The 60948-nt window shown below is 46.4% G+C and overlaps 2 protein-coding genes across 5 annotated transcripts in view; one reads left to right on the plus strand and one right to left on the minus strand.

Moving 5' to 3' along the window:
- GYG2 (glycogenin 2) overlaps positions 1 to 6076 on the plus strand; it is a gene marked incomplete at its 5' end in the record, with an annotated part of 21766 nt that extends 15690 nt beyond the window's left edge. Inside the window, one exon of the mRNA XM_030926585.1 lies at positions 4267 to 6076. Coding sequence (XP_030782445.1) covers positions 4267 to 4428 — 162 coding nt within the window. The remainder of the gene's footprint in view (positions 1 to 4266) is intronic.
- A 22306-nt stretch (positions 6077 to 28382) lies between these two features.
- Positions 28383 to 58062, minus strand: ARSD (arylsulfatase D). 4 transcript variants are annotated; one of them, XM_010383493.2, is made up of 10 exons: positions 57925 to 58062; positions 55006 to 55155; positions 51258 to 51379; positions 49948 to 50070; positions 43691 to 44114; positions 41462 to 41598; positions 36252 to 36386; positions 35401 to 35563; positions 33323 to 33444; positions 28383 to 32016 (listed from the first exon to the last, which is right to left on the minus strand). In XM_010383493.2, the coding sequence occupies exons 1-10, from the start codon at positions 57966 to 57968 to the stop codon at positions 31640 to 31642; spliced, it is 1797 nt and encodes a 598-aa protein (XP_010381795.1). In that variant the 5' UTR covers positions 57969 to 58062; the 3' UTR covers positions 28383 to 31639. The 4 variants fall into 4 exon arrangements, with proteins under 4 accessions (XP_010381795.1, XP_030782441.1, XP_030782442.1 ...); XM_030926581.1 differs by lacking the exon at positions 57925 to 58062 and adding an exon at positions 57377 to 57900 and having other exon boundaries at positions 31440 to 32016; XM_030926582.1 differs by lacking the exons at positions 55006 to 55155; positions 57925 to 58062 and adding an exon at positions 52548 to 52651 and having other exon boundaries at positions 31440 to 32016.
- Between the last annotated feature and the right edge of the window lie 2886 nt (positions 58063 to 60948).

Consider the following 60948-nt stretch of genomic DNA (forward strand, 5'->3'; position numbering starts at 1 on the left):
ATCGGCTGACTCTCTTTTGCCATCTTCAAGTCTGATCATCACGCCTTTTCTCTCTTTAAAAACTGTTCTGCAAAAGTGATCAGGAGGGAAGTTGAGGGACTATGGTAATTAATGCATAGCAATCCATTTTCTGAAATGAAGAGATTAAAAGCTGAAAATTGGAGGGAGTGGGGCATGCAAATGTTCGAATCCAAATGGGGCATGCAAATGATTTCTTCTGTCGGGATGAAATGAGAGATGCATGCTTTCTGTTCCTTCCTCTTAGAGATGCTCTCATCTTCAACTGCATTCTCTCCATGAATGCATTTAATGAAAGCAATTGCTAACGTTTTCTCTTTCTCTTTAAGCATGATCTAATAACGCCATTTGGTCTTTAAGTAATAATCAATACAGCTCTAGAGCTAGGTTTAGGTCTAGACTGAAAGTTGGTATTGAACGCATACTTTAGAATGTGACCTACTGTATCATAAATGTTTTTGTTGGCTAAATGCCTTCCCCGGACAGTCATCCTTGGAGAAAATGTGAAAGTTTTTTTCCTCATTCTTACTTGGTTAATGTTCAAATGCAGCATTTCACACTTAATTTCTAGAGCTATTGGTTGAGGTCAAGATTTCTTATAAACATATGAATGTATTCCTTCAGCATGTTCCACCCTTGTGGTCATCGTTTGAGGCTCTATGAATTGAATCTGTAGTTATTAGTGGGTGACAGGGCATCAGTGTAAGGTTGGGTAGACCTACATTGGACAGCTCAGACATGTGATAGGTTTGGGATCCTGGGTGAGTTAATTACTTTTTCTTTTTATAAATTATTATTATTATTATTTAGAGACAGGGTCTTGCTCTGTAGCCCAGGCTGGAGTGCAGTGGCATGATCATAGCTAAACAATCCTCCTGTCTCAGCCTTCCAAGGAAATGGGACTATAGGCATGGGCCACTGCAGCCAGCTAATTTTTTATTTTTATTTTTTGTAGAGTTGGGGTTTCACTATGCTATCCAGGCTGGTCTCAAACACCTGGCCTCAAGTGATCCTCCTTTTTTGGTCTCTCGAAGTGCTGGGGTACAGGCATGAGCCACCGTACCCAGCCTGAGTTCACTACTTTGCTTCAGTGTTCATGAGGCGGAGACTGGGTTGCCCACCTCACAGAATTGGAAGGAGGGGTATTAAAAAGGAGAGTGGTCTAGGGAAAGCCCTAGTTAGTGCTTGGCTCACAAAGATGAGGAAAATTTCGGTCATTGATTTGCTAAACTGGGGCACTTTGACCTTCTTCTCCTGTGTGTCCACACTGTCCTCTAGGGGACCTTTATTTAGTATCTTGTATAATACCCTAATTCATCACATTGGAGCAGCTTGCTGTTTTCTTGGATACTCATCTCTTGTTAGCAAAAATGTCACAATCACTGTGTTGTTTTGTCTTGAAAACTAGTATGGGGTTGAGTGCTGTAGGTCCTGTTAATTCCGGAAACATTTCATTCTCAGGAACTGAATGGATCTAAATGCAAGTGCCTTAGAGGGGAGAAATGCTGCAGTATCCTGAAGTGGACTTTTTAATTTATTTGTTAACTCTTGCTATCACTTTAATCAATAGGATGGCTGTCTTTAAATAAAATATAATATATGGGAATGAGTGTAGAAGGCAGAATCTTGTATGTAAAAACCTTTTAAAAACACTGTGGCAAGTAATTAGAGAAGAAAGTAGTATATGCTCATGGCGTAAAAACTCAAATATATCTTTCTATATATCTATCTCTATACATATCATGTATCTATCTATCAACCTCTTATCTGTTTTCTTTTTTTTCTTTTTCTTTTTTTTTTGATGGAGTCTCACTCTGTCGCCCATTCTGGAGTGCAGTGGTGCAATCTCAGCTTACTGCAACCTCCACCTCCCGGGTTCAAGTGATTCTCCTGACTCAGCCTCCCAAGTAGCTGGGACTACAGTCGCCCATAATCAAGCCTGGCTAATTTTTGTATTTTTAGTAGAGATGGGGTTTCACCATGTTGGCCAGGTTGGTCTTGAACTCCTGACCTCAATTGATCCACTCGCCTTGGCCTCCCAAAGTGCTGGGATTACAGACGTGAACCACCACACCCAGCTATCTATGTGTTTTCTATTTGTCATCTATCTCATCTATATATCCATTCATCCTCACATCTAGATAATAGATACATAGATATAGAAGAGATAAATGATAGGTAGTAGATAGCTAGAGATGATAGATAAGTGAATGATAGACTGATAGAAAGAGATATTTTAGATAAACAGATAAATCATAGAGTGATAGATGATAGATAGAATGGATAGATGGATGGATGGATGGATAGATGGATAGATAAAGTGATAGAAAGTACATAGGTAGATAGAGATCACAGGTAGATAAATAGGTAGATAGACGATGGAGTGATAGATGACATGATTTATTGATAAATAGAATGGATGGACAGATGGATGGATGGATGGATGGATGAGTGGATAGATAGAACATAGGTAGATAGATGAGACAGATGATACATAATAAATGGTTGGTAGATGAGACATGATAGATAGATAGATAGATAGATAGATAGATAGATAGATAGATAGATGTGTGTGTCTATTATTGTTACCATCTTTATTTTTTTTTTTTTATTTTTTTATTTTTTTTTTGAGGCGGAGTCTCGCTCTGTCGCCCGGGCTGGAGTGCAGTGGCCAGATCTCAGCTCACTGCAAGCTCCGCCTCCCGGGTTTACACCATTCTCCTGCCTCAGCCTCCCGAGTAGCTGGGACTACAGGCGCCCGCCACCTCGCCCGGCTAGTTTTTTGTATTTTTAGTAGAGACGGGGTTTCACCGTGTTAGCCAGGATGGTCTCGATCTCCTGACCTCGTGATCCGCCAGTCTCGGCCTCCCAAAGTGCTGGGATTACAGGCTTGAGCCACCGCGCCCGGCCTTGTTACCATCTTTAAATTTTTAAAAGTCTTTTTCTAGTTCTTGGTAAGAAGTGTCTAAAGCAAACGTATTTATTCTTTTTGTTGACTCATCTGAAAGCCAAACAAAAGTGTGTGTGTGTGTGTGTGTGTGTGTGTTGTTACATGCTTGCATATTCATCTATTTTTTCTTTTTTTTTTTGAGACGGAGTCTGGCTCTGTCTCCCAGGCTGGAGTGCAGTGGCCAGATCTCAGCTCACTGCAAGCTCCGCCTCCCGGGTTTACACCATTCTCCTGCCTCAGCCTCCGGAGTAGCTGGGACTACAGGTGCCCGCCACCTCACCCGGCTAGTTTTTTTTTTTTTTGTATTTTTAGTAGAGACGGGGTTTCACCGTATTAGCCAGGATGGTCTCGATCTCCTGACCTCGTGATCCGCCCGTCTCGGCCTCCCAAAGTGCTGGGATTACAGGCTTGAGCCACCGCGCCTGGCCTCATCTATTTTTTCATATGTCCCTTAAGAAGGGAGAAACTCTGCATTGAAAAAACTATCAGAATTATTATTTAAATTCCTTTGCCAAGCAGTCCAAATTATTATAGGCTTTACTTACATGAGGTGATTATTTAAATTCCTTTGCCAAGCAGTCCAAATTATTATAGGCTTTACTTACATGAGGTGAGTTTTTTTTTTTTTTTTTTCATTTAACGTGGTTTGGTTATTCACTGTCATACAAAACAGAAGTTTTGGTGGGTGAGAGTACTAAGTAGTGTGTGTGTGTGTTTAAAATGGTTTAGTGGCTAGAAATGAAAACAATTCAGAAAAAAGAACACATACAATTACATTTTATAAAATTTCAAGAAAACTTAAGCAAAAAAATTATCTTCTAAGCATATTATACTAAAGCTAGTGTGTATTTAGCTCAAAAGAAAAGTGTTGCTGGGTGTGCAGGCTCACGCCTGCAATCCCAGCTCATAGGGAGGCCAAGGCAAGAGGATTGCTTGAGCCCGGGAATTCAAGACCACCCTGCGCAATGTAATGAGACCCCATCTGTGCAAAAAATACAAAAATTAGCTGGGCATGGTGATGTGCACTGTAGTCCCAGCTACTGAGGAGGCAGAGGTGGGAGGATCTCTTGAGCCCAGGAGGTCGAGGCTGCAGTGAGCTATGACTGCACCACTGCACGCTAGCCTGGACGACAGAGTGAGACCCTGTCTCATTAAAAACAAAGTGCTAGTGATTCGCAGTCTCTTTTAGAGAACTGAGATGCATCTTTCTGCAGAACCCACACTGGATGGGTTTTAGCAGTCTTTCCCTCGATAACGGACAGCTGCAAAAACCATCTCCCACTGATTGTCTTCCCTAGGTCGACCTGGCCGTCTCTGTTTCCCAGATCTCCATCGAAGAGAAGGTGAAGGAATTGAGTCCAGAGGAAGAGAGGAGGAAGTGGGAGGAAGGCCGTATCGACTACATGGGGAAGGACGCGTTTGCCCGCATCCAGGAGAAGCTGGACCGGTTCCTGCAGTAATCCGGCAGCTGGTGGGCGTTGTGTGTAGTGAGACAATGTCCTGTTGGGTGGTGATCTCCTCTGGTCCTTTCAAAGGAAAACGCTGTTGAACCTTGTGCCTCTATTTATGCTTAATCCATTTGAGTGCCTCACACAAAAAACGTAGAGTATAGAAATCCTACCTTAATGCCCGTCACCCCAACCCCTCCACCAATGCCTTCTGGGCTTTCTTCAGAGGTCAGTTCTACCCTGGAACCTGTTGGCAAAAGCGAGCAGTAATATAATTCTAGTAGACCCTTAATGGTGGTCTCTGCTGTTGCCCGAAAGACCTCTGAAGTACGCTGGAGCTGTGTTGTGCAGGTGCTATGAGACCTACCCTATTTAGAATTAAACCTCACTGCAAATTTCCTCCCATTACTAAGCTAACAACACTAATATATGTATTTAGCACCTCTGAGGCTTTGCCAAGGGGATCCGTTTCTGTAGGGCTAAGGAAACATTCAGACATGGTGACTTTGACTCTCATTTGGACTTGGCGAAGCGTATCTGAGAAACACCCCGGCTGTGGTCTCTCTGCTTTAAATCCTAACAGGACTTCCTAGAGCGTTGACAGAAATTCTACTTGTGGACTTAGGGAAGAAAGATTGTAGGTGGCTTGGCGGATGTAGGTGGCTTAGGGGATCTAAACCGATTCACTTGCTGGTTGAGAAAATCAAGGGCTTGTCCCCAAACAATTTAGAGCAACAACTTGCTCAGGATAACAGGATCTAGAGATGCTCTCTGCCTGATGACAAAAGTCAGGGTGCAGTCGGTCCACCTTTGACTGCTCTTGGCTTGGTCTCTACCCTCACTACCTCAGTTCTTAATAACTTAGTGAATCGCTGCGCTCCTCAAAGTCATTTCCACTCAGCTCTTTCCAGAGAATTCTGAGTTTTCTGAGACGGGACACTTTATTCCACAAGAAAGCCTCATTGTCAGAAGTATCTTCATTGAGTGGGCACAGTATGCTGTGTATCTCAACAGGTGGCTGTCGGGGGCCACCGAGAGTGTCGTTAAAAATGGGCATCGTTGTAATAAAGAGAGGAAAGTGCGATTTTTGAAATGTTTGGAAGGTTTATTTATCATGCACATCCCAGGGAAAAGCAGAGAGTAAATTAGAGATGGGATAGGAAGGTTGTGGGAGAACTCGATTCTAGCCTGTGCCAGCTGGATGTGTTTACGTGGAGAGGAGTGGCCACTTTTTAGGTCACCTGAAGCAGTTTAGCCTTTGGATAGAGGAACCTGCCTGAATTTGTGGCATTAGTGGTGGCATTTTTTTGTGTGCAAGATATGGTGGAGGGGCTGTTTCTCTTTCCTTGTGGTTGGTTAATAATCTTCAGTCTCAGAGGGCGATGTTCGTAGGATATTTCAGGGGTTCATTTAAAACAGCCATATGGCTACAGTCTCAGGTGAGTCAGGGTTGGATGGTCATCGGCTTTCAGAGGGAGACCACAGGAATGTTCAGGGAAAAAATGTCAGCTTCTCTGAGGACCAGAATTCATGTTCACAGGCAGTGATGAGTTGGCTTATGGAGTGAGTCCAGTCTGGGATTCTGCCATGCATTCTAGCCTGTATCATCTCATTTGGACAAATGCTGACACGTTTAAATTAAAATGCTAAAAAACAGCCATGTGGTCTCCTTCCAGTGTGTGTTTGCCTGTTTCCTGCAATATCAGAATTATATTTTACATTGAACCAAGGGTAGGGCCTTTCTATTTTATTTTCGGCCTTTTCTATTGTATTTTGTTTTTAAAATAGTAAGCATTGGGCTGGGCATGGTGGCCCACTCCTGTGATGCCAGCACTTTGGGAGGCTGAAATAGGTGGATCACTTGAGGCCAGGAGTTCAAGACCAGCCTGGGCAACATGGTGAGAGCCCGTCTCTACCAAAAACACAAAAAAATTAGCCGGGCATGATGGCACATGTCTGTAATCCCAGCTACTGAGGAGGCTGAGGCACAAGAGTTGCTTGAGCCGGGGAGGCAGAGGTTGCAGAGAGCTGAGATCGTGCCACCATACTCTAGCCAGGGTGACAGAGTGAGAATCTGTCTCAAAAAATAAGTAAATAAATAAAATATAATATTAATAATAGTAAGCATTATTTGAGCTGGAATTGCAAGGTAAAACTTTAAAAGGAAACAGTAAACATTATTTTTGATTTAAAATGTTTTTTAATTGTCGTGTAATAATTGTACATATTACGGGGCACATAGTAAAGTTGCAATACATGTAATGTATGCTGATCAGGTCGTGGGAATTAGCATATCCATCTTCTCCAGCCTGTACCATTTTTTGTGTTGGGAACGTTCAGTATTCTCCTTCTATAGACATATATTTGAAACTATATAATATATGATTTTGGGCTGTAGTCATCCTACAGTGCTATATACCAGCGGTCCCCAGCCTTTTTGGCACCAGGGACCAGTTTCATGGAAGACAATTTTTCCAGAAACCAGGCTTGGGGGATGGTCTGGGGATGATTCAGGTGCATGACACTTACTGTGCACTTTATTTCTATGATGATTACATTGTAACATGTAATGAAATAATTACACAACTCAGCAACATGTAGAATCAGTGGGATCCCTGAGCTTGTTTTCCTGCAACTGGACAGTCCCATCCAGGGGTGATAGGAGACAGATCATCAGGCATTAGATTCTCATAAGGAGCACGCAACTTAGATCCCTCACATGCGCAGATCACGGTAGGGTTTGCACTGCTACGAGAATCTAATGCCACTGCCGATCTGCCAGGAGGCAGAGCTCAGGTGGTAATGGGAGCGATGGGGAGCAGCTATCAATACAGATGAAGCTTTGCTCACTCACCCGCTACTCACCTCCTGCTGTGCAGCTCAGTTCCTAACAGGCCGTGGACCAGCACTGGTCTGCAGCCCAGGAGTTGGGGACCTCTGCAATAGAACACTAGAACTAGCTTAAAAAGTAAGAACTAGAACAGAGGATACCAGAGGCCAGGAAGGGTAGGGAGAAGGGGTGATAGGGAGAGATTTGTTAAAGGGTACAAAATTACAGCTAGATAGGAGGAGTCAGTTCCAACAATAAATTTAAATTATCAGATGGATTTTTCAGAATTGCTGGTCACAGTAAAATGCATAGAACTGTTTGCTTAACCCTTTGTAATCTTGTAGGGTCTGTTTAGGAAAGGTACCCATTTTCTGAACTTTGCTTTGTCAATTTCATTCATTCATTTATTCATTTGTCACATGCTTATTGAGTGCTCTCTTTATACCCAGCTCTGTGACATGGGATAAATCAAGATAGCGTAAGTTTGGTGATATACACTTTATTCCACGAGAAAGCCTCATTGTCAGAAGTATCTTCATTCAATGGGCACAATATGCTGTGTATCTCACCTGGTGGCTGTCAGGGGCCACCAAGAGTGTCGTTAAAAATGGGCATGTTGTTTGACGTCACATGTCTCCCTAGAATATATGAAACCAAAGCATGCTCTGGCCACCTTGGGCACATGTTGTCAGGCCCTCCCGAGGCCGTGTCACGGGTGTGTGTCCTCAACCTTGGCAAAATACACTTTCTAAACTAACTGAGACCCGTCTCAAATTTTCAGGGCTCACAGGTGCAGTGCTCAGGACGTGGGTGGTGGGTTCATGCATACCCCATACCTCACTACCACAGAATATGCCCGAGTAGCAAACTGGCACGTGTACCCCTTAGACCTAAAATAAAAGTTGAAATTATTTAAAAATAAATAAATAAATAAATATTATGAGATTATTATTCGGTGGCAGGTGGAAATGATGTGGGAAGGAAAGGATTTCTAGATCGATTGAATTGGCAGGGTGGATTGATGCCTATAGATCCACAGGAACAAGTTATAGTATTTTTGTTCCTCAAAGTAACTTGGTCAAATCCTGCCGAAAGCTTCGGCTGATACTTGGAAGCACCAAACAGGTCCTAGTGTTAAAGCGTTTGGGGTGGAGCTGTAGTTTGAAGCAGAAGGGGTTCTTTCCGACCACCACTGTTGAATTAGGAAAAGCAGAGCAATTCTTTCTGGCTTCATAGACCTCTGCTCTTTAGCGTACAGTACCATTTTAAAAATTATTTATGTATATTTGGCCAATTACAGTGACTCACACTTGTACCCGGTACTTTGGGAGGCCAAGGCAGGCAGATTGCCTGAGGTCAGGAGTTCAAGACCAGCCTGGCCAACATGGTGAAACCCCGTCTCTACTAAAACTACAAAAATTAGTCAGGCATGGTGGTGCATGCATGTAATCCCAGCTACTCAGGAGGCTGAGGCAGGAGAATCGCTTGAACCCGGGAGGTGGAGGTTACAGTGAGCTGAGATTGCACCACTGCACTCCAGCCTAGACAACAGAGTGAGACTCTGTCTCAAACAAAACAAAACAAAACAAACCCATAATAGAAAAATAATATAATTAATCTATTTTAATTATTTTATTTTATTTATTTATTTATTTTGACACGGAGTCTCACTCTGTTGTCCAGGCTGGAGTGCAGTGGCCTGAGCATGGCTTCCTGCAGCCTCCAACTCCAGGGCTTAAGTGATCCTCCCACCTCAGCCTCTCAAGTAGCTGAGATTACAGGCCTGTGCCACCACACCCAGCTAATTGTTTAAACTTTGTAGAGGTGGGGTCTCATAGGAGTCTCACTGTGTGGCCCAGGCTGGTCTCCAACTCCTGGCCTCAAGCAATCCTCCTGCTTTGGCCTCCCAAAGTACTGAGGATTACAGGCATGAACCACTGCACCTGGCCCCCATTTTTAAAAATAGATCAAAGGAATTGCATAGGTTTACAAACTTGATGTCTTCTATCCCTGCTCTATCCATCATCCTAAGAAACAAAATGAAGTTTTTCTTGGCACAGACAATACCTGTTGGAAGCACATTCGTGGAAATCCAGCTATACCCAGTATGTGACATATACTGTGCAAGAATATACTTTACATAGGACTGTAGCCTGCCTTGAGGATGCTTGCCCTGGTTCCACTGCATAACTGCTAAATGCTGATGCTCTGTGAGTCTGCCATTATTGCGGCGTTCATCGCCCAACACTCAGCTGCACAAAAGAGCTTTTCTGTTCCTCTCTCCCTCCCTAGCACACTCCTTCTCTTGAATATCACTACTATGTTTTGATTGTTCAATATGTAAAAAGCAATCCAATTTATTATTTTTTTTGATGTTTAAAGGGTTCCTTTTTTTTTTTTTAACGACACAGGGTCTTACTCTGTTGCCCAGGCTGGAGTGCAGTGGCATGATCATATAGCTCACTGCTGCCTCAACCTCCTGGGTTCAAGTGATCCTCCCATCTCAGCCTCCCAGGTGGCTGGGACTACAGGCAAGAGCCACCATGTCTGGCTCAAATTGTACCAGATTTACCAGTGGGACTCTCTTTAGATGGATTCTTAAGTCTATGAACTGATCCCATTAGTCTTTTTTTATTTTTCTTTTCATTCATTTTTGTTTGAGACGGAGTCTCGCTCTGTCATCCAGGCTGGAGTGCAGTGGCGCAATCTCGGCTCGCTGCAGCCTCCACCTCCCGGGTTCAAGTGATTCTCCTGCCTCAGCCTCACGAGTAGCTGGGATTATAGGCACGTGCCACCATGCCTGGCTAATTTTTGTATTTTTAGTAGAGACGGGGTTTCACCATGTTGGTCAGGCTGGTCTCAAACTCCTGGCCTCAAGTGATCTGCCTGCCTTGGCCTCCCAGAGTGCTGGGATTCCAGGCGTGAGCCACCGTGCCCGGCCCCCATTAGTCTTTGATCACTTCCTTGCTTCCTGGCAAAATGAGATTCTCCAGAACCATCATAGATTTTCTCCCCTCACACCTGGGGGCCAGACATTTCTCCAAGGTCTTATTTTTTTCTTTCTTTTTTTTTTTTTTTTTTTTGAGACAGAGTCTCGCTCTGTCACCCAGGCTGGAGTGCAGTGGCCGGATCTTGGCTCACTGCAAGCTCCGCCTCCCAGGTTCACGCCATTCTCCTGCCTCAGCCTCCCCAGCAGCTGGGACTACAGGCGCCCACCACCTCGCCTGGATAGTTTTTTTGTATTTTTTAGTAGAGACGGGGTTTCACCGGGTTAGCCAGGATGGTCTCGATCTCCTGACCTCGTGATCCACCCGTCTTGGCCTCCCAAAGTGCTGGGATTACAGGCTTGAGCCACCGCGCCCGGCCCCCAAGGTCTTATTTTTAAGAACAAGCCAATTTTGATGTCCTAAATTGACTTCACACCTCATCAGGGAAATGCAACCAGTAGTTTAAAAACATCTTTGTAACAAATGAACGCTAAGCCCCACATCTTCTCTCCTTATCTATAAAATAGGGATTACAATACCACATGTTCATGAGAATTTTCCGAGGATAAAACGAGACAATGAACGGAAAGCTGTTAACACAGTCTGTGGTAACTATTAAACATGAATGCATGAGCTGCTGCTTTCATTGTCAACATCTGATTGAAATCTTGTTTTTGAGACAGGGTCTTACTGTGTTGCTTAGGCTGGAGTGTGGCGGCACCATCAGGGCTCACAGCAGTCTTGACCTCCCAGGCTCAGGTCATCCACTTGCCTCAGCCCCTCAAGTACCTGGGACGACAGGCATGCACCACCATGTGCAGCTAATATTTTTTTTCAGCAGAGACAGATTTCACTGTGTTGCCCAGGCTGGTCTCGAACTCCTGGACTCAAGTGATCTGCCCACCTCTACCTCCCAAAGTGCTGGGATTACAGGAGTGAGCCACTGTCCCTGGCCTTACTGAGATCTTTAGAGATACTGCCAATAACTTGGGTTTTAAAAATTATATTGCTTGAGCCCAGGAGGTGGAGGCTGCAGTGAGCCAAGATCACGCCACTGCACTCCTGCTTGGGTGACACAGCGAGGCTATGTCTCAAAAAAAAAAAAAAAAAAAAAAAAAAAAGAAGAAGAAGAAGAAAAAAATTACCATTAAGATAAAAAATGTTTATGACTGTGTATGATAATGTTTACAAATTTAGCCAGCCTACGCAACATAGCAAGACCCTGTCTCTACAACACCACCACAGATAATTAGCTGGGTGTGGTGGTGTGTGCCTGTGGTCCCAGCTACTTGGGTGGCTAAGGTGGGAGGATCACTTGTGCCCAGGAGTTTGAGAACACCCTGGGCAACATAGCAAGACCCCAGCTCTATAAAAATACATAAATATAGCCAGGCATGGTGGTGCATGCCTGTAGTCCCAGCTTCCTGGGAGGCTAAGGTGGGAGGATTGCTTGAGCCCGGGAAGTCAAGGCTGCAGCAAGCCGTGATCACACCACATACTGTGCAGCCTGGGCAACAGAGCAACACCCTGTCTCAAAAAGGAAAAAACTTAGAAATATTAGTATACATGGTAGACACCTGTTCATTAATTCTGCTTGAACACGTGCTCAAGGAAAAGAAGTGACTTGAATAGAGCTACTGGCTTTTATCCAGCACATCTGCACCAGACAGCCCCTGTGCACGGGTAATTGATTCACTGTGGCACAGCAGGATCCGAGTTTTGTAAGATGAGAAGAGAGGGGTACATGTTTTTGAGGACTGGCCCACATTTCACGTTTCTGGCCAGGCGCAGTGGTTCTCGCTGGTAATCCCAGCACTTTGAAAGGCCGAGGCGGATGGATCACTTCAGGTCAGGAGTTCGAGACCAACCTGACCAACATGGTGAAACCCCATCTCTACTAAAAATATGAAACTTAGCCAGGTGTGGTGGTGCACTCCTGTAATCCCAGCTACTCGGGGGACTGAGGCAGGAGAATCGCTTGAACCTTGGAGGCGGAGGTTGCAGTGAGCTGAGATCGCGCTACTGCACTCCAGCCTGTGCAACAGAGCAAGACTTTCAAAAAAAAAACAAAAACAAATTATGCTTTTCTTCATCTTCAGCTGTTGCAAAACCTGGCACCGTGTCCATTGGAGGCTGTCGTTGCCATGGTTTAAATACCTCTTTCTTTCATAATGGGTGCAATCCCTTTTCAGCAACTCTCAGGATGGTTGATTTTGCAAGGCTTTGCGATATGTCAAAGTTCAGGGGAAAGTGGGGTAACAAAAAAGGAGGAGAGGAGAAAACAGAAGAGAAAAATACAGGAAAAGGAGGCAAGAGTTGAAGCAACATAAACTGGGGTCTCTATTTTTTATTGTAGTGCAAAACACAAAACATTAAATTTACCATCTTAACCATTTTCAAGAGTACAATTCAGGCCAGCTGTGGTGGCTCATGCCTGTAATCTCAGCACTTTGGGAGGCCCAGGTGAGTGGATCTCTTGAGCTCAGGACGTGGAGACGAGCCTGTGCAACATGATGAAACCTCGTCTCTACAAAAACATACAAAAATTAAAAAAGAAGCGGGGGAGTAGAGTGAAGAGTTGAGTAGAGTTAGGTCTAATCACATTGCTGTGCATGGCTCTTCAAAACGTTTTCATCTTGCAAAACTGAAGCTCTGTGCCTGATAGCAGTGGGGGAGATCTCAGTTACCCTGAGTTACCAGTGGCGAATCTGTTGGGGTGTACAGCAGCAATTTCAATCCTTGCCTCCTCAGAAGAAAGAATTTGACTGAGGGCGTAAGGCAGAAAAAGAGACCGAGGCAAGTTTCAGAGCAGAAGTGGAAGTTTATTTTAAAAAGCCTTAGAAGAGGAAGAAAGGAAGGTACTCCTGGAAGAGAGGCGAGTGCACAGCTGAAGGTCAAAGAGAGCAAGAGCGCGGGAGTTTAACCTCGATCCTGGGAGTTTACATGCTGGCCTCTGTCTCACCCGTGATTCTTCCCTTGGGGTGGGCAGCCCACATAAGCAGTGCCCTCCTTACCCTTGGAACGTGAGCATGTGCAGTGTGTTTAGGGAATGTACGAATGCCCATCTGAGGCTTTCTTCCTTCTCTGGTGGAGGCTCCCGGAAGGTCATACTTCGCCATTTCATCTCTTTTCCCTGGCATTTACAGTCAGTTAACACTTTAATGTTAATAGCTGTGTTACTGGAGAGGAGTCCAGATCCAGACCCCAAGAGAGGGTTCTTGGAGCTCGTGCAAGAAGGAATTCAGGGCGAGTTCACAGAGTAAAGTGAAAGCAAGTTTATTAGAAAGTAAAGGAATACCTGAATGCCTCCTCCATAGACAGAGCAGCCCCGGGGGCTCCTACTCTCCCATTTTTACGGTTATTTCTTGGTGATGTGCTAAACAAGGGGTGGATTATTCATTCTTTCCCTTTTTAGACCATATAGGGAAACTTCCTGACGTTGCCATGGCATTTGTAAACTGTCACAGCGCTGGTGGGAGTGTAGTCGTGAGGACCACCAGAGGTCACTCTTGTCACCATCTTGGTTTGGGTGGGATCTGGCTGGTTTCTGTACTGCAACCTGTTTTATCACCGAGGTCTTTGTGACTTGTATCTTGTGCGGACCTCCTGTCTCATCGTGTGACTAGGAATGCCTCACACACCTCCTGGGAAGGCAGCCCAGCAGGTCTCAGGCTCGTGTTACCCAGCCCCTATATAAGATGGAGTGGCTCTGGTTCCAATGCCTCTGAGAGTGTCACAGCCCGTGCTCACTCATATTTGGCTCAGAATAAATCTTTTCAAATGTTTTAGAGTTTTCCTGTTTTTATCAGCAGCATCTTGTCCCATTCCAATGAGGAGCTCTTGAAAACTAAAACCAAGAAGTCTTCCCCATGGGAGAAGCACCCCCAAATCTCCTTGTTCTCACCAACCAGGCACACTGGCGGATCTTCCTTTCCTCCCCGCCCTCCCCTTCTGCTGCCCCACTTGGTGTTTCCTGTTCCCGCGAATGCTCTCCATTCTCACAGTTCCTTCACTCTCGGCTCTGCAGGAAAATGGCTTCACAGGAATTTCTCCTTGGAAGGATTTTATAACCCAACGGATGTACCCTGATGGGACAGAACCCAGGGGTGAACAATTGAAACAGCAGTGTTACTGGAAACGGGGCCCTATCTAGATCCCAAGACAGGGCTCTTGGATCTTGGCGGCAAGAAAGAATTCGGGGCGAATCCGTAGAGTAAAGTGAAAGCAAGTTTATGGAGAAAGTAGAGGCATAAAAGAACGGCCACTCCGTGGGCAGAGCAGCAGCGTGGGCTGTGGGTGGACTTTTTTAATGGTTATTTCTTGATTGTCTGCTAAACAGGGGGTGGATTATTCTTGAGTTTTCTGGCAAAGGGGTGGGCAATTCCCAGAACTGAGGGTTCCTCCCCTTTGAGATCATATAGGGTAATCTCCTGACATTGCCGTGACCTTTGTAAACTGTCCTGGCGCTGGTGGGAGTGTCTCTTAGTAGTCTTTGCTTTATAATTAGCATATAATGAGCTGTGAGGATGGCCAGAGGTCACGTTTGTCACCATCTTGGTTTTGGTGGGTTCTGGCTGGCTTCTTTCATGCCAGCTGTGTTATCAGCAAGGTCTTTGTGACCTGTGTCTTGTGCTGACCTCCTGTCTCATCAGTGACTTAGAATGCCACACCTCCTGGGAACGCCACTCAGCAGGCCTCAGCCTCATTTTACCCAGGCTCTATTCAGGATGGAGTCGCGCTCATTCAAAAGCCTCTGACAGCAAGACTGAAATAGCTTCAGTAGGGCCCATCCATGTCATGGGCAATTTTGAACCTTTCCTTTCTTCCCTCATTACCGCCTTCTAACCCAGTTCACGTCATGTGACTTGGTGACTTGGCCTCTGTCCAAGAACACTGAGACACCTTATTTGTCATTTTGTACACTGGTCAGTGATCTTGCATTCAAATGGATTTCTTCTCTCAGAGGGGAGTCCATTGGGGATGAAGTGAAGGGTCAAAGGCCAGCCAGAATTCACAGGATAGAGTCGGCAGAGAGCCTGGAAAGCGGGAATCTTGTTGGTGGCTGGCAGAGAGGCCAGTCCAGGCATTCCGCCCTTCAGGAAGTTGTGTAGAGCCTCGCAGAAGACAGTGGCAGCTGTTTGGGCACTCTTTGGCAGTGTTGTGGATTTGGCTGTTGCTATGGTCTCAATGCTTGCCTTGAACATTGTGTGCCTTGAACATTCATGTGTTGAAACTTAATCCCCAAGACAATAGTATTAGGAGATGGTGCTTTTAGGAAACAATTCAGGGTCTAGACTCATGAATGGGATAAGTGTCCTTATAAAAGGGACCCCAGGCCAGGAGCTGCAGGTGGCTCACGCTTGTAATCCCAGCACTTTGGGAGGCCGAGGCAGCTGGATCACCTGAGGTCAGGAGTTCGAGACCAGCCTGGCCAACATATAGTGAAACCACATCTCTATAAAAAATACAAAAACAAGCATGGTGGCGCACGCCTGTAATCCCAGCTACTTGGGAGACTGAGGCAGGAGAATCACTTGAATCCAGGAGGCGGAGGTTGCAGTGAGCCGAGACTGTGCCACTGCACTCCAGCCTGGGTGACAGAGTGAGACTCCGTCTGAAAATATAAAACAAAATAAAATTTAAAGTAAAATAAAATAATGAATAAAATAAAATTTAAAAGGTGAGCCATTGTGATGGGTGGAAATCATGTAAACCTGGACGAACTCAGGCAAAGATGTTGATGGGACATCACGGGCAGCAGCCATTCCTCAGAGACTACCTGCCAGATTGCTCCCCAGCTGTCTCAGTCAATGTAAGCTGCTATAAGAAAACCCCACAGACTACATGGCTTATCCCAACCAGCATCTGTGGCTCACAGTTCTGGAGGCTAACGTCCAAGGTCAAAGAATGGCAGATTCAGTGTCTGGTGAGGACCCACTTCTGTTGCCTGCTCCAGGCTAAATGGTAACCGTAATAGGTTTGTTGCACGCAGCATGTCTATACCACAAGACTCAGGGCTGCAGAAGAGAAAGAGGTTTAATCATAAGCTCACCAAATGAGGAGATGGAAGGAAACCTTAAATCACTTGGGGTCAGGAGTTCGAGACAAGCCTGGCCAACATGGCAAAACCCCATCTTTGCTAAAAATATAAAAAATTAGCCAGGCTTGGTGGCAGGTGCCTGTAATCTCAGCTACTCAGGAGGCTGAGGCAGGAGAACCGCTTGAACCCGGGAGACGGAGGTTGTAGGAGCCAAGGTCACGCCACTGCACTCCAGCCTAGGTAACACAGCAAGACTCTGTCAAAAGAAAGAAAGAAGGAAAGAAGGAAAAAGAAAGAGAGAGAGAAAGGAAGGAAGGAAGGAAGGAAGGAAGGAAGGAAGGAAGGAAGGAAGGAAGGAAGGAAGGAAGGAAGGAAGGAAGGAAGGAAGGAAAAGGAAAGAAAGAAAATCAAAGACACATACAGAAACATTCCATTGGTTACAGCTCAGCGTTTGCCTTATTTGAACATGGTTAGAACAGTTGGCTCCCTGTGAGTGGTTGAAGTATGGCTGCTGGGATTGGTGGAGATGTAGCTATTGTTACAGAAGCATACTCTTAAGTTAGGTGATATGGTTTGGATCTGTGTTCTCACACAGATCTCATGTGGAATTGTAATCTCCAATGTTGAAGGCGGGGCCTGGTGGGAGATGACCGGATCGTCAGGGCGGTGGTTTCTAATGGTTTAGCATCATCTCCTTGATGCTGTTCTCATGATGGAGTTCTTGTGAGATCTGGTTGTTTAAAAGTGTGTGACACCTCCCCGCTCTCTCTCTGTCCTGCTCCAGGCATGGTAAGACATGCTTGTTTTCCCTTTGCCTTTCGCCATGATCGTAAGTTTCCTGAGACCTCCCCAGCCATGCTTTCTATACAGCCCGTGGAACCATGAGCCAATTAAACCTCCTTTCTTTATAAATTACCCAGGCTCAGGGAGTTCTTTATAGCAGTGCAGGAACAGACTAATACCTTAGGTTTTCAGTCCGCCTGCTGACCTGCCAACTTAGGTTACGGTTCATCCACAAGGACTCAAGTATGTGAGTACGGAGACATTCTTAGGCCAGATTTTAGTTTGCTTTAACAGTTCAGATTCTTCTGAGTCCCTGTATCTTCAGAAATAAGGATGTTCCCTACCATTTGATCCAGCAATCCCACTACTGGGTACCTACTCCGAGGAAAAGAAGTTACTATTCGAAAAAGATACTTGCACACACATGTTTATAGCAGCACAATTCACAAATCAAAAAATGTGGATCCAGCCCAAATGCCCATCAATCAATGAGTGGATAAAAAAACTGTGATATATATATATGGATGATAGAATACTACTCAGCCATAAAAAGGAATGAATTAATGACATTCACAGCAGCCTGGATGGAATTGGAGAGCATTATTCTAAGTGAAGTAACTCAGGAATGGAAAACCAAACATTGTATGTTCTTACTCATAAGTGAGAGCTAAGCTATGAGGATGCACAGGTGTAAGAATGACACAACGGACTTTGGGATCTTGTGGAGAAGGGCTGGGAGGGGGTGAGGGATAAAAGACCACACATTGGGTTCAGTGTATGCTTTTCAGGTGATGGGTGCACCAAAATCTCACAAATCATCACTAAAGAACTTACTCGTGGCCGGGCGCGGTGGCTCATGCCTATAATCCCAGCACTTTGGGAGGCCGAGGCGGGTGGATCAAGAGGTCAGGAGATCGAGATCATCCTGGCTAACACCGTGAAACACTGTCTCTACTAAAAATACAAAAAAAAAAAAAAAATTAGCTGGGCGTCGTGGCAGGCGCCTGTGGTCCCAGCTACTTGGGAGGCTGAGGCAGGAGAATGGTGAGAACCCGGGAGGTGGAGCTTGCAGTGAGCCAAGATCGCACCACTGCACTCCAGCCTGGGCAACAGAGCGAGACTCTGTCTCAGAAAAAAAAAAAAAAAAGAACTTACTCATGTAACCAAATACCACCTGTTTCCCAAAAACCTATGGAAACAAAAAAATTAAAAAAAATTTTTTAAATAAATTAAGGATGTTTCTTTTCTCTGGGTATTAAGGCACCTTTCAAATCAGGGTGGTTTGACCTGCTTCAGGAGAGAAAGATGAGAGGAAGGTCAGAGAGACCTTCACGCTTCTGCTGTTTTCTCCAATGCCAAGGGGCCACGGTTTGGAGCGGCATGTCCTGGAACCCCTCGGAAGCAACAGAAATGAACCTGGATTGCTTAAACAACACCATCCATGCATGGTGAGTGTGTGGGGTCATTCGGAGAGTGAGGAACATGGAAGAGCTAGTGTTATAAAATGGCGGAATCAAGAACAGCCTGTGGAAAGCGTGCAACGGTGGCTTTATGGGATGACTGTTGTGAGATGCTCAGGGTGAACGTGGGAGGATCCAAGCCTGAGACCCTGGCTCCTCCTTGGCTTGGGTCGGGGGACAGCAGAACACCTTGATCTACTATCCCACCTTGTCCCCTGTAGGGAAGTAGAAGAGCCATAGCCACATGAGATGACGTCAGTAATAGCGAGATTGCTGTGTGACACCGCCACATTCTCCCTTCCTGATTCTTCAACCTGATCAGAATGTGGCTTTGTTCATAGACTAATGGCTAAATTGGCAACATGCCCCAAGATATGGAGTTGCAAAAGAGCCACGATTGCTGTAGAAGCTGTGATCTGCAAAGCACTGAGAGCAGACGCCTGGCTCATGTCAAGCACTCAATAAATGTCACAGCTGTACTCATTATTTTTCATCCTGAGGCCACATCCTGGCACAGGGAGAAGGGTGATTATCCACTATCCGAGGTCTAGCTGTGGGTTGGGATGGCCGTGCATTCACTGTTTCTTATGTGCATGTAGAGAAGTCCGCTCAGGGGCTGTGTCTTTGCAAGCTCGTGCCCTCTAAGCAGCTGCTTTAGAACAGGTGAAAATTGACCAGGCCCCGTGGCTCATGCCTGTAATCCCAGCAATTTGAGAGTCCGAGGTGGGCAGATTGCTTAAGTCCAGGAGCTCGAGAATAGCCTGGGCAACATGAAAAAAACCCCTCTATACCACATATACAAAAATTAGATGGGTGTGGTAGCGCACGCCTGTGGTCCCAGCTATTTGGGAGGCTGAGGTGGGAGTATGACTCGAGCTTGGGAGGTAGAGGTTGCAGTGAGCAAGACTGTGCCACTGTACCCCCGCCTGGGTGACAGAGCCAGACCCTGTGTCAAAATAGAAAAAAAAAAGCCAAATGTGGTGGCTCATGCCTGTAATCCCAGCACTTTTGGGGGCCGAGGTGGGAAAATCGCCTGAGGGCAGGAGTTCGAAACCAGCCTGGCCAACATGGTGAAACCCCAGCTCTACCAAAAATACACACAGAAAATTGGCCAGGCATGGTGGCACACGCCTGTAATCCCAGCTACTCGGGAGGCTGAGCGAGGCAGGAGAATTGCTTAAACTTGGGAAGTGGAGGTTGCAGTGAGCTGAGATCACCCCACTCCATTCCAGCCTGGAAACTGGGTGAGACTCTGTCTCAAAATAAATAAACAAATAGAACAGGTGGAAGTAAATGAGACTCTTCCCCCATCCCAAATGCTTTCATCCCAAATGAAAACGAGCAGAGGCCACTTATTCAGAGCTAGCCCTAGTAAGGGAGTCAGACATCACCCTTTGCATTTTGGCAGAGACTGAAAGACAAGCAGAGGAGGCTTTATAGTGTCAGGCCTCAGGATACACGTCCCCCAAATATGACTGCCGGCAACCAGAACCTAGCCCCAGCATACCCATTACTTTGAGCTGAAACATTGAGAAGCAGCTAATACAAGAGGAGCTCTTTACTTGCCCCTCAACCGCCAAAAATAAAGTACAAATTTCCTTTTCGAAAAGAGAAATTTAGGCCAGGCATGGTGGCTCGCGCCTGTAATCCCAGCACTTTTGGAGACCAAGGCAGGTTGATCATCTGAGGTCAGGAGTTTGAGACCAGCCTGGCCAACATGGTGAAACCGCGTCTCTACTAAAGATACAAAAATTAGCTGGGTGTGGTGGCTCATGCCTGTAATCCCAGCTACTCAGGAGGCTGAGGCAGGAGAACTGCTTGAACCCACGAGGTGGAGGTTGCAGTGAGCCAAGATCATGCCACTGTACTCCAGCCTGGGCAACAAGAGTGAACAAAACTCCGTCTCAAAAAAAAAAAAAAAAAAAGAAATTTTTGTTTTGTTTTGTTTTGTTTTTTTGAGATGAAGCCTTGCTCTGTTGCCAGGCTGGAGGGCAGTGGTCCGATCTCGGCTCCCTGCAAGCTCCTCATCCCGGGTTCCAGTAATTCTCCTGCCTCAGCCTCCTGAGTAGCATAGGCACGTGCCACCACACTCAGCTAATTTTTTTTTTTTTTTTTTGAGACAGAGTCTTGCTCTGTTGCCCAGGCTGGAGTGCAGTGGCGCACTCTTGGCTCACTGCAAACTCCACCTCCTTGGTTCATGCCATTCTCCTGCCTCAGCCTCCCGAGTAGCTGGGACTACAGGTCCCCACAACAACGCCCGACTAATTTTTTTGTATTTTTAGTAGAGGCGGGGTTTCACTGTGTTAGCCAGCATGGTCTCGATCTCCTGACCTCGTGATCCACCTTCCTTGGCCTCCCAAAGTGCTGGGATTACAGGCATGAGCCACCACGCCCAGTCAATTTTTGTATTTTTTAGTAGAGACTGGGTTTCACCATGTTGGCCAGGATGGTCTCCATCTCTTGACCTTGTGATCTGCCTGCCTCGGCCTGCCAAAGTGCTGGGATTACAGGCATGAGCCACCCCATGCCCGGCCAGAATTTGGTAAACTCAATCAAGTTTTCTTATTTTTTTCTTATTATTTTTTAATGGGTCAGGCTTTTGGTGTCTTATCTAAAAAGTTTTCCTAACCCCAAATGGAAAAGATTTTCTCCTCTTTTCTTCTGCGCGTGTTACAGAGTTTGCACTTACACTTGGGTCTCTGATCACTTTGAGTTAATCTTGGTGCAGGGTTTTCCATTCATGGAACATGCAGTTGGGTTTCTAATAGGTCAATATATGAAAAATTTCCCGCTGCAAAGGTTTTCTTTTCTTTTTTTCCTTTTTTTTTTTTTTTTTTTTTTTTTGAGACTGTCACCCAGGCTGGAGTACAGTGGTACTCACATGATAAGCTCACTGCAGCCTTGACCTCCCAGGCTCAGGAGATCCTCCCACCTCAGCCTCCCAAGTAGCTGAGACCACAAGTGTACACCACCACGCCTGCCTGATTTTATATTTTTTGTACAAACGGGGTCCCACTGTGTTGGCCACGCTGGTCTCGAACTCCTGGCCTTGAGTGATCCTTCCACCTCGGTCTCCCAAAGTGCTGGGATGATAAGCATGAGCCACTGCACTCAGGCAGTTTCTAGTTTGGATATCTGAGTGGACTTCCCCGCCCCCACACAGCATGCTCATGCTCAAGCAGAGCTTTCGTGTAAGGTTGTGGGAGTGCAAGGAGAGAAAGAGCGTGCAGCCAGCGTTGGAGCTTCTCCAGCTTCTCAGGGTCTCCTTTGTTCTGTTTCATGGGTTGCACACCAAGAACGGCGAGAGGAATCTTGGTTTCAGGGGGCCTCAAACCAGACATTGAGGAGGTGGGGGAGGCGGTTGCCACTCCGCTCATTCAGTGCATCCAGGCTGTCTAACTGGTTAGGCCACTTGCAAACGTGCAAACCTTAAGTAAAGAAACAGACCCTGGAGTCAGGGGGGAGGTTTGAACTTTAACTAGCACGTCATAAATCCCAGCCCTTATCTTGAACAAGAGCGAAGACCAGACTTGCAGGCATCCCCCAAGATAAAGGTAGGCCCTCTGCAAGGCAGCTGTAAGTCAGCTCTCCTCCACCTCTCTGGCTGGCCCCCTCCTTATCAGAGTCCTGCTTCCTTCCTCTTTAAATCTGCAGACAACGCTGCTTCTCTGCAGGTCTCCGCATATTCCCTCGGCTCACAGACTGGCTGCAAACTTGGTATTTTCAGGGTTAGGTTTGCAACACATGACTGGGGAAATGCATGAAAAGAAAATGATGCAAGAATTCAATGCGGACACTTTTAGGTGAGGAGATGTGACAAAAAGTCTCTGCCTGGCCAAACCGTAGCCAGGCTCCTGAAGCCCCTGCCAGGCCCGGTGTGCGTTTCCCTATAAAATTAGATTTCAGCAAAGTAACTGCTGAGACACTTTAGTGAGAAGCCGCCACCCTTGATACCAGGTTCCTCATCGCCCACCACCCCCGGGTGATGTCTGACCCCCCCGTTTGGCTTTAACAAGAATTCTGTGAGGTTGGTTTAGCCAGAACCTGCTTCACCTCTGATGTTTCCTTGTAGTGCTTTGCCATCTCCACACCCGCTGCCTGCCCTGTGGCTGTACATTCCCACTTGCCCTTGCTGTATTCGTATTGGACGTTGAGCCCAGCCGCTCTCCTACACTGTGAACCCCCATTGCAGTGGTCCCTGTACTCCACATGATAAGCCGGGATAATGTCTTCATTATCTTTTTGGTGATGCTTTCGCAAGTATGAGGTTCATGCAAGAGTAATCACTGCAATTACCAACCTAATATCACTGAATAATTTTTTTCTTTAACAAAGATTTTGTTCCCGGACGAATGAACGAGGGCTGGCTGCTTGTTCTTGGGGTTCAATAACAAGGTGCAGACAGACTGGGGAGAAGGGAATTTATTTCTGCAACGGGTTACAGGGAGGAGGTCAGATTAACTCACCAGGTCAACTCAAAGTGACAAGTTGTTTCTCCTGGGTTTCTATGCATTTTAAGCTCTATGCCCACGTGTATGATTGCGCCTAGGAGCGGGAGTATTTCATTCAGTCCCTATCTAATCTTTAACTAGGGTGTGGGGTCTGCGAAGTTTTCTCTAGACACTTAGAAAGTTTCTTAATCTTCAGTGAGCCCTGATATGAGGTGTGTGTGTAAGAATGCTTTTATTATTTGATCCGATTTTATGGTCTGAGGAAGCTCATGCAGGGCCTTCACAGATTTGTTTTGGCATTTTGGTCATACTTCCTCAGCACCACTTTCTCCAGTTCTTTAATGTTTAACTTATGCATTCATCAGAATTATAATAAAGCGTTAGTGGAAAAACTGGTTGCTCCGGCTGCTGATGGAAGCCTGGCATGCCACCGTTTGACTCAGAAGGAACCTAACTCTCAAGGAGCCGTAATCCCAGCACTTTGGGAGGTCCAAGTGGAGGATTGCTTGTGCCCAGGTGTGCAAGACCAGCCTGGGCAACATAGGGAGACCCCATCTCTATACATTAAAAAAAAGTTAGTCAGGTGGCATGCGCCTGTTGCCTCAGCTACTCTGGAGGTTAAGGCTGGAGGATCGCTTAAGCCTGGGAGTTGGAGGCTGCTGTGAGCTGTGATTGTACCACAGCACTCCAGCCTGGGTAACAGAGCGAAACCCTGTCTCCAAAAACAAAACAAAACAAGAAACAAAAACAAAGAGCCATACAAGAAAGTTTTAAATAATGTATTTTTAAACGCCCCAGTGGGGTTTTCTGCAGAAATCCTGGGTGCTTATAAGCCAGCCAGAGCCTCTACCTTTAAAGCATATCTGTTCATGTCATAGGTCTTACAGGTGTGGAGGAAAGTTGAGGTTTTTAAATTTAAAAAAATAAAACAGAAGATAAGCAGTTCTGAATCTTCTTTTTTTTTTCTTTTGAGCATGTTCTCTGGGTGGGGAGTGTGCTATGGTTTCTGAAAACAAAGAAGAAAACATGTCGTTCTTCTATTCCAGGTTCTCACCATGGCCTGGGGGACTGTGATTTATTTTTTTTTAATGGATAGCATGAAGGTGCTATTTGCCCAAGTAGTGGGATGGGGTGACCGTGGAGGCCAAGGACAGAGGGTGAGGTATTCAGCCTGGAGATGACCTTTAACCTCAAGGCTTTCTTCCTTTTAAAACGTTTGCTGTTTGTTCAGTTTTTGTTTTTGTTTTTGTGTTTTTTTGAGACGGAGTCTTGCTCTTGTCGCCCAGGCTGGAGTGGCGCGATCTCGGCTCACTGCAACCTCTGCCTCCCAGTTCAAGCGATCCTCCTGCCTCTGCCTCCCAAGTAACTGGGACTACAGGTGCGCACCACCACACCCAGCTAATTTTTGTATTTTTTATAGAGACGGGGTTTCACCATGTTGGCCAGGCTGGTCTTGAACTCCTGGCCTCAAGTGATTCACCCACTTTGGCCTCCCAAAGTGCTGGGATTACAGGTGTGAGCCACTGTGCCCAGCCAAACGTTTGCTTTTTTAACAATAATTTTGTGTGTGTGTGTGTGTTTTTGAGATGGAGTCTTGCTCTGTTGCCCAGGCTGGAGTGCCATCTCAGCTTACTGCAACCTCTACCTCCCAGGTTCAAGCAGTTCTCCTACTTCAGCCTCCTGAGTAGCTGGGATTACAGGTGCCCACCACCATGCTTGGCTAACTTTTATATTTTTAGTAAAGACGGGATTTCACCATGTTGGCCACTGTGGAACTCCTGATCTGAAGTGATCCGCTCACCTTGGTCTCCCAAAATGCTGGGATTACAGGGATGAGCCACTGCACCCGGCCAATTGTATATTTCAAAATAACTAGAGGAGTATATTTAGAAATGTTCCCAACACAAATAAATGATAAATATTTGAGGTAACGGATAGCCCAGTTACCCAGATTTGATGACTACACATTGTATGCTTGTATCAAAAATATCACACCAACCCCATAGATATGTGCAACTGTGATGTATCCATAAAAGTTAAAAGTTTTAAAAATTGCCTGGCACAGTGGCTCAAACCTGTAATCCTAGCACTTTAGGAGGCCAAGTGGGAGGACTGCTTGAAGTCAGGAGTTTGAGACCAGCCTGGGCAACATAGTGAGACCCCATCTCTACAAAGAATACAAAAATTAGCTGGGTGTGTTGGTGTATGCTTGTGGTCCCAAGGGAGCTTGGGAGGCTGAGGTGGGAGGATTGCTTGAGCCCAGGAATTCTAGACCAGCCTGGGTAACATAGCAAGACCCAGTCTCTACACAAATTTTAGAAAATTAGCTGGAAGTGGTGGCATATGCCTGTGGTCCGCTAGTTGGGAGGCTGAGGTGGGAGGATTGCTTGAGCCCAGGTAGTTGAGACTACAACGAGCTGTGATGGTGCCACTGCACTTCAGCCTGGGCAACAGAGCAAGACCCTGTCTCAAAACAAAACAAAAGAGACAAACAAAAAAACCCTCAGAACTGTTGAGATTTTAAAAAAAGTGACTGTATGATTACATTAGGCCCACCCAAATAATCCAGAATCAGCTCCCCATATTAAGACACTTAATTTCATGAAATCTGTGAAGTCTGTTTTGCCATGCAATGTGATATGGTTTGGCTGTGTCCCCATCCAAATCTCATCTTGAATTCCTACATGTTGTGGGAGGGACCCGGTGGGAGGTAATTGAATCATGGGGGCAGGTCTTTCTCATGCGATTTTCGTGATAGTGAGTAAGAGTTTCCCTGCGCAAGCTCTTTTCTCTTTGCCTGCCACCATCCTTGTAAGACATGACTGGCTCCCGCTTGCCTTCCACTATGATTGAGGCTTCCCCAGCCATGTGAAACTGTAAGTCCATTAAACTTCTTTCTTTTGTATATTTCCCAGGCTTGGGTATGTCTTTATCAGCAGTGTGAAAATAGACTAATATACAAGGTGACATTATACAAGGTGGTTAAGGGTTGAATGGTGTTTCCTCCCCTACAATTCATAGGTGGAAGATCTATCCCCTCTCCCCCATCTGTGAATATGACCTTATTTGGAAATGCAATGTTTACAGATGTCATTAGTTTCGATGAGGTCATCCTGCAGGAAGATAGGCTGTAATCCCATGACTGGTGTCTTTATGAAAAGAGGAAGTTTGGACACAGACACACATAGAGGAGAACACCATGAAACCATGGGGCAGAGACTGGAGTGATGCTGCCAAAAACCCAGGGATGCCTGGAGTCGCCAGGGTCTGGAAGAGGCAGGAAGGATCCTCCCCTATAGCCTCCCAAAGGAGCGCAGCCCTGAGACACCTTGATCTCAGCCTCCTGGACTCCAGGACTGGGTAAGGATAAGTATCTGTTGTTTAAGCCCCTGGTTTGTGGTAACTTGTAGCAGCCACAGAAAACTAATTCACACATACTCATAGGCTCCAGGGATTCTGATGTCTGTATCTTGAACAGCATGAGGGGTCATTATGAAGCCATTGGCAGGGCTTTGGTTCTGATTGTGGCCATGGATTGCCTTTGGTCTGTTGGACGCGTCCTCTTCTCTGGAACGGCCATGCCAACTCCATGTGATTAGATTAGGATGGGATTCTAAGGTGGATGTCCCCTTCCAACCATGGGTGGACATGTAATCCAGGAATGGCCAAGCCCTTCAGCCATAATGATTGGTACCAAGATGGGTGATATTGTTTGGCCGTGTCCCCACCCAAATCTCATCTTGAATTGCAGTTCCAAAATGTCCTAAACATTACAAACTATAAATGTTAGCTAACATGGCAAAAGGGACTTTGCAGCTATAATGAGTTAAGAATGCTGAGATGTTGGGAGGCCGAGGCGGGCGGATCATGAGGTCAGGAGATCGAGACCATTCTGGCTAACATGGTGAAACCCCATCTCTACTAAAAAAAAAAAAAAAAAATACAAAAAAGTTAGCCGGGCGTGGTGGCGGGCACCTGTAGTCCCAGCTACTCGGGAGGCTGAGGCAGGAGAATGGCGTGAACCCAGGAGGTGGCACTTGCAGTGAGCTGATATTGCACCACTGCACTCCAGCCTGGGCAACAGAGCTAGACTCTGTCTAAAAAAAAAAAAAAAAAAAAAATTCCTGAGATGAGGAGATGATCCTGGATTATCCTGGTGGGTTCTAAATAATCACAAGAGTCCTTATAAGTGGGAGGTAGGAGTGTCAAAGTCAGAGAAGGAGATGTGAAGATGGAAGCAGAAGTCAGAGAAAGAGAGAGACTGGAGGATACTGTGCTGCTGGCTTTGAAGATGGAGGAAGAAGTCATAAGCCAAGGAATACCACAGCCTCTAGGAGAGGGAAATGCAAGGAAATGGATTTTCTTTTGGAACCCCCAGAAGGAACCAGCCTGCTGACACTTTGATTTTTTGACTTCTGATTACCTCAACTATAAGAAAAACTGTGTTATTTTAAGCAATTAAGTTTGTGATATATTTTGTTACAGCAGCAATAGCAAACTCACACACTCCTCTAATGGTCTTTTAACCTCAGGTCCTCTCTCTCTCTCTCTCTTTCTTCTCCTCCTCTTTCCCGTCTCCTTCTTTTTCTCTCATTCTCTTTCACCCCATCTGTTCTCTCCAGAGGGGCAGATGAACGTTTTCTTTACATGGGGGCTCCTGACTCCATAAAGAAGTCAGAAGCTGCCAGGTCTCCTAAGTCTAGGGCAGGAAGGATAGTATCAGCATCACTTCTGCTGCATTCTGTTGGTCAAAGCAAATCAGAGGCTCATTCCAGATCCAAGGGGAGGAAAAAGGCTCCAACTTGTAGCTGGGCTCATGTGGAAGGTAATGGGAGGAACTGGCAGCTGTTTTAAGACATGTACCACATCTAGATTTCAACCTACAGAAAAGTCCAAAGGTACACCAACAGCAGCCCAAGTTAGTCAATGGAAGGTGGCTCAAGGCTGCCCCCTTTAGGTGGAGACTAACCAGCTCCCTGACATCCTTCAGTTAACTGCACCTTCCTCCTTTTTGCTGCCTGGAATGTCTACACACCGTCTGGAGCTGTGGCAGCCATCTTGTGACCATGAGGCAAATCCTATGTGCAAGAGCAGGAAGCTGGAAAGAACCTGCCATCCCTGGATTGCTTCCTCTGTGACTCCCATTACCTGGGAGAGAACACATCTTTCTCTTGTTTAAGGCGTTCTTATGCCCAGTCTCCCTTTCTCCCCTGTATAACCCTAAAAGTACAGGAGTACACTTGTGACTGTAACTTACGTTTTTCAGAATGGGGGAGTTTGGATTATTTAGTCCTCTCTCCATGAATCACTAGTGAATAGCAATGCCAGGTGAGTTCCTTCAAAGCTGGGGGGTGAAGGGGTGGAGGTGGAAAAGTAGGATTGCAGATGGGAAATAAAAACAAACAAATGACACCATCCAGGGAGATTTGTCATATTTTATTCAGTAGTTCTGCTGCACTGCCAGCCTAGGGATGCACTTGATTCCCAAGAAACGCGAGTGTCCTATTCGCAGAGTCATCCACAGGTACCTGCCCCCTGGACTGCGGCAACTTTATTACCTTAACTAGCACAGAACAGAGGTTGATTTAAACTCCTTACATTCACTTCTCAGACCAATGAATGGGCAAAGAAACACCTCATGGCTCTGGGAAGGCATGTTGAGACCCGTTTTTGCAAGTCCTAAGGAATGGAAGAATATAGCTGCCAGGTATCCCAAGTCTAGGGCAGAAAGGGTAGTATCGGCATCACTTACACTGCATTCTGTTGGTCAATGCAAGTCAGAGGCTCAGCCCAGATCCAAGGGCAGGGAAGAGGCTCCATCCTGTAGTTGGGCTCACTTGGAAGGTAATGGGAGGAGTTGGTGACTGCTTTAAGACACATACTGTATCTAGATTTCAACCTACAGAAAAGTCCAAAGATGCACTCACAGGAGCCCATTAGTCAAGTGAAGCTGGCTCATGGCTGCCTTCTTCAGGTGGAGACTAACCAACTCCCTGACGTCCTTCAGTTAACTGCTCCTTCCTTTTTCCTGCTGTCTGGAATGTCTGCGTGCCATCTGGAGCTATGGCAGCCTTCTTGCGACCATGAGGCAAACTCTACATGCAAGAGCAGGTAGCCAAAAAGAGCCCGCCAGCCCTGGGCTTATATCCTGCTTCCCAGGGAGCTTGAAGATAGCAAAACCCACAGCCATTTTCATCAAATGCCAGGAAATTCTTAGGCTGGGATAGTTTGAATGGTTGAGTGTGAAAGGCTTGTTATAATGTGCTTGTTGAATACAGTGAAAGATGAGATGGCTTTTAGCTGCCTCCAACCCCCTCGTGTCCCGTGCTCCATAGATTTTTTTTTTTTTTTTTTTTAATCATTTTTTGGTTATTCCAGTTGTCTCCTGTGTGTCCCTCCAGATCCCTCTCCAGCCTTAGAAACCTGAACTCTATAAATGTTGCCTCTCTCCACTCATCTTCTCTTTGGCTTCAGGTTGAGTTCAGCCAACAGATGCCCCTGTAGGATTTGGACACAGCGAGCCAGGGGAGAGGGGCATCAGCTGCCTGGTTAGCAGGGCTGTGATGATTCTTCTACCCGTGACCCTCACTGCTGTGGACAGCCCATTGCCTCTTCCTCTGGATTTTGGAAGCTTCCATGCCAAGGTCTGAAGGTGGCTCCCTGCCTCCCACTGATGTCCCTAGAATCCCATCCTCACCTAATACCTGGGATTGAACACTGCCTTTCTTAGATGTCATTTAGTCTCTCATTTCAATTCCCAGTATGCTTCCTGCAAAGACCTCGATAGACGGACTCAGGGGAATAGTGCAAGGTCCTCCCATCCCCAGTAATGGGATCTGGGGGCAGGGGTCCCAGCTGTGCCGTAGGTTAGGACTACACCTCTATCATCAAAGCCACAGAGGGAAGAGGTGACGATGAAACACACTAGAACTGACTTGGAAAACACACTGGTCAAATCGTAGCTATTCGAGGAATGTAGGAAGAAGAGCTTCCTTCTCTCTGTAGGTCTGAAGGTTCCCACGGCTGTCTCTTTGCCCAAGGGGCAAACTTTCCATCTGGGCATCTTCTGTGCATCTGAGGATCATTTGCCAATTATAGGCAATGGTAGTGCGTGTTTCAGTGCAGAATGAGATAGAGTCGTTTGACAATAAAGCGATGCATCAAAAACCTCAGTCAACTCAGTGTTGTCTTGTTTTCCTGCTGACCAACCTAATTCTGGTTTCATACAGGGCAGCCAGGTGCCCACCTAAAAGACTGTACTTCTCAACTTCCAGTTGTTTCTATGGATAATGGTTGGAAGCAGAAATTGGGTTGGGGCTTCCAGATAACCCCCCCTCACAGGGAGGGATGCCCTTTGCTTTTTTCTCCTTCCCGCCGCCTGGAATGTGATGTCTGGCACTGTGGCAGCCATGCTGACATAATGAGGCTAACTCTCTGCCAAGCTAAGAGTGGCAGAGCTGGGAGTTGAAAAGAGCCTGCTAGCCTTGGGTGCTTCCCCTTGATCGGCTCACTACTTGGAAGAGAACACACCCTTTTCTTGTTCTTTTCTTTAAGGCTTTTTGTTTGTTTTTAAGGCAGGGTCTTCCTCTGTCCCCCAGCCTGGAGTGCAGTAGTGCAATCATAGCTCACTGCAGTTTCAACCTCCCAGGCTCAAATAATCCTCCCACATCAGTCTCCTAAGTAGCTGAGACTACAGCTATGCGCCATGACATCTAGCTAGTTATTTACTTGTTTTTTGCAGAGATGAGGTCTCACTGTGTGGCTCAGGCTGGGTAGGTGTTTCACTCCTAGGCTCAAGTGATCCTCCTACCGTGGCCTCCCAAAGTGCTGGGATTACAGGTGTGAGTCACCATGCCTGGCTTTGTTTAATGCATTCCTTTTTCCCAGCATCTGTTACCAGCAGCCTGAAGCCATTTCTATAACAATATCAGGAAGACACATGGACAGAGACCCTAATGTATGAAAAATGCATCAACCCTTTGAGATCAATGAGTCCTCAAACACAGAGACCGAGAGGCTTTCACTTTCCTCCACTATGTGAGAGTAGCAACAGACACTCTTCCCTGTCCGTTTGTAAGGCTGCTATGTCATCTAGGTGATGAAATGGCAATAATGCTTTAAGACAGAGGGGTGAAAACACTGGGCATTGGCACAGTGACAAACCCTGAGAGTAGAGGAAGAGGAGGCATCAGTGGGTGCCTGCTGGGATAGTCTTATTTCAGAAATCAGAAAATGGAAACCCTAGATGGGCACAGTGGCTCACGCCTGTAACCCCAGCACTTTGGGAGGCTGAGGCAGGTGGATGACTTGAGGTCAGGAGTGCGAGACCAGCCTGGGCAACATGGTGAAACCCTGTCTCTACTAAAACTACAAAAATTAGCTAGGCATGGTGGCAGGTGCCTGGTGCCTGTAATCCCGGGTACTCAGGAGGCTGAGGCAGGAAAATCGCTTGAATCTGACAGGCAGAGGTTGTAGTGAGCAGAGATCGTGCCATCGCACTCCAGCCTGGGGGACAGAGTGACACTCTGTCTCAAAAAAAAAAAAAAAGAAAGAAAGAAAATGGGGACCCACTCTCAGTCCAGGGCATGTTCCTTGCAAAAAGGGAAGCTGAAGATTGAACCAAGCTTGGAGAAATTTGTTTGCAACACAGTCAGGCTCTCCTGGATCCTCTCTCACAGTCCCGGCATTCGGGGGGTGCCATCCCCATCCTCGTGGCATGAGCAGAACGGGAAATGTCCGCAGCATGGCTGCAGCCACGGCTTCCACAGAATGTTGCTCGTGGAAAACTGCTGGGGCACAGGACTCAGGGTGTGTCGATGCTCCGACACCGCCGCACCCACCCTTGCTATCACAGCGTGGTACAGGGGCTCGGAGTCGGGGGTCAGGGGCCGTGCCTCGGAGGGGTCCCTGGAGAGGTCAAAGAGCAAAGGGGGTCTGTGATGGGTCACGCCCTCCCCGGAGCATGGACAGACGCCTCGGCCGTAGCAGGCCCCCGCTCCCTCAGGGTGGAACTGCGGGGTGGTGTAATGAACCTTCCAGACGCTTCCACCTGGATGCAGACAAGAAGGGAGTCAGGGTGGCAGAAATCCATGCAGGTGTGAACACAGGACGCAGGTGTCAGCCCTGTGGAATCAGCATGAACCTCTCTGTTCAATGAAAAGGAGGGGGGACACGAGGCAGTTCACACAATCACAGCCTTCAGCTTGTCAAGTCAGAGCATGTGTGTGTGTGCGCGCCCGTGTGTGTCCGTTTGTGTCTCTACATCGCATGCCCCAGGCAAAGGGACTCATGGCAGAACGCTCACTGTGGCTGCTTTCAGAAATCAGAATCAGAGGTTCCTTAATTCTTACCCTTTCCCCTGTGTTGAAACTGTTCAGCGTCGATCTACTACCTTTCCACACAGAAACACCCATGATATTTTAAACAGCACGACTGGGTACTTATCTATCTATTGCTACCTATTTATCAATCCATCCATTTATCTTACCTATCGATCTCATCTATCATTATCAATCAATCATCTACCTACCTACCTATCATCTATCTCTGTTTATCTATCTCCTATCTATCTACCATCTGTCTACCATCTACCTATCTACCTACATATCTATCATCTACCTATCTACCATCTATCATCTATTTATCTATCAACTTATCTATCACCTATCATCTATCTATTATCTGTCTCTCCATCCATCTTTCTTTTTTCTAACAGCCCACCAGATATCTCTATCTACCTTTCATCCATCTATCTATCCATCTATTCATCCACCCATGAACTGATTCTACTTTTTATCTATCATCTATCTGTTTATCTATCATCTATCTTATCTATCCATCATCTATCTTATCTATCACCTATCATCTATCTCATCTATCCATCCATCATGTATCTTATCTATCATCTATCTTATCCATCTAGATCTCCATCCATCCATCATGTATCTTACCTATCTATCCATGCATCATCTATCTTATCTATCCATCATCTGTCTCATCTATCTATCCATCATCTATCTATCCATTATCTATCATCTATTTATTCATCCATCATCTGTCTTATCTATCCATTATCTATCTTATCTATCTATCCATCATCCATCTCATCTATTTATCCATCATCTATCCATTATGTATCTATCATCTCTCTCTCTCTCTCTCTGCCCTCTTCTCATCTATCTATAATCTACTCATTGGTTTATTTATCTCTATTTCTATAGGCATTTGCCCATCCATCCACCCATCCACCCATCCATCCACCCATCCATCCATCCATCCATCCATCCATCCACACATCCACACAACCTATTGGCTGTTTCTCTGGACCTCCCTGGCTGTGGGCAGCGTGTACTCACTGTCCCTCTGGTGCCAGCGTGCTGCGTGGAGATGCTGCCCACAGTAATGAAACAGGAACTCATGTGCCGAGCGCGCCTCAGCTCCCTGCAGCAAGGGCATCAGGCTGTGGCCGTCGATCACCCTGATTTCATGAAGAGACCACAGAGCAGAGTCAGACCACGGGTTCCTAGGCAGCCTTTTGCACCTGGGAACACATCTCCCAGAACGCAAGGCTCCCCAGCAATTGGAGCAGAGATGAGCTCTCTCTCCAGTCGCTGTTCAGATTGCAGGTTGCTGAGCAGGACACATGTGGTTATTTCAAGACACAGTGTCTCTAAGTGTAGGGGTCATTTGTTATGCAGCACTGCATAAGCAAAGTGCACACACACACACCCCTACACACACCTACACACACACCCCTACACACACACCTACACACACACCCCTACACACACACCTACACACACACCCCTACACACACACACCCCTACACACACACACCACACACACACACACACCCCTACACACACCCCTACACACACCCCTACACACACACCCCTACACACACACCCCACACACACACCTACACACACACACCTACACACACACCCACACACACACCTACACACACACACCTACACACACCCACACACACACCCACCCCTACACACACACACCCCTACACACACCTACACACACCCCTACACACACACCTACACACACACACCTACACACACACCCCTACACACACACCTATACACACACACCTACACACACCCCCACACACACCCACCCCCACACACACACACCCCTACACACACACACCCCTACACACACCACCACCTACACACACACCCCTACACACACCCCACACACACACCCCTACACACACACACCCCTACACACACACCCCTACACACACACACCCCTACACACACACCCCTACACACACACCACCCCTACACACACCCCTACACACACACACCCCTACACACACACCCCTACACACACACCCCTACACACACCCCCCTACACACACACCCCTACACACACACACCCCTACACACACACCCCTACACACACACACCCCTACACACACACCTACACACACACACACCCCTACACACACACCTACACACACACCTACACACACACCCTACACACACACCCCACACACCAACACCTACACACACACACCCCTACACACACACCCCTACACACACACCTACACACACACACACCCCTACACACACACCCCTACACACACACCCCTACACACACACACCCCTACACACACACACACCTACACACACCCCTACACACACACACCCCTACACACACACCTACACACACACACACACCCCTACACACACACCTACACACACACACACCCCCTACACACAGCACTGTCACCTTGGATGTTAACACAAAGCCTTCAAATTCAGCTGGACAGCCCACATTCCTAAGTTGATTTTTCTTACTTTTTTTTTATGAGGCAGTCTTGCTCCGTCGCCCAGGCTGCAGTACAGTGGCACAATCTCAGCTCATTGCAACCTCTGCCTCCTGGTCAAGCGATTCTCATGCCTCAGCCTCCTGAGTAGCTGGGACTACAGGCACAAGCTACCACACTCAGCTAATTTTTGTATTTTTTGTAGAGATGGGGTTTCACCACATTGGCCAGGCTGGTCTCGAACTCCTGACCTAAGGTGATCCACCCATCTAACCTCCCAAAGTGCTAGGATTATCAGCATGAGCCATTGCACCCGACCTGTTTTTACTTTTTAATCATAACAGACCCCAAGACACATGGTCACATGGGTAAAGTAGACAGTGGTGCATGCCTGTAATCCCAGCTACTCGGGAGGCTGAGACAGAAGAATCACTTGAATCTGGGAGGTGGAGGTTGCAGTGAGCCGAGATCGTGCCATTGCACTCCAGCCTGGGCAAGAGTGTGAGACTCTGTCTCAGAAAAAAAAAAAAAAAGCTTATTTATGTAACCAAACACCACCTGTTCCCCAAAATCCTATTGACATAAAAAAATTAAAAACTAAAAACAATTTTAAAAAATCAGGGAACAGGCGGCCTTATCTCCACATACCTGTCCTGGGGCACCTCGCCACCTGCCAGCTGAACCACAGTAGGGAACACGTCCATCAGGCTCGTGGGCTCTCCAATCACTCGGCCGGCCGGGAGCACCCCGGGCCAGTGGAAGATCCCGGGCACGCGGATCCCACCTTCCCATCCTCCCATGCCTTTCCCACCTGTAAATAAAAGACATAATTAGGATTTTGCCGGAAACTGCCTAGTCTATACACACACCTGGATGTATCTGTGCATAGGTATGTGAACATGCATAGCCGCCCGCATGCACACAAGCACACTGCGGCAGCCCGCCTCAGCTTCCCAAAAACAGCCACAGCAATATTTCCAGAATCATGTTATTCCTGGCCTCTTGAATATCAGTGGGTCACTGTGGCTGATTCAACTGTTCTAGTCACTCTATGCTATCTTTATTTAGAATAAAAGAATGTATTAAAATATTCATTAAATTTAATGATTTAAAAATATTTAACTATCAATAATTTTAAAAATATGTATTAATATTATGCATCAATATTAATTGATGTATTTAAAATACTAAAGTTAAAATAGTAATAAATTTATTAAATATTTAAAAATTAAGAATATAATAAAATAAATTTTAATTTTATTAGAATTATTTATTTATACCTCTCTCTATTCTACTAAAGTGTAAACCCTTTAAAGGAAGGGGATGTGACTTTTTATCTGCCCGCCCTGCTCATCTAGGTAGAACTTGTACTACAGTAGGTGCTCAATGCATTCTTTTTGAAATGAGCAAACTCATTCTCAGTTCAACTTGTTCTCGGACCCTCAGTGGTGGCAGCTATTTGGTTGAATGCATATGTGTCCCCGATGTCCACAACTCACCTTTGTAAATTCCGTTCCATCCCCCTAACTGGCTGTGTCCATCTCTTGCCTCTAAATGTCCTCCATGGTCAGAGGTGAAATACGTGAATGTTGAGTTCTTTAAACCATTGTCTTCGATGGCATTAAGAATCTTACCTTTACAGAAAATGGAAAGTTTCAGGACCAAGAAAACAAAGCAGCATCTGCTAGTTCAATGCACTTCTTCCTTTCTGCATGAGACACCTCTTGCCAGGAAGTCATAAGAAGAGACCACAGTTACTTGAGGCCATGGTTACGATGTGATCCCAAAGTGTAAGACATAGCTAATCATTGTGATACCACGGGACTGTTTACAATGCAAACCAATAATAAAAGTCTAAGCCCCCCAACCGACTGATGGACTCTCCCTTCAGGCCAAGGCTATTCCAAAGTTAACCTGAAAAACTAGGTCAGGCCAGGCATGGTGGCTCACGCCTGTAATCCCTACAAACACTTTGGGAGCCTGAGGTGGGTGGATCACCTGAGGCCAGGAGTTCAAGACCAGCCTGGCCATTATGGTGAAACCTCATCTCCACCAAAAACATAAAAATTAGGTAGGTGTGGGGGTGCACACCTGTAATCTGTAATCCCAGCTACTTGGGAGGCTGAGGCAGGAGAATTGCTTGAACCCAGGAAGCAGAGGTTGCAGTGAGGTGAGATTGCACCACTGCACTCCAGCCTGGGCAACAGAGTGAGACTGCCTCAAAAAAAAAAAAAAAACAAAAACAAAAAAAAAAAAACACCAAGAGTGCCGGGCACGGTGGCTCATGCTTGTAATCCCAGCACTTTGGGAGGCCGGGGCGGGCAGATCACAAGGTCAGGAGATCGAGACCATCCTGGCTAACACTGTGAAACCCCATCTCTACTAAAAACACAAAAAATTAGTCAGGCATGGTGGTGGGCAACTGTAGTCCCAGCCACTTGGGAGGCTGAGGCAGCAGAATGGCGTGAACCTGGGAGGCAGAGCTTGCAGTGAGCCGAGATCGCATCACTGCACTCCAGCCTGGGTGACAGAGCGAGACTCCATCTCAAAAAAACAAAACAAGGCCGGGTGCGGTGGCTCAAGCCTGTAATCCCAGCACTTTGGGAGGCCGAGACGGGTGGATCACGAGGTCAGGAGATCGAGACCATCCTGGCTAACACGGTGAAACCCCGTCTCTACTAAAAATACAAAAAACTAGCCGGGCGAGGTGGCGGGCGCCTGTAGTCCCAGCTACTCTGGAGGCTGAGGCAGGAGAATGGTGTAAACCCGGGAGGCGGAGCTTGCAGTGAGCTGAGATCCGGCCACTGCACTCCAGCCTGGGAGACAGAGCCAGACTCCGTCTCAAAACAAAAAAAAAACATAAAAAAACAAAACAAAAACAAAAAGAAACAAAAAACAAAAACTAGGTCAGGCCATGATGGAAAGTGGTGGGGGTGGGGGGCGGGGGGTGGACATGCGTCATGATACCCTCCTCCCTTTGGAATTCAGGCACAACTGACCAGCATTCACATTGAAACAGAGACTTTATGACCGGGAGAAGGCCAGGCACGATGGCTCGCCTGTCATCCCAGCACTTTGGGAGGCTGAGGCAGGAAGATAGATTGAGCTCAGGAGTTCAAGACCAGCCTGGTCAACATGGTGAAACCCTGTCTCTACAAAAAATACAAAAATTAGCCAGGTGTGGTGGCGCAGGAGGATTGCCTGAGCCTGGGAGGTCAAGGCTGCAATGAGTCAAGATTGCACCACTGCACTCCAGCCTGGGCAACAGAATGAGACCTTGTTTGAAAAAAAAAAAAAAAAAAAAGACCGATAGAACAGACTCTGTAAGTCTGATAAGAAACATTTCCCATGTATTCTCTCTGGAGCCTGCTACCCGGAGGCTTCTTTGGCATCACGAAACCTTGGCCTCCACAACCCCTTATCATAACCCAGACATTCCCTTCTGTTGATTCTCAGATCATAACTTTCTCAACCACCTGCCAGTCAGAAAATCTGTAAATCCACCTTTGACCAGGAAGTCCCCCCTTTCAGTGATCTTGCCTTTCTGGACCGAACCAAGGCACGTCTTACACATATTGATTGATGCTGTATTTCTCCCTAAATGTATAAAGCTGAGCTGCACCCTGACCACCTTGGGTACATGTTCTCGGGACCTCCTGAGGACTGTGTCACGGGGTCACTGGTCACTCATATTTGGCTCAGGATAAATCTCTCCAAATATTTGACAGCGTTTGACTGTCCACCCCAAGATCCCACCAATACAAAACACAGAATGAACAGGCAACACCAAGAGGTTGCCGATGGGCATGCTTTGCTAAACAGAGTGCCGTGTGTGTCATAATGAAGGTGTTGGGGAGAGGGAAATGGCGAGACTCAGTGATGACAGAACCCCGTCTACGTAGGAGGAAGCAGGGCTGTGACTAGCATCTACGGGCATTGGCATCTTGGAGGTTGATGGCTCAGCAGTGCAGAGGATGCCCTGCCCACCAAGCAATTGCTTTATCCCTGGAGGCCACTGGTCACTGAAAGTGCTGAAAGTCAAAATGATATAAACCACATGGCCACCTGCAGCTCGGAAAATGCAGACTTTGAAGACTGCTGTAAACTGAACAGTATCTGAGGCAGCTCTCAATCCATTTAGAAAGTTGGTTTTGCCAAGGTTAAGAATGCACCCGAGACCCACCTCAGGAGGCCCTGATGACATGTGCCCACTGTGGTTGGGGCAAAGCTTGGTTTTGTATACTTTAGGGAGACATGAGACATCCATCACTACATGTAAGATGTACATTGGTTTGAGCTGGAAAGGTGGAACAACTGGAAGTGGGGAATTTAAACACATTCCGATTGGTAACTGATTGAAAGAGTTATCAAGAGAAAGGAATGTCTGGGTTACGATAAGGAGCTGTGAAGACCAAGGTTTTATTACGCAGATGAAGCCTCCAGGTAGCAGGCTTCAGAGAGAATAGACTGTAAATGTATCTTATCAGAGTTAAGGTCTGTGTGGATGTTCATGCTGGAGGGGTAGAATGACGCAAGCACAACCCCCTCTTCCCGTCATGGCATGATCCAGTCTCTCAGGTTAAATTTTAGGGTACCCTGGCAAAGGAGGGAATCCATTCAGATGGTTGTGGGGGGCCTTTGATTTTTGGTTTACACTGTGAACCAATCCTGCCCTATCACTGTGCTTGTCTCAGGAGATATGTTCAGATTCTGCAAGGATTTTAATATCTACACTCTCTTAAGAATCTGCAGCCTCGTTGGTCCTCTCCAGGGTTTCTTCAAGGCCATAGAAGGAAGGTGACGTCTCTGCATTGTCCCAAACTTTATTGCTTTAGTTTCTGTAACTTCTAATGAGGACGTTAAGTCGTTGACTGTGTAGAAGGTTGACAATATGCTTTGGATGTCTGTCCCCTGTCCCCACCCAAATCTCATGTGGAATTGTCATCCTCAGTGTTGGCGGCGGGGCCTGGGGGGAGGTGACTGAATGATGGGGGCAGAGTTCTCATGAATGGTTGAGCACCATCCCCCCCTTGGTGCTGCAAAGGAAGTAACTTCTCTTGAGATCTGGCTGTTGAAAAGTGTGCGGCTCCTCCCCTCCTCTCTTGGTCTTGCTCCTGCCACAAGACACCTGCTTCCCCTTCGCCTTCCACCATGAGCAAAAGCTTCCCGAGGTCTCCCCAGAAGCAGACACCGCCATGCTTCCTGTGCAGCCTGCAGAACCGTGAGCCAATCCAACCGCTTTTCTTTATAAACTACCCAGTCTCAGGTATTTCTTTGCAAGAATGGACTAATACAGTTGATTTTGTGCAAAATTAGACTAAGTAATCGGAAATACTGAAGGACCAAATAAATGATATGAGAGAAGTTTTTCTCCCTATACTTCGTCTTTTATTTCTTTTTATTTTGGAGACAGGGTCTTGCTATGTTGCCCAGCCTGGAGTTCAGTGGTGCAATAATTATAGCTCATTGCAGCCTCAACCTCCTGGGCTCAAACGATCTTCCCACCTCAACCTCCGGAGTATCTGGGACCACAGGTGCACACTACCACGCCTGTTTAATTTTTAAAATTTTTTGTAGAGATGGGGGGCAGGTCTCACTATTGTTGCCCAGGCTGGTCTTGAACTCTGGCCTCAAGCCAATTCCCTGCCTCAGCCTCCCAAAATGCTGGGATTAAAGGCATGAGCCACCTTGTCCCATCTGAAAATGCAGACTTTTAAGACTGTGAACTCTATGCTTGTCTCAGGAGACACATTCAGATTCTGCAAGACTTTTAATGTCTATGCTCTTTTAAGAATCTGCAGCCTCACTGGTCCTCTCCAGGGTTTCTTGAAGGCCATAGAAGGAAGACAGTGTCTCTGCATTGTCCTGAACATTAACTTTATTGCTTCACTTTCGGTAACTTCTGATGATGACATGAAGTCACTGGCTGTGTAGAAGGTTGATTTGTGCAGAATTAGACCAAGTACTTGGGAATACTGAAGGAGCAAATAAATGATATGGGAGTGTGTTTTGCCCCCATTCTTTGTACTATTATTATTATTAAAGAGACAGGGTCTCACTCTGTTGCCCAGCCTGGAGTATAGTGGTACAATCTCAGCTCACTGCAGCCTTGACTTCCCAGGCTCAAGCGATCCTCCTGCCTCAGCCTCCTGAGTACCTGGGACTACAGGCATGTACCAGCACGCCTGGCTAAGCGTTTATTTTTGTAGAGATGGAGTCTCACTATGTTGTGCAAGCTGGTTTTGAATTCCTGACCTCAAGTGATCTGCCCACCTGGGCCTCCCAAAGTGCTAAGAGTAACTCTTATTCTTTTTTTTTTTTTTTTTGAGATGGAGTCTTGATCTGTCGCGCAGGCTGGAGTGCAGTGGTGCGATCTCAGCTCACTGCAACCTCTGCCTCCTGTGTTCAAGCGATTCTTGTACCTTAACCTCCTGAGTAGCGGGGACTACAGGCATGCACCACCACGCTGGGTTAATTTTTGTATTTTTAGTAGAGACAGGGTTTCACCACGTTGCCCAAGCTAGTCTCGAACTCCTGACCTCAGGTGATCCGCCTGCCTTGGCCTCCCAAAGTGCTGGGATTATAGGCATGAGCCACTGACCTTATTCTTTATTGCAACCTGGTTCATATTCAGATGGCCAGTCTGTTATGCCCCATGTTCAAACCTGAGGCCGAGGGTGGAATGAGGATCTGTGGTACCTTGACTTACCTATGAGCCAGTCCATCTCCTCCACATTATCACCGTATAAGCCATGCTGACTTTTCCCCAGGAATGCACTCGTGGTCACAAGGGGAATGTGCACATGCAGCAAAGAAAGGAAGAGGAGAAATGGCCCATGCTTGTGTCTGAAAGGTGAAAACCTCCTTGAGAATACACAGAACACACAGTACATCAAAGGGACCCCTGCACCCATTTGTTCACTCCAGCACTATTCACAAGAGCCAAGGCAGGGGATCACCTTCTGAGTCCATCAGTGGGTGAACACAGAAAAAAATAGATGGTGGGCCAGGTGTGGTGGCTCGTGCCTGTAATCCCAACACTTTGGGAGGCCGAGGTGGGAGGATCACTTGAGGCCAGGAGTTCAAGACCAGCCTGGGCAACACGGTGAAATCCCATCTCTATCAAAAATAGAAAAATTAGCTGGGCATGGTGTCTTGAGCCTGTGGTCCCAGCTACTTGGGAGGCTGAGGTGGGAGGATGGCCTGAGCCTGGGAGGTGGAGCTTGCAGTCAGCCGTGATCACACCACTGCACTCCAGCATGACCCTGTCTCAAAAAAAAAAAAAAAAAAAAAAAAAGAATATATTGTATATGTCCACAATGGAATACTATTCAGCCATAAAACAGAATGCAGGCTGGGCACGGTGGCTCAAGTGTGTAATTCCAGCACTTTGGGAGGCTGAGTCTGGCAGATCAGTTGAGGTCAGGAGTTCAAGACCAGCCTGGCCAACATGGTGAAATGGTGAAACCCTGTCTCTACTAAAAATAAAAAAATTAACAGGTTGTGGTGGCAGGTGCCTATAATCCCAGCCACTCAAGAGACTGAGGCATGAGAACTGCTTGAGCCTGGAAGACAGGTTGCAGTGAGCCGTGATCACACCACTGCTCTGCAGCATGGGTGACAGAGCCAACCTTGTCTCAGAAAAAAAGGGAATACCTGGTATATGTACGTGATGGAATACTATTCAGCCATCAAAAAGAATGAAATCCTGTCGTTTACAGATGAAACAGGAGGTCACTATGTTAACTAAAATAAGCCAGGCACACAATGACCAATACTGCATGTTGTCACTCATATGTGGGAGCTAAAAAAAATTGATCACATGAAGATAGAGAATAGAATGATAGAGACCTGGGAAGGGTGAAGGACAGAGAAGTGGTTTAAAAGAGTACAAACATATAGTAAGCTTAAAGGAGTACATTCAGTGTCTGACAGTAGAGTAGGGTGACCAAAGCTAACGAAATGTATTGTACTCAGGAGATGGATACTGTAAGTATGCTGACTTGCTCACTATTCAGTGTATATACATAACAAAATTTCACACATACACCATACATTTGTACAAATTTAAAAGTAAGGGCCAGGCACGGTGGCTCATGCTTATAATCCCAGCACTTTGGAAGGCAGAGGTGGGAGGATGGCTTGAGCCCAGGAACTCAAGACCAGCTTGGGCCATATAATGAGACCTTGCCTCAAAAAAAAAAAAAAAAAAAAAAAAAAAAACAACAGACATTAGAAAAAGGCCAGACACAGTGGCTCACTTCTGTAATCCTAGCCCTTTGGGAGGCCAAGATGGGAGGATTGTTTGAGCCCAGAAGTTTGAGACCAGCCTGGGCAACATAGTGAGACCCCATCTCTACAAAGAATGCAAAAAAGGAAGTTTAAAAAACTGTCAATAAAAATGTACAGAATCCAATGGCGTGTATGTCAATGCTATTCGAGCCATCACATGACATCCACAACGAGACTCTCATATGGGAAACCCAGTCATGAAAAGGTTGGCTTCTGCAAACCCATCTCCTCCGAGGGTTTGTGTCTGAGATCCCAAAGATTACAACGAGACTCTCAGATGCTCTGAGCAGTTACCGCCTCTTTTGTTAAATTAAATTTTATTTTTATTTTTTTAGCGACAGGGTCTCACTCTGTCACCCAGGCTGAAGTACAGTGGTGTGATCACTGCTTACTGCAGCCTCGACATCCGAGGCTGAAGCGAACCTCCCACCTTAGCTTCCTGAGTAGCTGGTATTGTAGGCACACACCACCATACATGGCTAATGATTTTATTTATTGTAGAACCAGTCTTCCTATGTTGCCCAAACTAGTCTAAAGCACCTGGGCTAAAAGACCCTCCCATCTTGGCCTCCCAAAGTGCTGGGTTGACGGGCATGAGCCATCGCGCCCAGCCCCATCTCCTCTTTAAGATGTGATGGTTGCTTACCTTGCAATATAGGAAACAGCTTCCTTTAGCAGAAGACTCGCTGTTTTCTCCAGAATCATGGGTTGCTCCGTGACGTCATGGTTTCTCATCAGGATACAGTTCCAGCGTCGCACAAACCCGAAGCTGGAGTACCAGGAGATGAAAAACAGGAAGACCACGCAGGCCATGCCAGTGACCGCTCTCCCGGAGACAGAGATGAAACCGCAGGTCTTGCCGGCAGCCAAGGTGAGAATCCCCAGCGCCAGGAACTGGGTGTAACCCCAGAGCCGCGCCCTCAGGGCGGCGTCCACTTCGGGGGGCCTGCCTGGGTCACAGTCGTTTGTGAGCGTGAAGGGCATGCCATAGAAATAGTCAAATCCGTGGTTCAGGGGGTGGTGGCAGTGATCCCCGCGGGATGCACAATTCACACCCTGGTGCCATTTTCCTGAAAGAAACGCAAAACGTTCAACAGAGACCCGCTTTGAAGCAGCCCTGTCTGCTGCAAAGAACCTCGGAATCATTCCGCGTCGGCAGGAAAAGAAGAGTCTGCAAAGAGCAAAACTGGAAATGGAAAGGCAGTGAATGGACTGGATACGGGGGTTTAAATGAACGCATTCTGACCCGTGGAGACTAATGAATATATCCATGTTAGAACCGTTGGCAAATGATTAAAGGTTTAAGACTTCAGGCCCGGCGCGGTGGCTCACGCCTGTAATCTCAGCCCTCTGGGAGGCCGAGGCGGGTGGATCAGGAGGTCAGGAGATCGAGACCATCCTGGCTAACACGGTGAAACCCCGTCTCTACTAAAAAAAAATACGATACAGGTGACGGGAGCCTGTAGTCCCAGCTACTCGGGAGGCAAGAGAATGGCGTGAACCCGGGAGGCGGAGTTTGCAGTGAGCCGAGATCACGCCACTGCACTCCAGCCTGGGAGACACAGCGAGACTCCGTCTCAAAAAAAAAAAAAAAAAAAAAAACAAACAAATAAAAAAACAAAATAAAAAAAGGTTTAAGACTTTCCAGAATGTTGCTCTTACAGGCTTGCAACCCTAGACCATTCTGCTATTAAATAATTTACAAAATATCATTTATATATATGTAATACATGTATTTATATTATAGGATATATATTACTTATAATACAGGTTTTATATCTCTTATATATGCAATATATAACCTATACAAATATAAATATTTATAATGTGATAAATATAAATATTTAAAATGTGATAGCTACATACCTTTCAATATAACAGTTGCATACATTTGAAAATATTGGGGAGTTATACATGATATAAATGATGAATTGATGGGTGCTGACGAGTTGATGGGTACAGCACACCAACATGGCATAAGTATACATATGTAACAAACCTGCACGTTATGCACATGTACCCTAGAACTTAAATAAAAAAAAAAAAAAAAAAGAAATAAAAAAAGAAATGAAACCTTTCCACCGAAGTGAAGGATTAACAAGTTTAATAATACCAAGAGTTAATGACAGTTTGAAGAGATGATCACTTTCACCACTGTTAGTTGGAAAATAATATAATGCAATCTCTTTTTCAGGTAATCTTATAGCACATTAGGAACTTTTAAAATTGATGACCAGTTAATACTCACTGGATTAACTAAATCACTATAGCTTTGCTATGAAGCTTACTGACTTTATGAATATGCACATCTTAAATACTATTCTCTAACTGCTTGTGTGTTTATGCTTTCATTGGCAATTTGTTGCTTACCAACAGTTGTTTTTGTTCCCAAATTCATTCACATCATTTATACTGACTAGTGTAATTATTTAAATTAGATATTATATATACTTATATGAATGTCCAAAGAGAGTTGTTTCTGAGGACATTAGTTGTAAGATTTAGATTTGACAATAAAAATTAGTTATTGTCAAATTATGTGAAAGTGAGGCTTAAAGGTTTGAAAAAATAAAGCTAGATGGATTATATAAAAAAAAAAAAAAGAAGCTACATTGATGTACAGCAAGGTGTTTGGTTTGCTTTCATTTTCAAAAGTGTATTTATTGTGTGTGATGTAAACTTGTATGTAATTTTATTTTTTCACATTGTACTAGAGATATTTTTGAAAAATAACATTGCTGTTTCAAAGCCATATCACTACAAAATCAATTTATTAAAAACACTTCTTTAAAACTGTTAAAAAAAAAAAGAAAATATTTATATTTATATATAAATACAAATATGTTATGTATTATATACATTACAAATATACATTGTTATATATTACATAACATGTATTACATATTATATTATACTGAAAAAAGAAAACCTTTATAATGTAAGAAACACAATACATCAAAGGGGCCCTACATATAAATTTATATATATAAATATATACAGAAATACAAATAGATAAAATATATATAACCTGTATCCATATCTCAAAAGAGAAAATTATTTACCTGTATATATAGGTTATATATATTTATACATTACCCATGTATATATAAATATAATATAAACTATATTAATATTTATACATAGGTAATATATATTACATATATAACCTGTATATATATAACCTGTATAACTATTAATATTTATATATACATAGTTAATATATAAATATATATAACCTATATATACAGGTAAATAATTTTCTTTTTTTTTTTGAGATGGAGTCTCGCTCTGTCACCCAGGCTGGTGTTCAGTAGCACAATCTTGGCTCACTGCAACCTCTGCCTCCCAGGTTCAGGAGATTCTCCTACCTCAGCCTTCTGAATAGCTGGGATTGGAGGCATGCGCCACCATCCCTGGTTAATTTTTTGTATTTTTAGTAGAAATGGGGTTTCTCCATGTTGGTCAGGCTGGTCTCAAACTCTCGACTTCAGGTGATCTGCCCGCCTTGGCCTCCCAAAGTGCTGGGATTATAGGCGTGAGCCACCGTGCCCGGCCACAGGTAAATAATTTTAAGTAACATATATATTACCTAAAATATATAAGTATATATTACCTATATATTATATATATCATATAAAATATATACTTATATATTTTATAAGGTTATATATTATAAGTTATATATAAGTAATATATGTTACATATATATTATAAGTTATATATAAGTATTAAAGTGTATAAAGTATATAAATATATATTAAGTGTATAAAAATATAATTATGTTTTGTATGCATATAAATATATGTTGCTTAAAAGGTAACCAGTTACTAATGATAGCCGACTCCTGAATAATTCTGTAACATAGTAGCAGAAACTGGCTCTCTCCACCAACTTGTAATCAAAATGCCCTTATACGATTTTTCCTAAGGCAGTAACTGTTAGAACAATATCATAGAGGTAGAACGTGGGGAAGCCCACACCTCAAATTTCAGGAGAATGTTCAAGAACTGGGCTGTCCATGTGGACCTTCTGTGCATCTCACGTCCAGACCATCCACCAACTCAAATTCAGGTACAGAACAGATGGGAAAGGCTTCAAGGCCCTATTTGCCCCACTTGAAACTAGAGGAGATCAGGCCAGGTGCGGTGGCTCTCACCTGTAATCCTAGCACTTTAGGAGGCAGAGGCGGGTGGATGGCTTGAGTCCAGGAGTTCGAGACCAGCCTGGGCAACATGGCAAAACCCCATCTCTACTAAAAATACAAAATTAGCCAGGCATGGTGGCAGGCACCTCCTCAGCTACTCAGGAGGCTGAGGTGGAAGGACTGCTTGAGCCTGGGAGGTAGAGGTTGCAGTGAGCCAAGATCATGCCACTGTACTCCAGCGTGGGAGACCCTGTCTCCAAAAAAAAAAAAAAAAAAAAGTGGAGGAGTTCAAGCTGGTTTCTCCCCACTTCCTCCTGACCACTCCTCACAAACTGTCCTCAGAACTCCAGAACCCGTAAAAATGTATCTTTTTCCCAAACCCAGACACACTCCTATTCCCCCTTCTTATGTTTAAAGGAAAAAATGTGCTTGGATGTGGTGAGGAGTGTCTCTGGAACATGAACAGGCTTTCCCCAAAACAGACTGAGTGTGTGAACCACAAAATGAAGACTCTTAGAAGAAATGCTAATGTTTACCAAGATGCAGAGGTCTGCAAGGTCTGCAATCTTGGTAAAGAAAAGTAAATCCACTTATATAGTTAACAAAAGAAAGAAAAATTGGCTGAGTGCAGTGACTGACACCTGTAATCTCATCACTTTTGGAGCCTAAGGTGGGAGGCTCTCTTGAGGCCAGGAGTTCAAGACCAGCCTGGGCAACATAGCAAGACCCCATCTCTACAAAAACAAGAAATAAAATTAGCTGGACATGGTGGCGCGTGCCTGTGGTCCCAGCTCGTTAGTAAGCTGAGGTGAGAGGATCACCTGAGAAGACCCTATCTCAAGAAGAAAGAAGAAAGGAAGGAAGGAAGGAAGGAAGGAAGGAAGGAAGGAAGGAAGGAAGGAAGGAAGGAAGGAAGGAAGGAAGGAAGAATCCACCCTCAGAGTAGGAGATACACAGAGTTCTACAGTGTAAAGCACTGGCCCTGTAATCCCAGCACTTTGGGAGGCCAAGGTAGGTGGATCACTTGAGGTCAGGAGTTCAAGACCAGCCTGGCCAACATGCTGAAACCCTGGCTCTACTAAAAATGCAAAACAAAAAAAAAATTAGCCGAGCATGGTGGCACATGCCTGTGGTCCCAGCTACTTGGGAGGCTGAGGCAGGAGAATCGCTTGAACCCAGGAGGCAGAGGCTGCAGTGAGTTGCAATCACGCCACTGCACTCCAGTCTAGGGGACAGAGCAAGACTCCGTCTCAAAAAAATAAAATAAATAACAAATAAAAGAAGAAAAAACTTTTAAAAATTTAAAAATAAAAATAAAGTGGCAGGAAACTTGAAAAGGAGGAACAATGGTTGTCCTCCTTTAGAAAACCACAGCTTTGAACAAGCTGGGATGTTGCAGCTCCTGTGAATGGGACAGTGGCTTTGCGTGTGAGAAAAGCACAGAGGGGAACTGGGAACCCTGCACAGAGATCTCACCACCAGGTCGGGGCGGTGACCTCACCACTGAGCTCCCATGTTCTCATGTGTATGACGGGGACAGCACCTCTAAACCCACAGGCTGGGCAAGGAATGAAGGAGGTAACCAGCAGACTGCCTGGTGCTTGGCGGCATAAACCAACAACTCCCTCCTTTCCTCTCCATGCAGAAAGGAGTCTAAGGGGCAGGCCTGAGCTAGTGCCCCTTACAAAGGCCAGGTTGTAAGATTCCCCGTGGCTGGTGTTTGAGATCTGGATTTCCAATGGAGAATTCACACTATTAAAATAATAAGCTGACTGTGCCTAAACTATATGCAAAAGCACCATGGTTCATGCTAAACACCTCTGTTGGTTCTGGGAGTCTGGAATTCGGGTAGGTGCCAGGCAGTGAGTGCCTGCAGAACCAGCCCCCAACAGAAACCCCTGGGCGCTGAGTCTCCTGGGAGCTCCCCTAATAGACAGCATTCCATGTGTGCTGTTAAAACTCATTTCTGGGGGAATATGGTGCATCCTGTATGATCCCACTTGGGGAGGATTCTTGGGAGCTTGTCTGGTCTGCCCTGGGCTTCATTCCATGTAATTCCCATCACTGATTCTGCCTCACCTCCTTTGACTGTCATAAATCACCCATGAGCACAACTGCATGCCAAACCCTCCTAGCAACTTTCTGAACTTAAGGGTGCTCTTGGAGACCCCTGACACGCTGTCTCTTATACTGGGTGCTCTTGGAGAACCCTGACATGCTGTTACAGAGGGTGTTCTGCCCCTGCTGGGGCTTGTTGTCTAAAGGAAGGCAGTGTTTATTAACTCTGGGGGTTTTGAGATGGTGAGTGGGCATGCAGAGAAAGATAATATCTGAAGAAGGTCGTGATAAATGGGGACAAGCTGAAGACTGATAGGTCCAGAGAAGAAAAGAGGGCAATCTCCTAGGATTTTGAATTTAAAAAGAAAAAAAACTCATCAAAAACTGGGGACAATTCGATAGGCCTGAGATGGACCAGGCACCAACTTCTGATTCAGAGGACACAGCATTGTTTTCCTTTGCAGGAAAACGGGATTTTTTTTTTCTTTGAGATGGAGTCTCGCTCTGTCACCCAGACTGGAGTGCAGTGGCGCCATCTTGGCTCCCTGCAGCCTCCGCCTCCTAGGTTCAAGTGATTCTCCTGCTTCAGCCTCCTGAGTAGCTGGGATTATAGGCGTGTACCACTGCACCCGGCCTGGGATCTTTTTTTATCATTAATCTTCTCAACCACCGTATAATGTTAGGCTCCCACATATCCACACCTATGAGGCCAGTTGCATAGCCGTGCTGCTGCAAGATTCTTGCAAAAGTGGTTTCGTTCTCAGGGAGACCACCTGAGCCAGCGTTCCACTGAAGGGCCCGGTATCCATTGCTGGCTTCCATGCCTGTGGGGCAGGGAAAAGAGGAAGAATTTACTTTCCCTTCTCCAGATGAGCACTTCTCAACCAGGGGGATTTGGTGTCTGAGATCTGGATTTGTGCACCCGACCCAAGCTACTATTATCTATCATCCATCTATCATGTATGGAGCTATCAATTATCTACCCATCTATCATCTGTCATCTGTCTACCTACCTACCTACCTATCTATCACACTATTCTGGAAATAATAAGCATGGCCAATGTCTGGAGATGTTTCTGGTGTCACAACTCAGAAAGGGTGGGGTGTGGTGCTACTCGTTATCGGGAGTGTGGAGCCCAGAGATGCGCTCAAGACCCTACATACAGTGCACAGAACGGCCCAACCACAGAGAATCATCTAGCCCCAAATGTCCATCATGCCAAAACAGAGACACCCTACCTTAGGATGACACACTCTCCATGGTCTATCATATGTCTATCTATCTGTTTACCTAGTTGTCACCTGTCACCAGTCTATCTCAATATGTATCCATCATCTATCATCTATATCTATCCATCTATCTATGTATCTATTATCTATCATTATATCAACTAGCTATCAATCAGTTATCATTATCTATCATCTATCTATCACTTATCTATCATCTATCATTATCTATCAGTTAGCTATTATCTAGCTATCTAGCTATCAATCATCTATCACGTCATTATACATCATCTATCATTATGTATCATCATCTAGATATCTAGCTATCAATCATCCATTATCTATCATTATCATCCATCTAGTGTGTATCTAGCTATCAATTATCTATCTATCTATCTATCTGTCTATCTATCTATCTATCTATCTATCTGTCTGTCTGTCTATCTATCTATCTATCATCTAGCTGTATCACAGTGACTCTCAACTTGGGGAAACTTTGCTCTCTCTAAGAGACACTTGGTCTTGTGATCAGTCGTACTGACTCAGAATAAACCTCTTTAAAATATTCCAGACTTGGTTTTTCTGTTCACATCCTAATGATCACAACTTTTATGTGTATGCACACAATACAATATTCCTTACATAAATACAAGGAGGATGATGAATTGCAGATGATCTTTGTACTATTGCCCCTATAGCTTCACCATCAGTACTCAACTGTTACAGACGATAGAATGAGTGCACAGAGATGTACCCATTTCTCCATCATCTCCATGACACCAACCTGATCTGAAAGAATGTCTCCCCGTGAGGAATGCAGCTCGGCTCGGGGTGCAGAGCGGGGCGGCCGCCAGGTGCTGAGTGAGCCTCACACCTTCCTCTGCAAGTTGGTCAATATTCGGCGTTCTGAGCAAAGCACACAAATGTCATTGTTGGAAGGGAGACGTGCATTTGGCTTAAGCAGATCCCTGCTCTGAAAGGCAGAGGAATAGACTGCAAAGACTTCACCGGGTTTCAGAATTAGTGGCATTATGGTCTCCTGTAGAGGCAGATCGACCCCTATCCTAAGTTTGGTGTTGATGTTGAGATGGTTGACGTCACACACACACACACACACACACACACACACACACACAAAGTATATGAGACAATTTATGACTCATATAATGAGGCTTTCCGGGGAGAGCAGGGCAGGCCTTCCAAGCTCGTGTGAAATGAAGGAAGCAAGGAAAGGAGATTTTTGTTTTTAATTGTGGTGAGGGTGTGGGGCTGGGATGAGGGCTCCCATGCAAGGGTGGGGGCGTTTATGGTCTGAATCTGCTGTCAGCACTGAAGGAGACAGTCCCTGTGCTTTCTTATCTACTCGTCCAGATGTGGAGCCAGACAGAAGAGGCCTAAAAGCTTTCAGCATCAGATATCAAAAAACAGTGAGGGCTGGGCGCGGTGGCTCATGCCCGTAATCTCAATACTTTGGGAGGCCTAGGCGGGCGGATCACTTGAGGTCAGGAGCTCAAGACCAGCCTAGCCAACATAGTAAAACTCCATCTCTACTAAAAAAAATACAAAAATTAGTCAGGCAAGGTGGTACATGCCTGTAATCCCAGCTACTCAGGAGGCTGAGACAGGAGAATAGCTTGAGCCCAGGAGGCGGAGGTTGCAGTGATCTTGAGATCACACCACTGCACTCCAGCCTGGGTGAGAGAACAGAGTGAGACCCTGTCTCGAAAAACTAAAAAGAAAAAGGAAGGAAGGAAGGAAGGAAGGAAAGAAAGAAAGAAGTTAAAAGAAGCATCCACATAGAATGGAACCTATGGAATATGACTTAACCACTGCAAGGGGTGAGGAACAGTACTGACACTTGCTGCCACGGGGAGGAGCCCTGAAAACACTGTTCTGTGAAAGCATCCTGACATAAAAAACCACAGGTCATATAATTCCATTTGTATGAAAGGTCCCTAACAGGGGAGTCTATAGAGATGGAAAGTATATTAGTGGCTGCCAGAGGCCGAGGGTTAGGGTGCTGAGAGAGTTGGAGGAGTGTTAGCTGGGGCTGCCGTAACAAAGTCCTACACACCTGGCAGCTTCAACACCAGGTATTGGTTGGGTGCAGTGGCTTCTGCCTGTCATCCCAGCACTTTGGGGGCCAAGGTGGGTGGATCACTTGAGGCCAGGAGTTCGAAACAAGCCTTGGCAATATGGTGAAAACCTGTCTCTACAAAAAAATACAAAAATTAGCTGGGCATGGTGGCATGTGCCTGTAGTCTCAGCTACTCAGGAGGCTGAGGCGGGAGGATTGCTTGAGCCCAGGAGACGGAGGTTGCAGTGAGCTGTGATCACGCCACTGCATTCCAGCCTGGACAATAGAGTGAGACCCTGTCTCAAAAAACAAAACAAAATAAAACAGAAAAAAAAACCCAGTAGACATTTACTCGCTCACATTTCTGGGAGCTGGAAGTCTGAGATCAAGCGTGGGCAGGGCAGGTTCCTCCTGAGGTCGCTCTCCTGGGCTCGTAGACACCATCTTCTCCCTGTGTCCTCAGGTGGCCATTGCTCTATGCCTGTCTGTGTCCTTATCTCCTCTTCTTATAAGGACCCTAATCCTATTGGATCAGGGCCCAGCCTACTGACCTCATTTTACCTGAATCACCTCTCTAAAGACTCAGTCTCCAAATAGAGTCACAGTCTGAGGTCCTGGGGATTAGGGCTTCAACGCAGGCATGTAGGGGACACAGATAGGCCCCTCGCTGAAGGTGATGGCTAAAGGGGTGCAGTTTCTCTGGGGGCATGTAAATGCTCTAACATGGTTTGTGGTGATGGATGGACAGCTCTGGGAATAGACTAAAAGTCCCTGAACTGTACACTGTAAACAGATGAACCACATGTTCTGTGAATTACAACCAGGCCTGCTCAGGGTGTTCGAAAGGGGATCCCTGGACAGGGGACAGATTGATTGATTGATTTAGAGACAGGGTCTTGCTCTGTGGCCCGGGCTAGAATGCAGTGGTACGATCTCAGCTCACCATAACCTCCACCTCCCAGGCTCAAGCCATCCTCTCTCAGCTTCCCGAGTAGCTGGGACTACAGGCGTATGCCACCACACCTGGCTGACTTTTTGTATGTTTCATAGAGACAGGGTTTTGCCATATTGCCCAGGCTGGTCTCAAACTCCTGGGCTCAAGTGATCCACCTTCCTTGGCCTCCCAAAGTGCTGGGATGACAGGCGGGAGCCACCGCGCCTGGCCCACACAGGGCAGACTGCTGCAGGTGCTGCAATGTCCACTGCAAAGAAGGGAGGCCTTGCTCTGCGGGGGCCACTCCTGAGGTTGGCAGCTATTGAAAAGCAGATGCAGCCTGCATTCTGGGGCGATCCTTCTAGGAGAAAAGCCCACTAAACAGAATAAGGAGGTTTCTCACCTTTTCTCCTGTAGTAGAAGGCACGTGAGCACCACTCAAGCACTCTGCTGGTAAGGCTGGCATAGAGGCTACTACTCTGTGTTTGCACATGCCACTGCAGTGGGCTGAATGGGGGTCTGCCAACCGATCTGTCCACGTGCTGACCCCCCAAACCTGTGTGTGGGACCTTGCTTAGAAAAACTGTCTTTGGAGATGTTGTTAGTTAGGTATCCCGAGATGAGATCACCCTGATTTAGAAAGGGCCCTAGATGCAATGACCAGTGTCCTTCTAAAAGACAGAGGAGGAAACACAGACGCAGAGGAGAAGGCCACGTGGGGACGGAGGCAGACACTGCAGTGATGTGGCCACAGGCCCAGAGATGCCTGGAGCCCCCAGGAGCTGGGAGAAGCAGGAAGGGTCCCTCCCTACAGCTTCGCAGGGAGCTCCGTCGGTGTCTTCATCTCCTCTTTTGGTAATCCATGTCAGATTAGGGCTCACCCTAAGGACCTCGGTTTAACTCAATTACCTCTTCAGAGATCCCATCTCTGAATACGGTCACACCTGAAGTACGGGTGGTTAGGGCTTCAGCCTACAAATGTGGAGGAGACCAGAATTCAGCCCGCAACAGATGGTGTTTGCAAACGTACTCAACAGAAGATGAGACCTTTACAGTGGGTGGGCCTTGCTGCAATGACCTGTGTCCTTATAGGACGACGAGATTAGGACACAGACACAGAGGAGGAGGCCGCGTGGAGACGGAGGCAGAGACTGGAGTGATGCGGCCACAAGCCCAGGTACACCTGGAGCCCCCAGGAGCTGGGAAAGGCAGGAAGGATCCTCCCATAGGGCCCCCAGAGGGAGCCCGGCCCTGCCCACACCTGGATTTAAGGTTTCTGGTCTCCAGACCTAGGAGAACAAATTCCCTTTGTTTTAAGCTACCCATTTTGTGGTAATAATACATTCACCCACTCACCGCAGTTCCGCATCATTTAAAAGGGGCTTTTTACCTGTTGGTAGTTTTTTGTGGTGTTGAGTTCTGAGGTCCTAAGGAGTTTCCTAATTTCTCTAGGCAGATTTTAAATGCACCGTTCAGTCAAACTCACATCACATCACCACCAATAACAACAACCAACTGTACCTCAGGGTATTGTTCCCATAGCAACCGAGATCCCCAATGCCTAGATCATCTGCCATGATCAGTAGGATATTTGGTTTAAAGGCATTTGCAGTTTTAGGTTCACACGTCTTCTGAAGCAAGCATAAAAACAGCAGCACCAGCAAAGAGTCCCTGGAGAGAAAGTGAAACACAGAAATGACCATCTACAATTTGGAACGGGAAGTAGGCATTTCAAGGCGGCACGCTGGGAAGGCAAAGGTCTTATCACTAAATGAAGACGTTCAGCTTTATGGGAGGTTATTATCCTGGCCTGACTTAGTACACTAGTGTCCCCGGACCAAACGAGGGTCAGACTGCTATTTCTCGTGGCCCAACAGCGAGATGCAGATGAACTGGGAAAGAGGAGAGCTTTTAATCCTGTAACCAGTTACAGAAGGAAGGCCTGGAAATTCTCTCCCAATGAACTCAAAATTACAAAGCTTTCCAGAGCTTATATACCTTCAAAGCTCTATGTCTAAGGGTAAGTGTGCATTCATCTAAAGACATAAGTGATTAACTTCTAATCTGTAATTAAGATCTGAGTCCGGAAGACTTTCCTCTGGAGCCTCAGTAAATTGACTTCATCTAGATGGGTCCAGGTGCTGGGGTGATTACCCTTATCTCGTCTCCCGCTAAATCAGAGTTTTGGGAGTTCCTTTAGTCCCCGGTAAAGCTTGTTGTGGAGGTCTAGGGAGTTTCTTAAGACCCACAATAAACTTGTTTAATCCTAAATGGGTCCTGTTAAGAATTCCTTCATTATCTCCTCACGCTTCAAAGGCCCAGGAGAGGCCTGGGCAAAACTCTTGGGGGGCTTTTGTCACATCCCAGCCTTTGCATAAGGGCGCTGGTTGCTTCAGCTTTTAAGATGTAACTTCACCACTCGGTCAGTGCTGCAACAGTTGTTACGAAGGCCTGCGTTAGTGAGACCTGGCCTGCCACACTAGACCACACAGTTCAGAACAAACTGGAATGGAGTCACTCGTGCTAACTGCCACATCATCAAGCTGAACAGGGAAACAGGCCAGTTTTCCGAAAAACAGAAGATTCGAGCAAGCAAAAAGAAGATGTGTAGTTCACCTGAGCTAAGAAAGTCTCCTATGCTTTAACCCTGTAAGAAAAGTCACTTTGAAACAACCAGTCTGCTTTATTATTCTTCTGGTTTCTTGTTTTGAGATGGGGTCTTGCTGTGTTGCCCAGGCTGGAGTGTAGTGGCATGATGGTGGTTTACTGCAACCTCTGCCTGATTCTGAGGTGGGAGGATTGGCTCAAGCAGTCCTTGAACTGCAGTGGATGGGTGGATGGGCGGTCGCTTAGTGCTGCGGGATGGTCCTTCAACAGCAGTGGGTGGGTGGTGTCTCAGTGTTGGGGGATCATGGCTGTGCTCTCCCAGAAGGGTGCGAACGAGGGGTGTGTCTCAGGGTGTTTGGGGGGACACGGCTGTACTGGGGGGCAGGGGAAGAATAAGGCCATGGGGAGGGATCCAGCAGGGTAATGGCCATGGAAGGGGACAGGATGGGGCGTGTCTTGGAGGGTGGCGAGAGGCAGGGCAGCACTGCTGAGGCAGGAGAATAGGGTCTGGAGGCAGGGAACCTAAGGGTTTTCATGCCGACTTCCTAGAAGTAAATTGAAAGGAAAATCCTAATTTTCCTTTTTTGTTCATTTAAAAAATTTTTATTATTATTATTTTTTTGAGACAGAGTTTCACTTTTGTTGCCCAGGCTGCAGTTCAATGGCATGATCTGGGCTCACTGCAACCTCCACCTCCTGGGTTCAAGCGATTCTCCTGTCTCAGCCTCCTGAGTAGCTGGGATCACAGGTGCCCGTCACCACGCCCGGCTAATTTTTTTGTATTTTTAGTAGAGGCCCGGCCTAATTTTTGTATTTTTTGTAGAGACGGGGTTTCACCATATTGGCCATGCTGGTCTCAAACTCCTGACCTCAGGTGATCCACCGGCCTCGGCCTCCCAAAGTGCTGGGATTGCAGGCATGAGCCACCTCGCCTGGCGGGAAAATCCTAACTTTCCATGCCTAAGTAACAAAAGGATCAGAGGCTTCCCTTTGACCTTTTCTGCTGGGCACATGGTAGATTGGCGGTCTGCAACCAATCAGACTGATTTCGGGTCCAGTCTTCCTTTGCAACTTTGTGACTTTATCTTAGTCTCTGATTAGTTGGTTTTTGCAACCAATCAGATGTTCGCACAGGACTGTGACTTTTGTAACTTCAGCCTCTGGTTGGCTGCTGTCTGCAACCAATCAGACTAATCGCGGGCCGACACTTCAGTTACATGAGGTGAGGGTGAAGTGGCCAATGGGAAACTTCTAGGGGGTATTTGGACCCAAGAAGATTCCGTACCCGGACTCCTGAGCCGCTGCTTGGCCGGCTCCCACACTGTGACGTGTCCTTTCGTTTTCAATAAATCCCTGCTTTCCTTCTTTTGTTGCTTCATTCTTTCTTTGCTGGGCGTTTTGTCCAATTCTTTGTTCAAAATACCAAGACCCTGGACAACTTGCAGTCACGACCCTCTACCGGTGGTGGAGGACCCAGCAGGGCGTGACCGACCCAGTTTCCGCTCCCTCCGGCCCCGCCGGCCTTCCTCCGCCTTCCCTTCCCTTCCTCCTTTGTTCTCTTTCCCTGCCCTTCCAACTTCCCTTCAGTTCGGTCTCCTCCACTCCCCCTCGTCCCCTCAGTCGCCCCCTATCCCTGGGCTCTGCTGTCTGGCGTCTTTCCCGGGCACAGAACGCGCCTCCAGCTACATTTTGGGGACTACAAGGCGCCGGACACAACCACGCCCTTTACAGGGGCCCAGGCTCGCCTGGGGCGCCCCTCGCCGTGCTCGCGACCCCCTCCCCAGGTCCCCACCCCAGGCCTTAGTGTGGGCCGCGTCCCAGGGTCCCTGGCACCTGGCGGCGGGCGCGGCGCGTCCCTTCCGCGCGGCAGATCTCATGGTCGAGCGCTGGCCCAGAGCGCAGGACCTTGCCCTTCGCACTCCGCGCCCGGGCGCCGCTAGTACCAAGGCTTCCGCCCTCTCAGCTGCGGGATCTGGGGTGTGCGCCCGCCCCTCCTTCAGCCGCCCCTCCTTCATCCGCGTCATCTCCTGGCTCTCGGGACCTCCGGAACCTGCGCTTGGAAGCAGGTTTTCCCAGGTCGTCACACGGGGAGGCCGGGGCTAAGGAGGAGCTGATTAAACCCAGTTACGATTGACCGGGCGCGGTGGCTCCCACCTGGGATCCCAGCAATTTGGGAGGCCGAGACGAGTGGGTCACCTGAGATCAGGAGTTCGAGACCAGCCTGGCCAACATGGTGAAGCCTCCTCTCTACTAAAAATGCAAAAATTAGCTGGGCATGTTAGCTCATTTAACAGAGTGACACTCAGTCCCAAAGAATAAATAAATGAAAATGAAAAATAAACCCAGTTAGGTTTGAGCACAGGGAGCCCCTTTTCTTTTTGTCCGGGAGGGTCTTAGGACCTGCCCAGAGCGATCAAGCTGCGATTTCAGTTTCTCAAAACTTGGTGTTTGAAATGTCTGTTCCGGATGCTGGACTTGTTCTCTAAGTTTGGAACGGGAATGCTAAATGGGCCCTTCTTTCTTCTTTTATTACTATTATTATTGTTATTTTGAGATAGGGTCTTACTCTGTCTTCCAGGCTGGAGTGCAGTGGTGCGATCTTGGCTCACTGCAACCTCCACCTCCTGGGTTCAAGCGATTCTCCTGCCTCAGCCTCCCAAGTAGCTGGAATTACAGGCATGCGCCACCACGCCCAGCTAATTCCAATTGTTACTTTTATCTTTGTTCATTTCATGAGACTGCTGTTGAAATTACTCCTTTTGATTAACCGCCGGGCCCTCGACCCCTCCCCATCTTTTCTGTGACCCATCCTTTTGTTTTTGAATGATGCAGTTTTGCTCATTACCCTCTCACCTAATTCTTTTTTTGTATCTTTGGCTCCCCCTTTGTTGTTTGTTTGTCTTGTTTTTAACTCTTTTGACCTCTAGAAAGGTCAAGGCTGAGAGTTGAGGCTGCAGTGAGCCTTTGTTTTTGTCTAACTCTCTTGACCTCTAGTCACTGATTTTCTCAAGCTCCTTCATGTCTTACCTCACCCCCTCACATCCCATAGAAAACGCAAGATCTGGTCAAAGTATAAATTCGTATTTTGTAGGAAATGCTAGCTTACAAAACAATGTCACAACCCTACCTCCAGCCCAGGTGACCCACTTTCCCTCAAAGGGGGTTGCTTAGGTTCTCTTCCACTGGTCAGGGGCAAAATGATTCCATAGTCTTCAAGATAACAGTACTTTCTTCTTCCAAGGCCAAGGCTGTCAAGGGTGAGGCTGTCACTGCCTCCCAAGGAAGTGGAACTACAGGTGTGCACCATCACCTCTGACACATTTTTGTTAATTTATTTTTTTGGTAGAGACTAGGTCCCACTATGTTGCATAAGCTGTTCTCAAACTCTTGCCTCAAGCAGTCCTCCTGCTTTGGCCTCCCAAAGTACTGGGATTACAGGTGAGCCACTGTTCCTGACCAGCCACAAGACTCTATGTTGGGTGTATAGGTGGGAAGTATATCTAGGTCCTCCTCACCATTATTCTGCCTCTAACATTTATGCCATTTTTTTTTTTCCTTTGCAACTCAGTTCTCTATGCTTACCAAATGGAATCAGTAAGGTCGGGGAGGTGGGGTGGAAGTTTGTGTTGAAAACATAGATTCAGAAGCCCCTCCACTGCGTAAGGATTTTCATAAATGAGGGAGCTGCTCCACACGCCCCTGGGATGGGATGATGGGGGTGCTTGTTCACGACAATACAGTCAGGAGCCCCATTCCCTACATTTATTGAATTGGAATCTCCCAAAATGGTGTTGGGAACTCTATTTAGAAAAGACCATTCACTTTTAATTGGCAAATTTAGTTCATTTACATTTATTACGCTGGCCATCTGTCTGGAGCTAGTTCTTGAGCACTGTTTATTGCTTCTCTCTTTGTCCTGTTACTCTAAAAGAGCTTTTATCAGATAGGCTTGGGGGCTCACACCTGTAATCCCAGTGCTTTGGGAGACTAAGGGGGAAGGATTGCTTGAAACCAGGAATTTGAGAACAGCCTGGGAAACACAGAGAGACCCTGTCTCTACAAAAAAAAAAAAAAATTAAGTTACCCGGGCATGGTGGTGTGCCTGTAGTCCCAGCTACTTGGGAGGCTGAGGTGGGAGAGTCACCTGAGCGCAGGAATTTGAGGTTGCAGTGAGCTGTGATTGCACCATTGCACTCCAGACTGGGTAACAGAGCAAGACCCTGTCTCTAAAAAAATTTTTAAAATAACTTTATTTTTTTTTTATCTTTGAGGGCTTCCCAACTGGGATTTCTTGCTGAGCCTCTATCACACAGATGGAGAAGGCCAGGCCTAGGCCTGGAAGGAGGCGGGCAGGAGACAGCCCAGAAGCAGTTCTGCGGGGAGGTTTAACAGGGGTGGAGCAGAGATTTGATCCTTGGAAGAAATTCTATGCTGCTGGGAGTTGAGATTCCTGAGAACTAGCGAGAAAAGAGCTTTGGGTGCGCTTTGGTAAATTATGTAAACACACTGAGCTGTCTTGGGTGCCCAGGATTTGGAAATGGGGCCTGGGGGCAGTAGGAGCTGGTGCTCCAGAAGTCATATTTGCGGGAGGTTGTGGGGATGGAAAGGGTGGGTAAGCCCTGACCCTGAGGGTCTAACATGACTTTCAGCACATGGAGCCTCCATGGGGACTTTGGCTTCAAAGCCATCAAGGTCAAGAGTGTGGACAAGTGTGGAGACAGAGGTGACTCTCCCCAGTGGATGCTGAAGAACTTAAAGGTGACTCTATGGGCTGGGAACATCCGGCACAGCTGACCCAAAGTGCTGGGTCTTGTTCCATAAGCCATGGCTATGGGGAAAGCCATAGGGGTTAACTGG

This window comes from Rhinopithecus roxellana, unplaced genomic scaffold, assembly GCF_007565055.1.
Source record: "Rhinopithecus roxellana isolate Shanxi Qingling unplaced genomic scaffold, ASM756505v1 contig5878, whole genome shotgun sequence".
Taxonomy (NCBI): domain Eukaryota; kingdom Metazoa; phylum Chordata; class Mammalia; order Primates; family Cercopithecidae; genus Rhinopithecus; species Rhinopithecus roxellana.

Excerpts from the sequence above, each read along its gene's own strand:
- ARSD (XM_010383493.2), bottom strand. The coding sequence starts at position 57,968 with ATGAGATCTGCCGCGCGGAAGGGACGCGCCGCGCCCGCCGCCAG. Across the intron at positions 50,071-51,257 it reads GAGACATTCTTTCAGATCAG|GCATGGAAGCCAGCAATGGA; the intron begins GTTGGTGTCATG and ends CCTGCCCCACAG. Across the intron at positions 44,115-49,947 it reads CTATGCAACTGGCCTCATAG|GAAAATGGCACCAGGGTGTG; the intron begins GTGTGGATATGT and ends CGTTTCTTTCAG.